Source organism: Triturus cristatus, chromosome 1_2, assembly GCF_964204655.1.
Source record: "Triturus cristatus chromosome 1_2, aTriCri1.1, whole genome shotgun sequence".
NCBI lineage: Eukaryota > Metazoa > Chordata > Amphibia > Caudata > Salamandridae > Triturus > Triturus cristatus.
The window spans coordinates 251,316,562-251,388,650 of NC_140580.1; the positions used below are offsets into that span (position 1 = coordinate 251,316,562).

The following is a 72,089-nucleotide window of genomic DNA, read 5'->3' on the forward strand; positions in this document are numbered from 1 at the left end:
ACTTGTGTGGTAGGCCTAGTGCCTGTGACAGGAAACGGCCCAAAACACAACGTGGACACATCACATTTTTCCAGTGAAAACTAACCCTTTTTTGCAATCTGCCTAGCTATGGATTTTGAACCCTGACTCAGCCAGCATCTGGGGAAACCTAGCAAACCTATATATTTTTGAAAACTAGACACCCAGAGGAATTCAGGATGGGGTGACTTGTGTGGCTCTCACCGGGTTCTGTTACCCAGAATCCCTTGCAAACCTCAAACTTTGTCAAAAACACATTTTCCTCACATTTCTGTGATGGAAAGTTCTGCAATTTGCATGGATCCAAAAACTTCCTCCCACCTCGCCTGTCCCAAAGTCTCCCGAGAAAAATGGTGCCTCACTTGTGTGGGTGGGCCAAGTACCCGCAGCAGGGAAAGGGAAAGGCCCGAAACATATTGTGGAGACTTCAAAATTACCAATCCCAAAACGACTTGGTTTTGCAAGGGGGGTCACCTGGGTTTTTGACCCGGGGCTCGGCGGCTATCTAGGGAAATGTTAGAAATTGCATTTTTGGTGGGCCTGGGCATGTGCTAAAGTCGGGCAGAAACCACCACTCTAGTCAGGATAAGGGAGTTACACTCCTAAAATAACCCCTGCTCACCCTCTTGGTAGCTTGGCACGAGCAGTCAGGCTCATCTTAGAGGCAGTGTGTAAAGCATTTGCACATAACCAACAGTAATACAGTGTAAGCACTACAAAAGGACACCACACCAGTTAAAAAAAATATCCAATATTTTTATATACTTAAGACAAGACCAAATTTGCTAAAAATCCACAATACAGTACTCAAAAATCTTCGGTTATCAAATTATGCTTGAAAAACAGTTCCTTGATGTAGATAGCTCCGTCCGGGGCTATCACGGCGTCGTGAGCAAACAAATGCAAGCAGTTCTGGCTGACCGCGGTATTGCGGGCCAGCTACGGTGTCGGGAAGACCCGCAAACTACCTTTTAGAAATGCAGGGCGTCGCCGACCTCTCGTTGAGCTTCCAAAAGCACGGCGTCCGCAAGCGTCGGTTCCGGAGGTCGGTGCAGGAGTCATCTGAGCTCTCGAAGTGACACGCGTTGCAGATTGAACTCCTCTCTGTTGAAGTCAGGAGTGCTGGCGTCTGCAGGCATCGGGTGCTGCGGTGAAAAGTGCAGTGGTGCAGCGTGCGGTGCCATCATGCCGCGGTGTGAGCACTGGCTCGGTGGCGGTGTCAGATGGCGTCGTCAGTGAATGCGGTGCTCGTCGTGGTGCTGGCAGGTTGCTGTGCAAGCAGCAGCGTCGTCGTTGCTGAAGTGCTGTCATCGGCTGATGAACTGGAGTCGATGGCGCTGGCGTCGGTAGGCCAAGGCTGCGGTGCGGGATGAGGGCGGTGCTTCGTGTAACTTTACGACCGGTGCCCTTTCCACGGTGCAAGCAGCGGCGTAGATTTCGGCGTGGAGCAGCGTCGTTGGGGATACCAAGGCGTCGTCGTGAAGCAAGGCGCTGCGGAGTGCGGTGCGAACAGCGGATCGGTGGCGGCATCAGCAGGCGTTGTTGGTGAGACCAGGGTCGTGGTGCTGCATTGCGGGGGTGCTCTCTGCGATGCCTCCAGGACACAGAGTTGGAAGCGGCATCATCAACGTCGTCGGGTTGCTTCTTCGGTTGCAGTACCAAAACACACACCCCAGTGCTAAGGGCAGAAGAGCTTGAAGTCTTTGCTGTTCCTGAGAATTCTTGAACAGGGGGCAAGCTCTACCTCAAGCCCTTGGAGAAACTCACAAAACTAGGCTGCAGAAAGTCCAGTCCAGTCCAGTCCTTTCAGTGCCCAAGACAGAAGCAGCCACTGCAGGCCAACACAGCAAAGCACACAGCAAAGTGGTAGTTCCTCCTCACAGCTTCTCCAGCTCTTCTTCTTGGCAGTCTTCTTGGTCCAAAAGAGTTCTAAAGTTCAGGGGTCTGGGCCCCAATATTTATATCCCAAAATCCTTTGATCTCTTAGGCATAGAGGGTCTGTGCCCAGCGAGAACCAGTTCTGCCGTCTCTAGTGTGACTTCCTGGCAGGAGGTGGAGACGGTATGGTCAGAGGCAGACCAGGACCTTTGAGGTGCAAGGAAATCTCCTCCCCGTCCTCTATTGCAGCCCAGGTCTATTCAGCCCTTTCCTGACCCACCTAGACTATCTGGAGCCACTCCTGCTCCCCAGCCTTCTGTCATCCAAAAGCCAAACAGCCAATCCACATTCCAGCAGGGGCACACAGGATGACTGAGCAAGAAAATACCTACTTTCTAAAAGTGGTATTTTCAAACACAGAATGTAAAAATCACCTTCACTAAAAGATGCATCTTTAGACTCTGAGTTCAGGCATACTAAACTTTATTTTCCTGCCTAATTCCCAGGGCCAGTTATGTTTATAAGGGGATATAAACAAACCCCCAATTCTGTCCTATGGGGAACAGGTAGCCTTGCAATAGCATAAACCGAAATTGGCCGTAAATCACTATCAGGACATGCCACACACACCAGGGCATGTCCTACCTTTCACATAAACTGTACCCTGCCCACAGGGGTACCTTGGGCCTACCTTAGGTGTGGCTGACCTGTAGAAAAAAGGGAAGGTGAGGGGCTGGCAAGTGTGTGCACTGGCCAAGTTGACATGGTAGTTACAAACTGCGCACAGACTCCGCAATGGCGGGTCTAAGGTAGCTTTTCCGGGCTACTCACGTGGGTGGCACAATCAGTGCTGCAGGCCCACTGGTAGAATTTGATTTACAGGCCCTGGCACACTCCGTGCACTTTTCTAGGGACTAACCAAGTAAATCAAAATATCCAATCATGGAAACACCAATCCATAACACAATTTACCACAGGAGCACTTGCACTTCACCACTGATCAGCAGTGAGAAGAGTGTGCAGAAAAACGAACCCAGCTAAAACAGAGTCAAAACCGGGAGGTCAGAAAGCAAAAACTCAGGGGAAACATGCCAAAAGATGCAAAGTCTAACACATGTTCCCTCCAGCTGAAAGTAGGGCGAACTACTCACTCGCCTGGGAGTTCTCTTCACTAAGGCAGAAGAACCTAGACAGACCATCTGCATTGGCGTGTTCTGTGTCAGGACGGTGTTCCATCGTAAAGTCGATTCCCTGTAGGGAGATGGACCACCTCAGCAGTTTTGAATTCTCCCCCCTCATTTGCATCAGCCATCTGAGGGGCCTGTGGTCTGTCTGAGCCCAGAAGTGAGCCCCAAACAGGTATGGTCTCAGCTTCTTCAGTTCCCAGACCACAGCGAAAGCTTCCCTTTCTATGGCACTCCACCTCTGTTCCCTGGGGAGTAGTCTCCAGCTAAAGAAGACTACAGGCTGGTCTAGGCCCTCTTCGCTCAGTTGTGAGAGCACCGCTCCCACTCCATGCTCTGAAGCGTCAGTTTGCACGACCAATTCCTTGGAGAAGTCAGGTGCCTTGAGCACGGGTGCTGTGCACATGGCGGCCTTAAGGGCATCAAAAGCCTTCTGGCAGGACTCAGTCCAGATCACCTTCTTGGGCTGCCTCCTGGAAGTCAGCTCTGTTAAGGGGGCAACAAAGGTGCCATACCCCTTAACAAACCTCCTGTAGTACCCAGTGAGACCTAGGAAGGCCCTCAGCTCTGTCTGGGTCTTGGGGGGCTCCCAAGTCAGAATGGTGTCAATCTTGGGTTGTAGAGGCACCACTTGGCCGCTTCGTACCTGGTGTCCCAAGTACACCATCGAAACCTGCCCGATCTGGCACTTACTGGCCCTGATCGTGAGGCCTGCCCTCTGCAGCGCATTCAACACTTCACCGAGGTGCTGCAAGTGTTCTTCCCAGCTGGAACTGAACACTGCTATGTCATCCAGGAAGGCAGCACTGATATCCTCCAGCCCAGCCAACAACTGATTTACTAACCTCTGACAGGTGGCAAGGGCATTCTTCATCCCAAAGGGCATCACCCGGAACTGGTAATGTCCTTCTGGGGTTGAAAATGCGGACCTCTCCTTGGCCCCATCGGTTAAGGCAATCTGCCAGTACCCAGACGTTAAATCAAACATGCTGAGGAACTTGGCAGCTCCCAACCAATCAATGAGCTTATCAGCTCTGGGGATGGGGTGTGCGTCAGTCCTGGTGATGGCATTGAGCCCAGGGTAGTCCACACAGAACTGCAGTTCTGGAGTGGAACCGGGTGCAGCAGCCTCTGGGACCAAAACCACTGGGCTGGCCCAAGGCGTGTTGGAAGGCTGGATCACCCCTAACGCCAATATCTTAGAGACCTCTTCTTTAATGCTGGCTTTGACCCGGTCAGTCAACCTTTAAATCTTGTGCTTCACAGGAGGGCTGTCACCAGTGTCCACGTCATGGGTACACCAGTGAGTAACACCTGGAGTCAGAGAGAACAGTGGGGCAAACCGTCCCAACAACTGGTGACAATGGCTCTGCTGTTCTGGGCTCAGTGTAGGGGAGAGGATCACACCTTCCACTGACCCATCGTGCTCCTTGGTAGACAGGAGGTCAGGAAGAGGTTCACTCTCCTCTTCGGTCCCATCATCGGTCGCCAAAAGCATGCTCAGTTCGGGCCTCTCGAAATGGGGTTTGAGGCGGTTCATGTGGAGGACCCTCAAAGGGTTCCTGGGAGCCCGCAAATCCATCAGGTAGGTGACATCACTTTTGCGCTCCACCACCTCAAACGGCCCAGTTCACCTGTCCTGCAAGGCACAAGGTTCCACTGGGGCCATGACCCACACTTTTTGCCCAGGTTGAAATTTGACCAGAGTGGGATTCTGGCCATACCACTTCTTCATTTCTTCCTGGCTTGCTTCCAGGTTCGCCTGAGCGAGTTTCCTGAAGCTGGCAGTTTGGTTTCTGAAGGCCAGCATGTAACTAAACACGTCCTAGGGAGTTTTCCTGGGAGCTGCCTCCCAGCCTTCCTTCACCAAACTCAGAGGTCCTCTCACAGGGTGACCATACAGAAGCTCAAAGGGACTGAAACCAAGAGACTTCTGTGGTACCTCCCTGCACGCAAAGAGACGGCACGGCAAGAGGACGTCCCACTTATGCCTCATGGGTTCTTTTAGACCCTTAATCATGCCCTTCAAGGTCTGGTTGAATCTCTCCACCAGACCGTTACCTTGTGGGTGATAAGGGATGGTGAACTCGTAGGTTACACCACACTCCTTCCACAGGGATGTCATATTTGGATATGTAATTGGTCCCCCTGTCCGAAACCACCTCTCTGGGGAACACCACTAGGGAAAAGATCCCCATTAACGCCCGGCCCACCACTGGTGCCTTCGTTGTCCTGAGAGGGATGGCCTCCGGGTACCGGGTGGCATGGTCCACCAAGACCACGATGTACCTGTTGCCCATGGCTGTCTTGGGATCCAGTGGCCCCACAATGTCTATCCCTACCCTTTCAAAGGGCGTTCCAACCACTGGAAAAGGCTGGAGAGGAGCTTTGACTTTCCTCCCACTCTTACCACTTGCCTGGCAAGTTGGGCAAGACCTGCAATGTCCATCTGACTGCCTTCGTATTTGGGGCCAGAAAAAGTGGGTGACAAGCCTGTCAAAGGTATTGTCCTGTCCCAAATGTCCTGCCAAAGGCACGTCATGAGCCAGACCCAGTAGGAAGGTCCTGAAGCGATGGCGTACCACCAGCACACAGGCTGACCCAGGCTCAGCGACCTTAGGCTCACTGTACAGGAGATGATTCTCCCAGTAGATCCAATGTCATCCGGCCTGATCTGCAGCTGCCTGGTCTGCAGCCTACCGCCGCAGACCCTCCAGAGAAGGGCACTCCTTCTGCTCCTTGCAGAATTCCTCCCTGGTGGGACCCCTTTCTTGCTGCCAATGGGTCAGCTCAGAGATGTCCCCCAGTTCAGCTACTTGCTCCCCTGTAGGCACCAGGGGCGTCCCCCTCGAGGTCTGCTTCCTCCCGGTCCGTGGGAACTTCAGGGGCTGGTTTCCCACACCCCTTGCCCTTTCTCTTGGCAGGGACATGGGCCACTGTTTCGGGCTTCAAGTCCCCTTGATCACCCTCTGTGGCCGCCATTGACCGATTGGACATGTATGCCCACTCTGGCAACCCAAGCATCTCCAAGTGAGACCTGAGCTCAACATCCTTCCATAAGGACTGCTCCAGGTCGTTACCTAGCAGAAAATCTACAGACATGCAAGGGCTCACAACCACCCTCAAGGGACCAGAGTACCCCCCACTCGAAGGGAACCTGGGCCACTAGACACTGGCGCTCTGAATTGTCCACCGCAATTACTTGGTGGAATGCCCCTGGGACTACCTGCTTCTCAGAGACCAGGTGACACCGGACTGAGGTCACACTGGCTCCAGTATCTCTGAGAGCCTCTAACCTTTTCCCATTGATGGTCACCCAGGTGCTGTATTTCTTTGTGCTAGGGGGCACCGGGTTTCCTGGGACCATCTCACTGTCCCCTAGTGAGATGAGGGTCATTTCTGCGGGGTCCCCACCCTCCTGTGGGTACTCCTCCTCCCCAAACGCTACACTAGCCAACACCTTGGACTGCCCACCGGTGGGTGGCTGTGCCCCCTTAGAGCACTTGGGGTCCCCCGTCATGTGACCCACCTGGTCACATGAAAAACACTTGCGGGGGCCGGTCTCAGCGGGCTTTCCTGATGAGGCCCCTTGTTTCTTATCTCTGGGGAGATGGGAACCTTTACCCTGGGTGTTAGTTTGGGGCCCTTTAGAGAACTCCTGTGCTTTACCCTTGTCTCCCCCCACTTTTCTGCTGGGGACCCTGCCCACCTTTGGCTGAGTCTCCCCCAAACGCTTTCTTGTGGACCCTGGTACTCACCCAGCGGTCCGCCTCCATAGCAAGCTTACTGGGGTCAGTCAGCTTACTATCAACTAGGTGCTGGCACAGATCTGCATAACATAGACTAGAAAACTGCTCCCATGCAATCAAATTATAGAGCCACTGAAAATCTGTCACATTACTGCTCTTCACCCAGCTATCCAGTGACCGGCAAAACACATCCACACAGTCCAACCAAGTGTTGGCATCAGACTTCTTACTGGACCTGAACTGATCCCTGTACTTTTCAGGAGTAAGACCATACTTAATGAGAAGGGCGTCCTTCATGTCGGGATAGGTGAGGTGTTACCCCTTACCCAAAGCTATTAAAGTATCCTGGGCTTCTTCTGGAAAGAGAGGCCACAATCCTGCTTCCCAATTCTCTTCAGGGACCCCGTTTATGTGTATCGCTACCTCGTAACCCTGAAACCACTTTGTATGTCGTCCCCCTTTCTGAATTCCTTGCCTATATTTTCTTAGGGATGTGTACAATTCTGTCTGCCTGTCATGATGAATTTCTGCCACCAGCTGAGCTGGGCCTATTTCTTAGCTCCAGCTCCTTAAGACTTTGCTCATGGTCTAAGACCATCTTCCTTTCCTCCATGGCTATTCTTTTGTCTTCCTTCTTACTTTCTATTCTAAGTTTCTCCAACTCGAACTTCCTTGCTTCCCACCTGTCCTCCAGCTCCTCTGGGGACAGACCCCCCCCTCCCAAAAGCACATCCACCCATAAAATAGGCTTCCCCCTCTCTCCACTGTGATCACCAGACTGCTCGCTGGCATGTTTGGCTGCTACCCAGGCCCTCAGTGCCGTTTGTTGCTCCTCCTTCCTAGTAAGGCCTCTGACTTGGACTTTTAGGTTTTTGCAAATCGCTTTCAATTCCCTAACATTGTAGGATTCCAACCTATCCTCCTCAAAGGCAATTTCCAGGGATGGCACAGCTGATGCTCTTGATTCAGGCGTGATGAAGTAGCAAGTTCAAACTGGCAAGATCAATCAAAGAACTTTATTCGGTTACTATGAAAAAGATAACCATAAAAGACCAGTTCATAGGTCACAGAAAAAATTCCACAGTCATAATAAAAGCTATACACAAGGACTAAAAACATATAAAAGTCATATCACAATAGATGTACGAAATTTAAAAACATTTTTTAAAAAGGCAATAACAGAGGCAATGGTGAATACATTATCCAGAAATTGCAACGCCAAGAATGCAGGGCGACATCGTCTCAGTCCCAATCTTTTTAGCACAGGGATAATCCATCTTTTTCTAGGTATAGAGTAGAATGTGAAAAAAAGCAATATATGTATAGATGACTGAGCGGACACGTCATCACATGGGCAGTTACAAAGAGTTCTCAGACAATCGTTTACTTCAGAGAAACTTAGAGATCTGTGCAATATGTTCAGTCTAAAACGTGTTAGCAGAAATTTGTCATAGTCTCTAGTGATTAACAAGATATTTGGTTGTGTAGTTACAGAAGTCAGAGTAAGATGGTGTGCTATGACCGTAGTTTTGCCCATTTCAGTCATAGTTCTGGCAAGATCAAAAAGAAAAAGGACCAGTATGTGGCACGTAATGGTCTGCTATATGGTAGTAGTGCACACCAATCACTGTAAGTCAAGTGCAAACTCAAGTCCTACCCTAACCACTGCCACCCAACGTTAGAAATGGGATTTTTGGTCGGCTAGGGCATGTGCTAAATTCGGGCAGAAGCCACCACTCTAGTTAGGATAAGGGAGTTACACTCCTAAAATAACCCCTGCTCAGTGCTTGGTAGCTTGGCACGAGCAGTCAGGCTTATCTTGGAGGCAGTGTGTAAAGCATTTGCACATAACCAACAGTAATACAGTGTAAGCACTACAAAAAGACACCACACCAGTTTAGAAAAATATCCAATATTTTTATATACTTAAGACAAGACCAAATACGATAAAAATCCACAATACAGTACTTAAAAATCTTCGGTTATCAAAATATGCTTGAAAAACAGTTCCTTGATGTCGATAGCTCTGTCCGGGGCTATTACGGCGTCGTGAGCAAACAAATCCAAGCAGTTCTGGCTGACCGCGGTGTCTCGGGCCAGCTACCGTGTCAGGAAGACCCGCAAACAGTATCTTTTAGAAATGCAGGGCGTCAGCGACCTCTCGTTAAGCTTCCGAAAGCACGGCATCCGCAGGCGCTGGTTCTGGAGGTCGGTGCAAGAGTTGTTAGGGACCTCAAAGTCACACGCGTTGCAGATCAAACTCCTCTCTGTTAAAGTCAGGAGCGCTGGCGTCGGCAGGCATCGGGTGCTGCAGTGGGAAGTGTAGCTGTGCGGCGTGCGGTGCCCTCAGGTCGCGGTGCAAGCAGCGGCTCGATGGTGGCATCGGTAAGACCAGGGTCGCGGTGTGAAGTGAATGCGGTGCTTGCAGGTCACGGCGCAAGCAGCGGCATAGTTGTTACTGAAGAGAGCTGTCGTCGGCTGACGAACTGCAGTCGATGGCGCCGGCATCGGTAGGCCAAGGCTGTGGTGCGGGATAAGGGCGGTACATCGTGTAACATTACAAGCGGTGCCCTCGAACCACGTTGCAAGGAGCAGCGTAGATTTCGGCGTGGAACGACGTCGTCGGAGATACCTAGGCGTCGTCGTGAAGCGAGACGGTGCGGAGTGCGGTGCCCACAGGTTGCGGTGCAAGCAGCAGATCGGTGGCAGCGTCAGCAGGTGTCGTCGGTGAGACCAGGGTCGCAATGCGGCGGTGTCCTCTGCGGTGCCTCCAGGACACGGAGTCGGCAGCGGCGTTGTTGGGTTGCTTCTTCGGTTGCAGCACAAAACACACAGTCCCTAGTGCTGAGGGCAGAAGAGCTTGAAGTCTTTCCTGTTCCTGAAAGTTCTTGAACAGGGGGCAAGCTCTACCTCAAGCCTTTGGAGAAACTCACAAAAGTAGACTGCAGAAAGTCCAGTCCTTTCACTGCCCAAGACAGAAGCAGCCACTGCAGGCCAACACAGCAAAGCACACATCAAAGTGGTAGTTCCTCCTCACAGCTTCTCCAGCTCTTCTTCTTGGCAGTCTTCTTGGTCTAAAAGAGTTCTACAGTTCAGGGGTCTGGGCCCCAATATTTATATCCCAAAATCCTTTGATCTCTTAAGCAGAGAGGGTCTGTGCCCAGCCAAAACCAGTTCTGCCATCTCTGGTGTGCATTCCTGGCAGGAGGTGGAGACGGCATGGTCAGAGGCAGACCAGGCCCTTTGAGGTGCAAGGAAATCTCCTCACCCTTCCCCCATTGCAGCCCAGGTCTATTCAGCCCTTTCCTGACCCATCTAGACTATCTGGAGCTACTCCTGCTCCCCAGCCTTCTGTCATCTAAACCCAGACAGGCAATCCACATTCCAGCAGAGGCCCACGGGATGACTGAGCAAGAAAATACCTACTTTCTAAAAGTGATATTTTCAAACACATAATGTAAAAATCACCTTCACTAAAAGATGCATCTTTAGATTCCGAGATCAGGCATACTAAACTCTATTTTCGTACCCAATTCCCCGGGCCAGTATGTTATAAACAAACTTCCCATTCTGTCCTATGGGGAACAGGTAGCCTTGCAATAGCGAAAACCGAAATTGGCCGTAATTCACTATCAGGACATGCCACACACACCAGGGCATGTCCCACCTTTCACATATACTGTACCCTGCCCACAGGGGTACCTTGGGCCTACCTTAGGGGTGGCTGCCATGTAAAAAAAGGGAAGGTGAGGGGCTAGCAAGTGTGTGCACTTCCAAAGTCGACATGGCAGTTACAAACTGCACGCAGACTCCGCAATGGCAGGTCTGAGGTACCTTTTCCGGGCTACTCACGTGGGTGGCACAATCAGTGCTGCAGGGCCACTGGTAGCATTTGATTTACAGGCCCTGGCACACTCAGTGCACTTTACTAGGAACTAACAAGTAAATCAAATATCCAATCAAGGAAACACCAATCCATAACAAAGCTTACCACAGGAGCACTTGCACTTTACCACTGATCAGCAGTGAGAAAAGTGCGCAGAAACACTATGCCAACAAAACCCGGAGGTAAGAAAGCAAAAACTCAGGGGAAACATGCCAAATCTAACAGGAAACCTACCAAATCAAGACATTTCTGAACACTAGACACCCGGGGGAGTCCAGGGAGGTATAGCTTGCGTGGATCCCCCACCGTTGTCCTACCCAGAATCCCCTGAAAACCTCAAATTTAGCTGGAGAAAGAAAAAAAAAATCACATTTTCCTCACATTTCTGTCTGGGATCACTTATCCTACCCACTTGGTGCCTGGAGCCTATCTCCTGGGTCACATGACTGTGTAGTTGTCAGTTGGCCTTTGTGTATTCCTCCCAGACAGTGAGACAAAGGGTATAGGAAGGTAGAGTATTGTGTGGTGATGCTGGTTATTGTTCCCCATGCAATACTGTCACAAACTCAAACGTTAGTGCTTGGATTGACACTAATAAATCCTTTGCTCAGTCCTGGTTTTGTAGCAGAGAGCAGTCAGACTTTACTAGGGGAACATGTGTTAATCATTTCAGAGAACCAACATAGACGATTAGTAATTTGACACATTTCGTGAGAAATCAGACATCAATTTATAAAAACAGAGTGTATTTTTATCAGTTCATTTCAATTCCTTTATTTTGGTTCATAAGTACACGAAATCGATCACAGATAAATAAATAGTGATACAAGAAGAATATAAAACCATTAAATACAGGTCAATAATGATACAAAACACAGATTTCTAAAAGCAAATTGATTCAACGGAGTGCAGGACTTCTATGCAGTACAAGATTTCAGATAAAACCTGCCAAGAATAACAAACTAGGTACTTTAAATCACTTTGGATTACTTGTCATTAGAGAAAGGGATCACTAGTTAGCTACCACCCTCCTAAGACAGGTTCCTATGGGACACAAACCTTCAAAAACCAATAGCCAAGGTCTAAATGGGTTCGTTATACCAACCATAGTGTCTTGGGATGGGCACTAATCCATAAAATCCTCAAACATTGTCTAGTGTTCCTTTACTTAAAATGCAAATTGCTCAGATAAAAAGGTTTTAAAATCTCTAAAACCTTAGAACAAATAATGCACCTGTGTTTCTTCCAGAATGCTAAAAGAGACTGTGACCCGATTAGGGTCACACGGGTCACTCACGACCACCTCTCAGCCTTTGATACAAATGAAGAGTCAGTCAGACAGTAGAGAATACAAACCAATATATTTATTCAGATACACTCGAGTGGAGACCAGTCTGCTCAGTCTCTTAGGATTGCTGCAGAGGGACTTAAATCAGCAAACATGGTGATACAATATGTACAATTCAGAACCAATGAAGACATGCCCACAATGCAATTTTCCAGGCAGATGCAGCTACTCAAAGAAGTACAGAAGGATAAGTTTCGATCCTGAGGCCGGGCACACACAATCTCCTGTACACGGTTGTTATGTCCGTGCACACTGCTAGACTAGTGGGAGATGGCTTCTATCTAATGGGAAAGGTATGCGCTAATGAGAACAGTGTATTCATAGAGAACAGCAAGGCCCAACCTTGGAGTAACGGGAGTTACCAAAAGCTGTGTTTTTAAGAAGGGAAAGATTAGTTTCGATCATGGTTTGAAATGGCGGCCAAACATATAATGGTGCTGCAAGTGCTAACTTACATTGAACAATACATAATCAACACAACGAAAACATTTTCATTCTAACAACTGTAATAAAAGGAAGTTATATTATATGCAATTTAATATAGGCGATACTATCCTCGTACAATTCTCAAAACTATTAATAGGCGTCAGTCGCTAATGCCCAAATTCACCCCTGCCAGAATAAGGAGACATCACACAAACCTTTTTCGTATGCACCAGATTAAAAACGGTATCTAGAAACTGCAAAAACAGTAGGCTGGTGAGTATCTATTTTCAAAATCCTAAAAGCCTCATGGCAATGTGAAGTCCCCATATTCCTACAGAGTTGAATTAACCATTTGGACCTAATTTTGCTGTAGGCAGGACAAAAACAATAAGACATGGACCTCTGTTTCCTCATCTTTGCCAGAAGAAGAGAAAGTCAACAATAGACCACTGCCCTCACCCCTCCAGTGGCTAATTAATGTGCGCAGGAGGAGTGTCCCATGCCTGAATTGTATATACAGCTTCTTCGCTAAGGCGGTTGATCTCATCGAAGCAATCCTCAAAGAAATATCTTGCTTTGAACCCCATAAATCCTGATGTCAAAGCCACTAGAGAAGAACTCTCAAGAAGGGTAGTAGCTTTGAACTCCTTGTACCATTGCACTAATTCCCTCTTCGGTGTCACCAAGCAGGCCTGAGCAGGGTCATCCCACAGGCTTGCTTTACCAATGCTTTCTAAGGTTTCCCTCATATAATTAAGCCATGACAGCCTGCCTGCACCTTGTAGACCTAAAATATCTGCCAGGGCCAGTTTATGAGTGTTCAGCTCTTGAATGGTCCATATTCATCCCCAAAATCGGAGTGGCCCAAGTCCTTCTGCAATTGATCTAACAGCAAGATCTAATCAAAGTGTGATAAATGGGATGCTGGCGGGTAGATTTATTAGTTGCCTTAGAAAATTATTCTCCGTCTTTACAATATCTTTGACAGGTTTGTGTTCCCGTAGCTCAGCACCATACAAGGTAGCACATAAGGCTTGAGTTCTGTAAATCTCAGTGGAGGGGTTAAGAGATTTGCAAAAATATCCCCTGAACACCTTTGTGTGCTAATTTAAGCCTCTGTTTACAAATGTGGAATGACCAATCAATGTGCTCACTTCGGGCCTTATGTAGGTAAATTACATTTACCGATTCTTAAATACCGAATTTTACCGATTCGGTATTTATGAATCGGTAAATGTAATGTAGGTAAAAAAATACCGATTCGGTAAGTGTCGGTATTTTAGAATCGGTATTTACCGATTCGGTAATGGTAACCTGTATCTCATTGATTCCTATGGGCCAGGAGGCCCATAGGAATCAATGGGAAGCCAGTTACCATTACCGAATCGGTAAATACCGAATCGGTAATGGGGGGAGCTCAATCAAGGGTGGCAGGGTGTCACATTGACACCCTGTTGCACCCCTGATTCCTGCATGTGTGCACATGTGGCACACATACATGCCCTGAGGGCATGTGTGTCTGCCACATTGCACACATCTAAGGGCCAGAAAATGCATTCACTGAGTCATTCGTCATTTACCACCAACTTTCAGTTGGTGGTAAATAACGAATCCCCACACCCACCACACACTCCCCCTACATCTCATTTCTGTATTCACCGAAATCGGTAAAATTACCGATTCGGTAATTTTACCGATTCGGTAAATTACCGAATACAGAAATGATCCCCCTACTTATCAAAAGCCTAAATACCGGTCGGTAACGGTATATTTACCGAAAATCGGCCGTTACCGACCGGTATTGGGCTACCTACATATGGCCCTAAGTGTTAGTCCTAGGTAATCGAAGGTGGAAACCCTCTCAAGGAAGATACCATTCAGGCAGGGATTTGGATGTGTAGTATGTTGCGGATTAAAGACCATACATTTCATTTTTTGTTACAATAATTTCGAGGCCCTTTGCCTCACAAAAAGTACTATAGCTATCCAAAGTTCTTTTACTACCTATAGGGTTTTTTTTAAAAGAAGGAGGGTGTCATCAGCAAACATCAGTGCCGGCACTTTACAGGAACGAAGCCTAGGAGCATCAATATTATCTGAGGTATGTTGTGTGGTTCAAGGCTATTGATGTAAAGACAAAATAGCTTTTGGGCCGATACACAACCCTGTCGCACACCTTTACCAACCGCATGGGGATCGGAGAGTTCCCCTAGTTTGGCACAGCGAACTTGTGCAAAATTGTTCATGTGCAGCCTCTTGATGACATGGCACAGGAGCACAGGTAAGGAGGAACCCACATGTCAGCCAAAATTGTCCAGGGTAGGTTTCTGGGAACTAAGTCGAAAGCTCACTTTAGGTCTACAAATATCAAATAGAGACTACCACCTTCAAGGAGTGCAGTTTTCCAATATATTAGCTGTGCCTGAAGGCTTGATCTATGGTAGATGTTTGCCGTCTAAAGCCTGCTTTAACAGGACTAAGGACTTTTCCTTACTCTATCCAGTCCAGCAGCCACTCTAGGATTATTCGAGTGAATACCTTTTACATAGTGTTGCTTAAACTGATGGGTCTATAGTTGGCAGGCAGCAAAGGGAGTATTTTTTTATAGATGGGTATAATCTTTGCCCCAGTCCAGGAATTGGGGATAGACATCCCCTTCATTATAGCATTAAAAATGTGTCCGCAAGTAGGGGCCCCAAACTTCAGGTTCTATCAACATCTGGGGTCTGGTGTGGGGCAATTTTACCAATAATTCGGAGTACTTCTGTCAAAGTTATTGGGGAATATCCCTCCAGTATGGAGGGGGGCAGATCACTGCTTTGCATGCCCTTATCATTAAATCCAAATAGAGATGCCTCCGCTCATCCGGTGCTCCACATAGGAACGGATAATGCTTATTCCACAGATCGGCTGTGATATGGTGATCTATATTAGTTTTGCCCTCATGATTCCCAAATGTGACTATATTCCAAAATATCTTGGAGTCTTTATTCTTAAAGGCAAGGAGCACAGAATCCTATTTTGCTTTGTCCCATTCCATCTTTGCAGAGATGCTGGCATTTTTATAAGCATCGCTCGTAGATTTAATTATACATGTATCCTTATTTTTCAACGCCTGCTCTTCATTTTTTATGAAACCATGAGGGTATGTATTTCGTGGCTCCCCTGGACCTTGCTTCTGTATAAAAAACACTTTTAATTCATCAGCTAGTGAATTATTAATTTCTGCTACCCTGTCAAGGTAGAGGACTTTGCCATCTGGGGAGACAGATTTGTGCAGTGCTGATAAGGACTGACCCACCACTTTATATATAATGCCTCAATTTGGTCTGGGGTCTGCTGAAGCGCTGACCAATAATTTCTTTGTTTAGAGGTGGATAGTTTCAGTCTGTCATCTGTCTTATCTGAGCAAGCTACCGAGACACTTCTAGTGGGTCGAGGAACAGAGCGTTATGATCACTGTCCTGTCTAGGCAGTACTTCCAGATCCAAAACTGATGGCCATAACCTGGTGTCCACAAGAACATATTCATTTAGTGATTAACTCCCTAGCCTGTTAAGTGTGTGAGAGGCCTGTCTATATAATTAAGTTTGCCCATTGCATACCCTCATAGAATGATTCAATATGAGGGCATTAATTTGAAGGCCCAAGGGGGACCATTTCTTAATGGGGGGTGAAGACAGCGTTGGCATAGCCCATAACCTATCCTCATCACCAGGGAAGTCATCATGGTTGATATCAAGGGGCTCAAATTGGCAATTAAGATTGCCTCCTACTTTTTGAGGGTGTTTTCTCTTAGAATGGCAAAGAATGTTGACAATTGCTTCACTGTAGGAGATTCCTGTCTGATGTCCACTGGTCTAGAGTATACATTGACCAGTTATACATCTATTTTGGGAACAGAAGTTAGAAGAACACACAAATTGTAATCGGAGAATCTCAACCATTTTGGCACTACAGCCCAGATGATTTGCTACCCAGGTGGACAGCCTTCTTCGTGGTCTACCCCTCCCCCCTGTAATGGCTTCCTTAATGAAGGCTGCATAGCCAGGGCGGTGAATTTCTTTCACCAACCAGGTTTCTTGGAATAGACAGATGTCATACTGTTCTTTAAATAATCCAAGCCACAACAGTCCAATTTGCTCCTCAGTCCTGCAACATTCCAGGATATCACCTTAGAGGATTTTGTAGCTATCTGTGCATCTGATGCCTTCCTTGTTCCCGCCACTGCATCTAACTGGCTTTCACTAGTGTCCATTTCTTGTTGGGAATTATAAACGTCTATGGGAGCCAAGAGGACATCCTTCCTTTTACCCATTCTCCCTGAAAGACCTGGGTGGGTCTGCAGAGTAGCTTCATCCCAGTAGTCATCCCCAAATAAGTGTGGCCTTTCTAAACAAGATGAAATCTGAGTTAGGGGATTGGTGAGGCTTCCACAATCATGGATCCGTTCCAAACAACTGCCCTCTCTGTTTATACGCCCACTGCCAACACTGGATGTAGAATGTCAGTCCACCCCCTCCAGTACATCAAACCTATTGCCTACAGGGACCATGTAAAACCGGTCAAGTCGTGCCTGATAAACTGGACATTCAAACTTAAGGGTCTTTATATTAATTTAGACACCAAAACAACTAGAATAGTATAAACTTTTAAACCTTTTTCTAACTCACCTTTTCGAACATACCTTGATGGGCTTCCTTGCTCAGGCGTTAGAACATGGATAATTTGGAGCCACCCCATCCAGCTCTTCTATCACTGATGGTATATCATTTACTAGGATGCAGTCAATGGGCATCTAGGGGTTAACTATGACCCTCCTCTCGGGGTCTGGCCAAGGCAGGCAAAGATGGCGGACATGCTCGCGTAGAGCATCGGCCCAACAACCGGCATCCAAACCCGCCGGTGGAGCCTTGCAGCAGGGCATGGTGATAAATACCGGATTACGAACACTCGAGCAAATGCCGGTTGACCGTCGCCAGGAGCTGAGAGGTGTATGAAGTGGTGAAAAAAGAACATACGGCCGAAACGGCTGCATCCAAAATGGCGGCACCCCTGGCTCAGTAACAGCGCAGGAAGGACCTGGGGAGGTGAACCGCACTACCCCCCGCTGACTAGAGCAGACCATGGGGCCAAGGTGGTGTGCAAAGCAACAACCACAAAGAGGGGGGCACAGCGTGCAATTAAGGAGTCCCTCCAGTAGTGGAAGCCAGAAGCATGTCACAGTACGTGGCAGTTGAGCCGGGACATGGGCCGTGATGACACGGACCAGGTGGGGTCAGGCAATTGCATCGGTGGCTGGGGAAAAGCACTTGTAGTGTACCCCACTGATACATCACCTCCCGAGAGACCAGCCACGAACTCAGAAGCGAGTTGCGTGGCCCCAGCTTGGCAAAAACAAGGAACACTGGGGAGGCAACTGAACCCAGGCCCCATCGAAGGTAAATCTGATCGCCCTCTGGCCCTGTCGGCTGGCACCGGGCCCACAGACGCAGAGAACACTAAACCGCTGGGATACCCATGCAGCGGTGAGGCTACCAGATGTCCTGATTTCACGTGCCCCTCCACTGAAGTCAGGAATCGGCGACCCCAGGGGAACCCTCACAAGACAAGAGAGGCAGTCCGGACCCACAGGCCCATCAGGCAACACAGCCCATGGTGGGAGCCTCATGACGATCAACGCTCGAGAGGAGCCACCCTGTGCTTGAGAGACTGAAAGCCACCTCAAGGACACGTTTGCAGGGCGCGGTGGCAAGGAGGCGGCCGGCCTGGAGCCCCATTAGAGGTGAAACAGCACGTTACCCTCCGTTCGCTGCTTGGCGCCTCAGGTCCCAAGGGGTGGTAAGGAGCTCACTTCCGGGGAGTCATGCCCAGAAGGGGCGTCACCAAGTCATAGATTCACTACCCCCCCCAAAGCAGAGGTCGATATCAGACATCATCTAGGGGCCCCTAGCCACAAAGAGCTCGGTCCAGGGGGGGCGTCCCCAGCAGGGAAAGACACAAACTAGGCACAAAGAAGAGACATAAGGGACGAATCACATATAGATCACATAAGGGAATCCAAGAGCGGATCACCAGGGCACCGAATCAGGTCAGATGGGTGGTGAATGACGTGTACCTAGGGGAGTAGATTGGAAGAAGGAGCACACTCAGATAACGAAGGTACATAGCACAAACCCCAATCCAATGGGCTCAAAAGTCCTAGCGGAGAAAGCACCTGGCACCCACAGTCAACTCTCTCCGGAAGACCCCACACATCAGTGGGGTACACACCTACCTGCAAGTTAGAAACAAAGACGTGTTGACCCATCTGGAGACAGAGGCAACCGCCTACCCTCCACCACTGGTGGAAACAGCAAACCGGCCAAACAGAATCACCTGCATGTGGATAACCCCTGCGCTCAATCGGACAGTCCATGAGGTGTTTACGCTCCAACACGGGACCGCAGATGCCGGCCCCAGCGCGGCATTTACCCCTAGTGGCAACCGATCAACCTCCTGAAGATGTAGCAGCAACCTCCCAGTCGATGTCTGACAAGTTGGACAAGGTGGTAGCCACAATTGAACACTCAAGAGTCACTATGGAGGACAGGTTCATAGCTCCAGCCTCAGATCTCAACCTCGTGTGGGGCGACCATCGCAGCTGGCCGGCAAAGTTGCAGACGGAGAGAAGACCCTTGCCACTCTTCAGCCGTTAGCTAAGTCACATCAAGAAACTCTAAGAGACCTCAAAACTCGGAGCTCCAGACTGGAGGAGAGAGAAGATGACCTAAAAGGACGATCCAGGTGCAGGAACATCTGTGTAATCAATCTTCCGGAAGGAGCAGAGGGGCCCGACCCGGCAGATACATGGAGACCTGTTTTAAATCATTCACCCCAGACTCCGAGCTAACATCCTTCTTCTTGGTGGAGAGAGTCCATTGGGTCCCAGTGCGACGACCACCACCGGGGTCACCCCCTCAGCCACTGCTACTAAAACTTCTTCACTTTCGAGATAGGGACACGATGTTAAGAGCAGCTAGACAACATGGGCCACTGCATGCGGAGGACAAACAAGTGATGATCTTCCCAGATTACTCCAGAGCAGTACAGCGGCAGCAAACCTCTTTCCTGGAGATAAAGAGGGTGCTCCGCCAAAAAGGGATTCAGTATTCACTGCTCTTCCCTGCCCGCCTCAAAGTCATACAATAGGGTGCCACAAAGTTCTTCACCGACCCAAAAGAGGCGCACAATATAACTACTCAGACCGGACAGCACACATCAGGACACAGCTCGCAACACATGAGAACCACAGAATAGGTGCCGACGAAGAAAGAGAGCCTCACCCGGACATGGATCTCGGCGGCTGGGCCCGGTCACTGGCTCTCCAGATCTGGAGCAAACTATTGCTCTACGCAGGAAAGCTCTTCAGGCAGCAGCGGAGTTGGTCCCGGCCACAGTAAGCTCAGCCAGAGACGACAGCTCCCACATCTTTGAGTCCAAAGAAGATTCCAGAGACAACGACATCTCCCGAGTGAACTCCACCACTGTGACTCCTCAGACTGCAGACACATTAATCTGAGAGATACCAGTTCTCACGTACATGATCTCTCTCACCACATCCCTTCCCTGGCGGCAGCCCCGCTCTGCCCATCACAAGAAGTCCACTTTATCCTAACACCACAACAAGATCCCTTACAATCTTATTTTCAATCACCTCTGACCCACCGGCTGTTCCATCGGAAACATGGGCCACACATGGTCCTGACGTCAGCAACATAGGTACACGGCCCACGCTACACACTAAAACTCTAGCGCCATGCTTCGCTAGGGCGTATTATCTGTTGTGGTAGGTCCGCAAAGTTGGGACTGGTCCCCATACAGTTTTCACTCCTTTCCCCAGTTTCAGGGTGTGCATTTCCACATGTCAAAACTAACAAAACTAAGACCAGAGCTGGGGCTTGCACAGGGTCTCTCCCATTACCTCTCCCCCGGCGCAGTACACACCTCACTATGGCTACATCCTCAGACACTATCTTTCTCTCCCTAAACATTCAGGCTATGCACACAGCGCGCAAACGTTACGCAGTTTACTCCTATGCCAAGCGTCAGAAAGCACAGACAGTCCTGCTACAAGAAACACACCTTACGGAGGGCGACCTGGAGCACCTGAGGAGACGCTGGTGAGGCACCATATGTATGACCACGTATTCTGCGTTTGCACGAGGTGGGTTGATCTGGCTTAAGCCTGGGACCCCCTACAGGGAAACTCGTAGGGTGGTGGACACAGAGGGGAGCTATGTGCTCCTGGAGGGGCTATTAGATGGTCATCCTCTACTCATAGGTAGTATTTACATCCCGAACACTGAGCATGGTAGGTTCTGGGACTCCCTATCAGTGGTACTGGCTCAGTTAACGACATCACCATGGATCCTAGGAGGCGACTACAACTGCGGCTTGGATTTGTCGCTAGATCGATCTCACCCCCTTGGCCTCCACATCTCAGCTCAGGCACAAATGGAATGATTCCGCACTTGGGCCCAACACTGGTCACTAGTACATGTATGGTGGAGTCAGTACCGAACCACTAGGCTCTACTCTTTTCATTTCTAACCCCACAACCTGCGAGTGTGCCTTGACCGATTTATGTGCTCACCAACAATAACAACCATGACCCAGCGGATAGATTACCTAGGGCAAATTGTCTCCGATCATAACACGCACCTCTCAACCCTCAGGTGGCAACTGCCCCCCGATCCCAACGTGGAGATTACCGCGGGAATGCTTGGAAGACCTGGTGTTCCGCCATGACCAGGAAAACAGTATCAAGGAAAACTTCACGGAGAATACCAATACAGCATCTAATAGGATGATGGAGTGGGACGCCTTTAAGGTGGTCATCAGGGGGGCATGCATCAGACAAATAGGAGGGGTCCAGAAGGCGCTCAATAGCAGCTTCCAAAAGACCAAGAGTGTGCTGGCGGCAATGACTTAGGTGGCGGACGAGGGATCCGCATCTCCGACCCAAATCGGGGAAGCCAAGACGGCATATGCGGAGGGTCTAGCAGACCTGTGGGGATATGAGCCAAAACGCATAGAGAGGGAGACAAATCAGGAGCACTCCTGGCCTGGCTAGCTCGTCAGAACCAGGACATACGACCAATAACCGAAATTATCAGCCCCTCTGGAGATGTAGCCCATTCCCAAGTGGACATCCTACAGCTCTTCCTAAATCCCTACACAAGGGTATAGTTAGTCAGTCAAAAAGGCTTCATTTCGATATAAATATATCTTAAAAAGCAGAAATACAATTATAATAAGTAATAAAATAATAAGAAGGAACCAGTGCATGGAGAGATAAACATTTCATACTGCTACAGGTGCCAATAAATTAGCTAAAAAACATGTGTATTTTGTTAAAACAACAGATTAAACAAGATACAAAAGCCTAGTTGATCTAATACGCCAAGCCCATCCTAGGAATTTGGCTAAACCACAAGCAAAGAGGGGCCGTGGATCGTTTTTTAAAATTCGTAGAGCCTCTAGATGGTGTCTAGTTCCTAGAACTCTGCATAGTGGCTTTAACCATCTACTCCGGGGGGCTGCATAGGCCGGACATTCGAACAGAAAGTGAGCAACAGACTCAGACCTTTTTTCGCAAAAAGGGCAAGAGGAAATTGTCTGAGTTGGTACCTCCCACCTGGATGTCAGTTCACCAAGAGGAAGTAAGCCTATTCTGAATTGGAAATATAGTGCCCTATCCTTACGATTTGAGATGACATCCAGGAAAGGTTCACAAAAGTGCACATCCTTAATCAAGAGAAAATCCATAGAGGACCTACACAGATTGGCATTGCTACTTCTGGTACCGGCTACCCAACTCCAATAGATCTTTTTCAGCTCAGACTTAGGAGGTGCAGTTCTATTGTTCCAGTCCTCGCCGAGACCGAGGCTGAAGAGAAGACGCTTGACTTCCCTCAACCAAACGATCTTGGCCCAGGCTGGAGACCCCAACACATCGGTTAGACCGTCCGCATAACTGGATAGTTCTGATGTTCTCCAGATTCTCGCCCATAGAATAAGAGGGCGGAGCCTAGCCTGGTCGCTAATTGGCCGAGTTCCTGTGTCTAAAAGCAGTGGGAGGGTTGGGGTACTATAGGGGAGCCCCATTAGATCTTTAAGGAATTTACTTTCGGAACGGGATAAATGATCCACCTTATAGACCCCCCAAAGTTCAGCCCCATATAGAGCAGCGCTAACACCCCTTGCCCTGTAGATGTCTAGAACAGGGGCAATGGGTTTCAAAGATGAAGCACGGTGTTCCTTGAGGAGGGCACCCACCACCCTCTTATGAGTCAACAGCATCTTTTGGTGGTGGCATTTCCAGCTCATGGAGTCACAGAGACGAATACCGAGGTAATCGAACTCTGAGACTCTCTCAAGGGCAACAGAATCCAGAGTCGGTGGTTTGGCCAACTTTTTCGGAGGGTTAAGGACCAAATACTTGGTCTTCGCTGTGTTGATGACTAACCCTCTCGCATCACAGAAAGACTTAAAGTTAGCTAGTAAGCTCTGCAAACCTACCGGAGTTTTAGAAATCAGGAGGGTATCGTCTGCAAATAGAAGGGTGGGTATTCTTCTACCAGCCAGGGATGGTGCATCTGCAGGGTGTTGTAGCAGATGCTCCACCACTCCATTGACATATAATGAGAACAGGGTGGGAGCAAGGACACATCCCTGGCGTACCCCTCTCTTTACAGGTATACGTACTGTTTTTTGCCCCTGATTACCCCACCTGATCTGTGCAAAATTGTCAGCATGGAGATTTATCAACATGTTTAACAAATAGGGTGGAATACCCTGTTCGTCAAGCATACTCCATAGTTGGCTGCGGGGAACTAGGTCAAAGACAGTCCGCAAATCTATGAAGGCAAGATACAGACTGCCCTTGCCCAGTAAAACCACTTTCCAATATAGCATCATAAGTCGAAAGGATTGCTCTATTGTCCCCGTGCCAGATCTAAAGCCAGCCTGAAAGTCTGAAAGAATGCCCTTTTCCTCTACCCATTGCAATATTCTGGTCAAGATCACTTTTCCAGCCACCTTTTGTGAAGTATCCAAAAGGCTTATTGGGCGGTAGTTGGCTGGGTCGTACCGGCAGCCTTTCTTAAAAATTGGGACGACCTCAGCACCCTTCCATGAGGTCGGGAATGATGCCCCTTTGAGACTGGAGTTCAATAGGGCGGAGATGAGTTTTCCCCATTCTTCCGGGTTAATGCGAAGCAAATCTCCAGGTCTTTCCTAACGTGGTCTTTGGTTATCCCTGCTCGTACCTGGGGCCCGGCTGACATTGTTCCTTGCTGTCTCGCTGTTGCACTGTCCTTCCCCCCCCCCCTCCCGCCGACGCGTCTCAGTCCTTCGTGGCCGCAGCGTGGAGGGAGGGTGTGTAAGGACTACATTTCCCAGGCTCCTGGAAGCAGCGTCACCCAATTAGCGCCCGGAGGCGCTTTAAAATCAACACCACACCCGGTGGAGCGGGTGTCTTTCCTAACGTGGTCTTTGGTTATCCCTGCTCGTACCTGGGGCCCGGCTGACATTGTTCCTTGCTGTCTCGCTGTTGCACTGTCCTTCCCCCCCCCTCCCGCCGCCGCGTCTCAGTCTTTCGTGGCCGCAGCGTGGAGGGAGGGTGTGTAAGGACTACATTTCCCAGGCTCCCCGGGCCCACACTGGAAGCAGCGTCACCCGATTAGCGCCCGGAGGCGCTTTAAAATCAACACCACACCCGGTGGAGCGGGTGTCTTTTCTAACGTGGTCTTTGGTTATCCCTGCTCGTACCTGGGGCCCGGCTGACATTGTTCCTTGCTGTCTCGCTGTTGCACTGTCCTTCCCCCCCCCCCCCTCCCGCCGCCGCGTCTCAGTCCTTCGTGGCCGCAGCGTGGAGGGAGGATGTGTAAGGACTACATTTCCCAGGCTCCCCGGGCCCACACTGGAAGCAGCGTCACCCGATTAGCGCCCGGAGGCGCTTTAAAATCAACACCACACCCGGTGGAGCGGGTGTCTTTCCTAACGTGGTCTTTGGTTATCCCTGCTCGTACCTGGGGCCCGGATGACATTGTTCCTTGCTGTCTCGCTGTTGCACTGTCCTTCCCACCCCCCCTCCCGCCGCCGCGTCTCAGTCCTTCGTGGCCGCAGCATGGAGGGAGGGTGTGTAAGGACTACATTTCCCAGGCTCCCCGGACCCACACTGGAAGCAGCGTCACCCGATTAGCGCCCGGAGGCGCTTTAAAATCAACACCACACCCCGCGTAGCGGGACCGCGCGCGGGCGGCACCGGGAGAAGCCCGGGACAAGGGCGGGACCGTCTGTGGCCGTGCGGGGCCGCTGGAGGCCGGGCCGGGCCCACCTTTTAATCTCTGGCATTAGTGCACCTGTTCCAATCCAGGTACTGTTACTGTTGTGTGTTGTCATTCGCCCTATGCAGTGGACTCGGATTGGGGTTGTGTCTATTGGACATTATCTGAGGAAGCCGTCCTATGCAATTCAGGATTGTTAGTGACGTGGACCCCCTCATTGATACCTGCTTGTTTCCATTACATATTCCCCACTGTAATCCACCATCTAATTTTCACTCAGGGCTTTGTTTTGCTTTTACCTACGACCCGGTCCTGTATTAGCAATATTAGCAATGTCAACTCGTTCAGGTAAAAGTTTGAGGGGGAGCGAGGGAGGCATGGCGGGTACCATGGACCAGTTTATTACTCGTGTGGCCAACGTTATCGATAAAGAAATTACTATGGCCGAGCGGCGGCTATCTCGAAGCCCGTTTGGCGATAGACGATCTTCGATTGGCCCGATAGCCCGGATACCCTCCCCGGAGCGAACATTGGACCCGATCCTTCTTACCCCCACTCCCTTGGACCATCCTCGAGTGGCAGCCTTGAGAGCCAACATAGAAGGGCTCGAAATTTTGACGGCTACAGCACTTAATGCCCAAAACCATGTGGCCCCTGTCCTAGCAGCAAACAAGCCTACCATTTCTACTTCACATCCGGTTGACCTCAGTACTCTCCCAATACCACCCTCCCGGCGGCAATTGTGGTGCAGGCAGAAATCCACCCAGCCTCCACAAAGAAGAAAAAATTTGCCTTCCCACAAAAAAGCAGACTGCCCAAAAATTGTAAGAACCAGAGGCGGGTAAGCGTTAGGAGGGGTGTTTCTAATAATATAGTAAGGGGGGTCTCTAGTCCCTTTCAGGAAGAGAAAGAAGAGGGCACTACTGAGGGGCTTGCAACTATTGTTCCTAATAACCAGATTGTTGGTAGCGTGGCGATTTTTCCCCCAGATTCTTCCCTGATCACAAATATGGAGGAAATAATGAAATCTTTACTCCTTCCAGTACTTGACAAAATTAGAGGACTAACTGAGCGAGTAGATAAATTGGAGCAGACAACCTTAGACAACTTTTTCTCACTAAAAACAACATTTATAAAATTGCAGCTAAGAACGAGGGATGATGGCCTAGGGGGGGTCTTGATAATAAGGTACCGTCTACTGTTCAACATAGTTTAGCCAACATAGCTGACAACCCACTAGTCGCTTTGGAAGCGACTAGCCGTAACTTGTGCCCCACTGTGTTGGCGGCAGGTACTTCTAGTAACCTTGGCCATTCTGTTTCTAAGCCTGCAGAGAAACTCAAGTCCCCTAAGGTTACTACTACTATTCCAGGCAAAAAGACAGCACGTCCCCCAGCCTTGGTTTGCACAGGCAAGGAAAATGCTACTCCTATAGCCACTCCTCTAGTAGTCCATAATGTACTTGAGTCCCCAATTGTTAATCCAGTTGAAACTGTAAAGGTCCACGTGTTGCAGCCAGGTGAGGGCCCTTTTAGTGTGAGGGATCTCAATATAAATCTCCCCCCTGATTGCCAGCCCTATGTAGTTGTGCTGACCGGGGTACCGGTGCTTAGTCCCGGTAAGCGTGAGCCTTATACTGAATTATTTAACAAGACTTTATTCTGGCTCATAGAGAATAGACCCTTGCCCGAGTTTTGGGAGGGCCGGATCATCCATGTACGTAGAGTTGGATGGATCGGCACTAGGGAAAAGGGGGGGGGGAATAAATAAATAAATAAAATCGATTAACGGGGATTGTATTATAGTGAATTTTGAAGATCCAAGGATTGTTAGCTTTATATGCAGGGATCCTAAGAAGGAAGACAGCTTAGTAGGTAGCACGAGCTCAATTGGCACTTGCGACCTCAGTTATTTTAATCCCCCAATCCCGCCCGTGAGGCAAACTGAAATCCACAGGTGGGAGGGCTGGGAGAACAGACAATCTCGCGGCTGCACCTCTAAATTTAGCCTATTTAATAAAAATCTTAGCCAGTCGCAGGGCCGATTTTGGCAAAGTTACTGACAGGTAATCTGCCCCACACGGGAGTTGTATATTGAAGTTTCTGGGGAGCCACTAACTGACAGTTTACCCAATGGAGAGCAGCAGGTGAGCCCTCCCGTTATTACCCTCTTCCCCTCTATTTATTACCAGGGGATACACACAGGTGGTGCCCCAGCTCAGTAGGGAGTCGCCTGCCGAAGGCTTTCAATCCCCTTATGATGTGACATCACCCGTCGGCGAAATGGACACTACCATTGACAATACCCCCACTATAAGAGCAACAGATTTAGGGCAGGGAGAGGTCTTTAACATGCCTCTGAAGGTAGCTAGCTGGAATATTGCTGGCCTAGTTCGGAATATAAATATCCCAGACTGGAACACATTTATCGAATCCTTCGGGATTTGCCTGTTCCAGGAAACCTGGTGCTTGGAACCACAGCACAAGCTGGGTTATATCACCTATTTCGTACCAGCTGTTCGACCGAACGGAGGCAAGGGGCGCCCCTCCGGAGGTTTGTTAATTTGGGTAAGCATCTCCCTGCGGTATTCTATTAAATGTATACCCACCACTTCCCCGGACCTTCAGAGACTCTCAGTGAGAGGCCCGTGTGGAGGAGGAGGAGTGCTTGAAATATTTAATATCTATGTTAGAGGCACTAGGGGTGGCTTACCTTCTCTTTCCTCAACGGGCATTGATGAGGAACTTAAGAGCTGTGGCCTAGATTCCCTTGTTTTATTAGCCGGGGACTTTAACTGCACATTTGAACCCCTTGCTGCGGACGATGTTTTGGGCACCAGCGATGATGACGCAAGGAGAGGCATCCCACCGCTGTCAATTGCTCCAATTAAAAGGTGGACGCAAAACGCAATTGACCTTAATGTCCTGTGTCTGGAGCATGGTCTCAGAGCAATCAATGGCAGATCCAAATCAGATCAAATGGGGGCTCATACGTTTAATAGAATAGGCCATTCCTCCAGGATTGACTACATCATGTTGAACTTTCGGTTGTGGTCTTTCCTGGTGGATATGGAGGTCCGGCCATCCATTGACAGCGACCATAACCCTTTAGTTCTGTCTTTGTCCCCCCTGTGGAAGGCCAGCTACCCTCTCTCAATCCCCCATGTGTGGAAATCAACACACGAAGTGTGCCCCTCCAACTGTGGCAGGCGCCTGAAATGGAAGAACATCCTCGGTAATGAGGGCAAGATGCGGGAGATACAATCTATAATGGCTAAACTTATACCCCGCCTAGATTCTCCCTCTTTAAGTGCGCTGGAAGTATCCGCAGTTTTTGTACAAACCACAAAGGCTATAGGTGAGTTATTTACAGCCAACAATGCGGGAAAGGGGGACAACAAGAGAGGTGGCAGGAAGGTCTCTGCCGGGTGGTTCTCAGCTGCATGCCGAGCTGCCAAATCGGAACTACTAAAGGCAGTAAAATCCAAGAATAGAGTCCTGGTTTGCATCGCAAGGGGCATCTATAGGAGGACCCTATTAAAGGCAAAGGCAGAATGGGAAGACCAGTTCTGGTGGGTCCTGAAGGCCGCAAGCTTAAGGAAGGATGCAAAGGGCTTTTGGGATCTATTAAGATCTAGGGAGAAACCTGTGGACACATTGATTACGTGTAACGTACCTGAGAGTGCGTGGGTTGACCACTTCTCCCAACTCTATTTAATGGTACAGGATGAGGGGGAAAGTATGAGAGCACGACATTCTCATGTCTCTACCCAGCCTAAGGACGAGTTCCTGTTTACATCTAAGGAAGTGGTGGGGGCAATCAATAGCCTGGTGCCCAACAAAGCAGCAGGTCCGGACGGTATACACAAGGGTATAGAGGAACCCAGAACAGAACTGCCAGGAGCTAGCCGATCGATTCCTTACACCCCTCGTCATACCTCATATCCCGGTAGCGGATACAGCCCCCGTTTATGTGGAAATTACAGCCACAGACATGAACCAAGCAATCCAGGCCCTGGCCCGGAGCAAGGCCTCCAGACCAGATGGCCTACCACTGGAGTATTACAACACTTTTGCCGCACTATTGGTGCCAAAGCTAGCAGACATGTACAAAGCAGCATTGGAGGCTGGGGAGCTCCCTAGGTCACCAAGGGAGTCGTTCATAGTCTCTTTCCTGAAACCCGATCGATAGCCAACACAGCTGACCTCGTATCGGCCGATAACACTGCTGACTGCAAAATTCTGGGTGAAACTCCTGGCGGATCGGTTAGCTCCCGTCCTTCCACCGTTAATACACCCAGACCAATGCGGTTTTGTTCCAGGGAGAAATACCTCTCAAAACATCTGCAGACTCTTTCATGTCCAGGATCTAGCACGGGGGCGCTACCCAAGGGCAGCCTGCCTGGTCCTGGACCTAGAAAAACCTTTCGACACCCTCCTCTAGCCATACCCCTTTAGGACGCTCGAGCTGATGGGGTTGGGCCTGGTTTTAGAGCGCACACAAGCCTATTGTACATGAACCTCACATCTCGACATCCCCTTCAGATAGAGAGAGGCACGAGGCAGGGATGCCCCCCTCCCCCCCTGCTGTTTGCATTGGCCATAGTGCCCCTCGCGATACACCTGCGTCTGGAGGGGGAGGTGTGGGCTATTCCGCTGGCAGATACCATTCACTGTATGTCCCTATATGCAGATAATCTGCTTCTGTGCAAGACATCAAGGCAGATCTCAGTTCTATATGGCCCGCACTCTAGGACTTTGCGTCCGCAGCAGGACTGAAAGTCAATTTGAAGAATTCCACCATATACCCACTAAGCCCGGATTCCACCCCCCCCCCCCCCCCCCGAGAGAGAGAACGGTAGGGGACGCACATCTCTGCTGGAGCATCCAAGCCCCCGTTACTTAGGCGTCAGACTGGACCACTCACGTACAGACCTGTTTGGGGGCTACCTCATCACAGGCCCTCATAGGAGGAATAGCCTTGGCCAAGATGATCCTGGTGCCACAACTCCTCTACCACTTTGCCAATATCCTGATCATATCCCCCACTCCTTCTTTCAGGAGAGCGCCGGAGAGTAGCCCTGTCTAAGTTGCAGTTTGACAGATCGGGGAGGGCTAGGGGCACCATCCTTGGAGGCATATTTACCCTCAGCACAGCTTCAATGGCTGTCCCATTGGACAGTTGGGCGACACCTGGAGAAGACCACTTTTGGGGGGGGGGGGGGGGGGGCCTCTGTCGGTTGCTTCTTCTGGGCACCCGCCCCCAGGCTGACATATCCACTACTAGTGGCTGTGGCATTAACATGCATACTACGTCTTCACCGCATGTCTGGTGGAGCCCCACTATACACCACCTTGTTGCGGCTGGCTGGCCTACCCCGAGGCACAGAATACTACACTACCCAGGAGATGCGAACTTGGGCAAGCCACTTACTTCATGTTGTGAGATCCCTGTTTGCAGATGCCCAGCTGCACCCATTCGACCAGTTATTGGAGGAGAATGATCTCCCACTGGGACAATTCCTGCTCCACAGACAGATAGTCCTAAGCGGTCACCAATTTTGGGACCTCTCCGAGGAGGAACCCGCAACGCACCCCGTACTTCACGCAATTCTCTAAATGGGCACAGGACACCACCTAGTCACATGACTTTATAAAGCCACATGAGACCTCATTGCCACTTCACTTACCCCACGGTGACAGAGATGGGAGGAAGACTTGGGGCACCCACTGCAGGATAAGGAATGGGAACAAGCCTTAGCATACCCAAATAAAGTGTCCAGAAACTAGCGATTTAAGTACATACAATTTTCCATATTACACCGCGCTTATCTCACCCCTGCACAGTTGCAGCACTTTTACCCTGAAAAAAGCTTCCTATGCCCACGGTGTCAGTCTCCCGATGCAACATTCCAGCACATGCTCTGGCACTGACCCACGATACAACTCTACTGGAGCACAGTACACGAGACACTGCAGGACATAAGGCTCACAGACATTTCCACGTGGGAGGCCTGCGCCATCGGGGTGTTTCGCAGATGGAAAGCATCTCAAGGTTCACACAAGATTTGCTCCACTACTCGCAAAGAAAGGGATCATAATTCACTGGCGAGCCCCAGAGGCCCCCACAATAGGGGCTTGGAGAGGGGTGGTGGGCAAGTGGGGTATGGCAGAAGAGGACACAATCAGACACGAAGAGGTACGAGGAGTATGCAAGCGCCACATATCCACAGAGTGGGCTGCGCTACTACATCATTTCAGTCAACACACGACTGGCGCACAACAGTCCCCAACACCATTAACCATAGACGGGGCCTCCTGCTGAAACACACATCTCGAGACCACCTAGGACACCCATGGCTATACAGACAACCACAAACGCCAGGCGGATACGAGATTACCCGACACTCTCGTTAGGACAGAGACCCATATAACGCACCCAGCCCTACAAGAGCCAGAGTACTAACCCCCCAAATATAAAACAAATGTACATTTGCTTCAACGCCCATCTGGGAACATATCACCCTGTCCCAATCTATCTGTCTCAGGTTCCAATCCCCAGTTAAGGTGTTAGTCCGGTAGTTCTAAAAACCAGACATATTTTAGGATGGCCAGTCCCTTGTCAGAACTGTTACAATACATAACTCGGCACTACAAGATTACATCTGAGCAACTAACACGCATATCCACCACACACTCATGTTATCATAGTCTCCACTTACAAAGAAGAATGTAATCTCATGTTTGTTATGTGCCAGTAACCTTGTAAATGAAAATGAAAAACCTAATAAAAACTGATTAAAAAATAAATAAATAACTATGACCCTCCTCTGTGTCACTTTCCCACCTCATTCCAGGGATACCAGGGCCACAAATGGAAACAGCCTAGCTCCCTCTCCCCATTTTTGGAAGTGGCATGGGAATTCTTCACCACCACACTAGTTTGCAGACCTTTTAAGGATTTATCTGTTTTACCTTGGATCTTTTCCTCACTCTACTGGGAGGGACCTGAACCACCCTTCATGGTGTTGCTCCCACGTACCTTCTCGTGGACCCTGATGCTGATCCAGAGTTGTGCTTCCTTCGCAAGCTCCCTGGTACAGTGAGCTTGGAGTCAATAAGGTATTGGTGCAACTCTGTAAAGCAATTACTGAATATGTACTCTCTCAAAATTTGTTTGCACGGCTAATTATAACTACTGGCTTTACTGCCCTTCACCCACCCATTTAGTGCCTTACACCAGTGATCCATAAAATGTACCCAAGACTGATGAGACATCTTATTGCGGTCTCTAAACTTTAGGTAATACTTTTCTAGGGTGAGACCAAACTTTCTAATAAGGGCTTTTTTTTCATGGGGGCATAGGTCCTCTGGTCAGCTACCGCTGGAGCTAACAGGGTATCAGTCTGTGGCTTAAGCAAGTCTGGTGCTCACAGGAGACAGTCTTTACAGGGAAGGCTGGGCAGGTCCTCTGGGTTTCTGAGGGCTGCTGGACACACCGGAGTTCCACTGGAGCAGGTGGAGGTCAGGACACGCTGGTAGGGCTGGGCTTAAAGCAGTTGGTGTCCTCCTTTTCTTCCATCAGCATGGCTCCTTAGGTCCTTCTACTTCTTGCTTGTCTGAGGAGGCAAGGATGGGGTTGCCTCTAAATACTAAATTTAAGGCCATTTCAGGTAGTTTTAGGTCAGGACCAATGGTTCCCTTCCTTGGGGAGGGTACACCCCCTATCATGCCACCCTCCAGTGGGAGGGAAGCATAAGACTATCTCTGGTTGGCTGGGTACCCCCATCTAGGTGTGCTACGACTCACCTCCTTAAACTGAAGGGTGGAGTTGGCAAAGGTGGGCACAACTCTCTTCCGATCTTGGTTTTCCCTCTGATTCTGCCTTCCAAAGAGGGGTCAGAACCGGTGGGGGCCAGTTGCAGGGAGCAGCAAAAAGACAGGGTCAGCATAAAAAGGCAGCAAGCCTTCGACGCATCCCCTTCGTGTACCCTGCCCATCCTGGGGGAGGAGACATGACATCTTTGCCCAGGATGTGCTTTGCTTCAGAACCCCGAGAACGGGAGGCTGTCTACCCTGGGGTCCAGAAACAGGTCTAGGGCTGGTAGCTGGCGAGCAGCCACTCAGCCAGGACACTACAGTTAGTTTGTTTTTCAAGGGGCATCTCTTAGATGTCCTCTGAGCACATTTGGCATTAAATCCAACACTGGCACCAGTGTGGGTGTAATGGGCTGAGAAGTTTGATACCAAACTTCTCAGTCTTTAGTAAAGCCATCATGGAGCTGGGGAGTGGAGTTTGGGGTGACTGACCTATGCCACAGGCAGTGTTTTGGTGGGCATGGCACACAGGGATGTGTGCCATGTCCTCGTGTAGTTTTAGTGTCTGCCCCTGGCACACAGAATGTACAGTGTGTATGGGTCAGAGGAAGAGTTTTCGGAGTGTGGCATATTATATACTTCAGCCGTCAGAGACTTTTTCTGGTTACAAAGCCCTTGGTACCACTGGTACCTTTTACATGGGACTTATATGTAGGACAGAGGAGTGCCAATGTGGAAGCAAAGGTAACGTTTTGGGGAAAGAACACAGGCTCTGGGTACCTGATTAGCAGACACCAAGGGCACACTTAGTCCATGAGCATCAGGCAAAAAGTGGGGGGCAACCATGCAAAAAAGGCCCCTTTCCCACACACACCCCTAAACAAAAGAGGATGAGACTAAGCTTTCCCAAGAGAGTCCTCATTGTCTCAGTGGAAGAACCTGGAAAGTCCATCTGCATTGGCAGTCCCAGGTCTGTGTTCTACTGTAAAGTCCATTCCTCTAGAGAAATGGACCACATCAAAAGTTTGGGATTCTCACCTTTAGGGTGGGGGGTGGTGTGGCCATTCTTCTAAGAGACATATGGAAGGTCTCTACCTCCAAGCTGGGCCAAACAGGAAACATTGAGGGCTTGATCTTTTGTATCAAGCTCTCACCGTCATTCTCCTTTGCTGCTATATAGGCCACCTGACTGCCCTAACAGCTATCCGCTTGAACTATGTGACACTATTGCCCAGTTGACAATACACTACGCCAATTTCATAGTCCTGGGAGATTTTAGCTTGCATGCAGATGATCCAAGTTGCCCCCAGGCTTCCCAGCTTATATTGACATTAGATGGTCTTAACCTCACTCAGTTTGTAACCTCACCTACCCATAGTGCGGACCACATACTAGACTTAATTTTCTCAAATATTAAAAACCTGAGAGCGGAGGACCCTTTTCGCATGCTATGGATGGGCCACTTCCTTGTCCCTTTCACTTTTAGCTTTGAGACTAAGCAATCTACAAGCGGAAAAAAACACTGAAATAAAGAGGAACGTCACTGGAGAGACCCTGGGGCCAGCCCTTCAAGCAGCTGTGCCACGGCCGACAGTCAATCCTGATAGTGACTCTTCCAGTTTCAACTCGTGGATCATGACTGCCTTGCGCATAGCTGCCCCTCTAAGGTCAGTCATAACTACCAGATCCAAACCTTTGGCCCCTTGGTTCTCAACCGAACTTAGAGTAGAAAAGAGCCTCTGCAAGAGGTTAGAGCACTGCTGGAGAAAGTCCTATAATCCCGCAGCAAAACGCGTCTTTAAGGAGGTCTTGAAACAATTATGCAAATTGATGCAGTCTAAGATGAGGGAACATTTTGTTAGAAGCATCAAGAGTTCTGAGAACTCCGCTAAGGAAATTTTTAATGTTCTAAAATCCTTTACCAAGCCGGCAGCGATGGACATTTACCCCTTTCCTACCCTTTGCACAAGCCTGCCAGGTTTCATTGAAGAAAAAATTCCAAAGCTCTATTCCTCGTTTCCATTGGTTGTAGGGCGTGCTGCCAGCCAACAACCATCTCCCTCCAACATCCACATCTCCTATGCGGAATTTCTGCCAATATCAGCTAAAGATTCATTGGCAGAACTCCTGAAATGCAAGTCTGGCTCTTCAGGGGACCCTTGCCCTTCTCAGTTTTTCAGATTGATGCCCCCCTGGCTAAATCTAATACAGATTCATATTTGGAACTTCTCTTTGAAAACTGGCATTTTTCCAGCCGCGTGTAAACAGGTGTTCTTGCTACCCTTGCTTAAAAAAACTTAACACTGACTCAGGAGTGCTCAGCAATTTCAGACCTATTTCCCTGCTGTCAGCACCCACCCAAATTTTAGAGAAGTTGGCTCAGCGACAATTAGCCGACTTTGTAGAAGCTAATGGCCTCCTACACAACACTCAAATCAGGCTTCTGGGCTGGTTACAGCACAGAGACTGCACTACTAGAAGTTTCCGAATCAGTGAGAGCACCAGTGGACAGCGGCACATCTGCCATAATACTAGTCTTAGACCTGTCGCCCGTGTTTGATACGGTCGCACATCTGATCCTTCTGGAAAGATTAAGACATCTAGGCGTTCAGGGGACAGCACTCTCCTGGATCCGGTCCTACCTTGTAGACCATTTCAAAAGGGTTTTTCTCCGACCTTTCTCATCCTCATCAAAACCACTATTGTGCAGCGTGCCCCAGGGCGGGTACCTGAGCCCGCTGCTTTTTAGTCTTTATCTTGCACCTCTGGCCACCCTTATTGCATCTACAGGAGTGAAGGTGGTTTCCTAAGCGGATGACACTCAGTTGGTGTTTTATTTTAAAGAACAATCCATTGTGGCCTTTCATAAATTCAAGCAGTGCCTGAAAGAGATTTCTAACTGGATGAACGGCAAGTGTCTGAAACTGAATGCAGAGAAGACTGGAGGTCTTGCTTTTTACTCAGGCGCCTTCTCCCCCATCACATCTTTGGTGGCTTGTAGAGCTGGATCTGCTGCCAATCCCAGCTGATTCGCAAGAAAGCTTGGAATCAGGAGGGTACAGATCTCTCTTTCACTGCACAAATCCAGAAAATATCTTCATCTTGTTTTGAGAAGCTGAGAACTATCAGGAAAATCATACGATTTCTGCCGGAAGAGAGCTGTAAGATCACGGTCCATGCTCTGGTGACCACTCAGTTGGATTATGTCAACAGCCTATACCTGGGGCAGCCAGTTTACCAGATTCATAGATTACAGATTATTCAGAATACGACTGCAAGGTTAATTTATCAGGTACCCTTCCGGCACCATATCTCCCCTTACCTGAGACAGTTACAGTGTCTCCCTGTGGCCAGGAGGATAGAGTTTAAGGCTCTGACTTTTAACTTTAGAGCTGCAAGATGCACTGGCCCATGCTACCTCAAGCAGAGGCTCACCCATATCGACAGGAGCGGACCCTGAGATCCAATCATCTGCGACTCCTTTGCGTCCCACAATATGCCAAGATTCGACAAGGTGTAATAACAAAGGGTTTGGTCCTTATTCAGTAAGGCTGGACCAATAAACTACGACCAAACAACAAATGCCAGTACTGATACTCATTCAAACATCACATTTGTACCAGAGTCCAGAACATCTAAACAGTCTGGTCTGAAGAATTACTTTTTATTTTTCTTTCAAGCATTTTTTGAAAATCATTTCATACTTTTGTTTTGATGAAAAACTCCTTTTTCAAAAATTTCAATATATACAAATACATTGATAAACATACACTGAAGACACCACTACAATTAACAAAGACAAACAAATGTGACAAATATACAGTGCTAATCACTATACAGTTTTTGACAAATACAGTACAATTATAGCTATAGTTCTATCAGGTTTGTAGACTTCACTTTTATACCTTTACAGTGCCTCGGATCATTATTTTAGAGTGTAACAATTTTACTTATCATTCAGAGGTCAATGCCAAATGGTGGACCTACTTTGCTCACTTGCGCAACAAGTGGTCATCCCATCCTAGTGGGCACCTAATTGGTTAAAGAGATCAGTCGACGTGTTTCGAACCCACTGAGGTTTATTATCGGGTTCTCTTCTCAGGACGTAGAACACCCAGCTAAAAGACAAAAATAGAGGATATACTGTCATGTTCACCTTCTAATGCTGTCACTTCAATCCCTCTTAACGTAATCACTCTCTTTACCTCAATCTCAATAGATCGGACTTCAATATCCTTATTCACCAGCCGGTGAATCAAGTGGCCGAATGCAACCTTTAGAAAAAACAACAATATTCAAAGTTCCATTGTTAGTGTTACATCCGGTCAGTCCACAAACTGTCCAAATACAAGAAATGAAACATATTAGAGAGTGGTCAAAATTGCATTTGTGTATGTAGTTTGGAGTGTGCTCATGCTCCTATTTTCTTTATGTTTAAAGTTGTTCGCCAAAGAGTGTCTGTTGGTAAAAAAAAAACTCAGTTTTATTTAGTTTATTGAAGATTCAAAAACTCCCCTTCCATGTTGCACAGCATTAAAAAGTTTGTGATATAAATTTTTCATAGGAACACTCCGCTAGTTGTACAGTAAAAATATTTTCTTGCGTAGTTGAGCCACCGGGGCATGAGCTCGAGCCAGCACGCACGGTGGGTCGATGCCCTGCAGTGCGGCACATATTTTCAGATCATCCTTTGGATCACGTGATCTGTCGCATACTCCCGCCCCTTTTGACGGGGGCGGAGCGTGTTGTGGCACACCCCCGGTTGGTCAGGCCCCCCAACCGCCCGAAGGACTAACGGGGCGCCGTCGCGGTCTTCGCAGAACCTCCTTTGGCTCCCGGACCTTGGCTCGGGCACCCTTACTGTGCCAGACAGGGGTACCCTTACTGTACCGCCTGTCGCAGAGGTACCCTTACTGTACCCTTCTGCCTCCAGATCGCCCTGTAACTCCGCCTGCAACGCAAGAAAAAACATTAAAACATTCCAAAAGCGCGCTACCTCCGCTGCGCAGGGTAAGAGGAAAGGGTGGGAATGCGCGCGGCCAGGAGGAGCGGCACAGGAAGCAGAGGAAGATCAGAGGGGGTGAGGCGCCTAAAAGGAGGGGCTAGCCTCGCCCACCCTGGGGGCACGCCTCCCCCAGCCAGTCCCATTGGGTGCCTCCCCTCCCCGAGGTGCGGCCTCACGCGAGGCGGAGCAAGGGGGGGGGGGGGGGGGGGGGGTGAGGAGGCTCCGACGGGCGGCCACTAGAAAGCTGCCCTGCTGATGTCCCCCTGCGCGGGACGCGGGCAGCGGCATAGTGACCACACCGTCATCCGCTCCACTCAACACGCATGCACAGACGTCACCCATAGATTACACTAACACTTTCATTGTGGGTGAAGAACTGCTGCAGGTTTATTTCATACAACATAAGTATGACGATAAGTGGGTTATCTTACGGGCGATCCAGGGCAAGCAGCCCCTCGCTGCTCCGCCCGCCTGTCGAGCCAGCACGCACGGTGGGTCGATGCCCTGCAGTGCGGCACATATTTTCAGATCATCCTTTGGATCACGTGATCTGTCGCATACTCCCGCCCCTTTTGACGGGGGCTGAGCGTGTTGTGGCACACCCCCGGTTGGTCAGGCCCCCCAACCGCCCGAAGGACTAACGGGGCGCCGCCGCGGTCTTCGCAGAACCTCCTTTGGCTCCCGGACCTTGGCTCGGGCACCCTTACTGTGCCAGACAGGGGTACCCTTACTGTACCGCCTGTCGCAGAGGTACCCTTACTGTACCCTTCTGCCTCCAGATCGCCCTGTAACTCCGCCACAGCTCTGGGGAGGCTTCCGTCGCTGCCAGAGCCCCCCTTCCTCCCTTCGCTGTTATAGGTGCCCTGCCCCTGCGAGCTAGCTTTAGTGGGCTAAATTATGGGTCCTGTTCTGTAACCCGTAACTGACAGCATTAATTTGCAACATTACTCAGAAGCCCGGGGCAGATTAACAAAGGGTGTCTTTTGGCCCCACTGCCGTTCAGCTTAGACGTGAATGGTGTTCCTAACTTGCTTAGCGATGCCACTGCAGATCTTTTGCTGCTTCCACGGGGATTGCATGCTTTCTCGGCAGGGCAAAACATTTAACGTAACTGCTATATCGACGCCTTTTATCATGACTTCGGATAGAGCCAATACGACTGACTGAGCTGCCGAAGAATACATCTCTCAGCTCGAGGGCCCGAATTTGTGAACGTTTCCCCAACTCCCTGGCTCCAAGGAAAGGCTGAGCGAGAAGAGCAACACCTAAATCTGTTCCTCAGGCTGGAAAATATGGCATGGGTAACAAGGCATAGGTGAGATAGGCGCTTAAGGACCTGCCATCCTATTAAGATTTATCGATTTGCCAAATTGGGGGGGCCTTCCTGGCTTAGAAGTGTGTTCCCAACAGCTACAGCACAGTAAGCAGGGTGAAAGTAACGTGTGAGTTAACCACTATCCCTACGTATATAAACACAAGCTGACATCACGGGTTTCTAATGAGGGGATGGGCCCTTGAAAGCTGTGAGCATCAGACAGTATGGGTGAGACAGCCTCTGTCTATGTACTCTCACCCAGCACACGGGAAACATATGCTCACTGTCCCCGGCCGCTGCATGTCACCGTCTCTGAATGGTTAATGCCACTACCTTAGCTGGTGACAGCATTATTTGCAACTCATTCGTTGGGACAATCTCACCTGCCTACAGCATGCCAAGACAAATGAATAAAAGATCGATAAAAACTGCTAACTCTGCCGTATTTGCCTGTTCGGCCATTGACTCCCTACTTTTGCTTCCCTTCACATTGTATTGCTATCCTATTGTTTACTGCAAATTGACCAATATCTCATCAACATCTCCTTGTTTTAGCCTTTCTACTGCCAATAATGACCTAGCATTCTTAGGATCTATCGTAACTAACCAGGTAATGCAGGTTTAATGAATATTTTTGCAAATTAAGTTACAGTAAATAGGTGATCGAGTCTTATTCTAGCCTTGTTGTTCAATGGTTCGTATAAACTCAAACTAAGATAAATATTATTGAAATATTTCGGTTCATTTCTACTTTTTAATTTACTTATAATTAAAGTTTATCACCTGAAAGCGATACCACAACCGCCCTGGCTAAAGCGCGGGGGACTTTTGGTTGCAGGGGCTTGCCCCCCCAGTGTATATCTGGACCTGTTTCTATATGTTGCCTTCAGCTGATACTCCTGCAGGCCTAACCCTTGGCTTTGGTGCCCGGCTCAGTGTGCTGATGGCTGGTGTTTGATCAAACGCTTGATCAACCATAAAAATGTATGCCTGTGTAATATGTACCTTTCACGCACAGCTATTACCAATAAATTTTAACATGTATTAGCAAAAAGGGGGGGCCAAGTACCCTTGGTGCTGAATAACAGATGGTTATTGCTCTCCAACTCAATGGTACTCATTTTATCCATCTCCGAATGATACCAGGCTGGAAAGACCCATAGGGATCAGAACTGTGGCCAAACCCAGGCCATTATAATCCCCTAGGCCACCAGGCCCGACTCTACAATTTAGCACACTTCTGGCACCCTTTGCTGTACACGTTGCACAAATGACATGTTCCGGAAACGACTTTATGTTCCCAACTTCTAGCCACAACACATTTACTAGAAATGTTTTACGTTTTCATGATGCAAAATTGGTAGCTACATGACTTGCATTTTTATCATGCCCCTCACATATGGTTGTGGGTGCTCTACACCGACTTCAGGGTTTTTTTTTGTTTTTTTCTCTTCCTGGTTTTTTAAGGGTGTCAGCTCCCCACTACAGTCCTCCGCTCTATACACTGAGCAATCGAAGGCTCATGAGAACTGAAAACAAACAAAGCCTGCATATCCCTCCACGTCCTGTGTACAAAAGCGCCACTTTCCAAAAAACGCAATAAGCAATCAATAACGTAGTCCTTTAACAGGACTTAATTATGTATTGAGGGTTGCATGATGGTGTCTGCGTGAGTTTAGATTTTGTTAAATCCCCCCGGCCAGAAGTCAACTTCCTCCCCCACGTAACTATGGTTGTACAGGCAGGGGATGCTGTTTAATAGAAGCATCCTGTAACATGGCGAATCTTGAATGGAGATAATCTGGATTGAGGGGAGGTTTGTAATGTGCCCATAATTGCAGTCACTGCACCCCATGTGGGGTGACCCATACACAGCCCTTCCTGCTTCCTTGCTATCGTCCTAGCCCCGGTAACCCTACCTGCTGACCAACATGGCCCTTGGTGCCGCCAGCACAGAAAGTCACCGAAACTACTGCCGCAAAATACCTATGGTGTCAAACAGAACTTATTTTACGATATATTGGAGACACAGGCGGCTGCTGTAGAGATCTAGCTGAGTCAGTCCAGGCGGGGGCTATCAACTAACCGGCTGGCACAGGGGGGGATGCTCATACTGAAAACATGTGTGAGTAATATCTGGTGCAGCTCCTACCAGGATTAGCAGCAGCGCGCGCTGGACCTGTCCAAAGAACGCGCAACCCACTCATGGGGCGCAGGATGAGTGTTGTGCGCACATTTGCTCGCAAAGTGCTCCAGAAATTACCCCTCTCCACCAGATGTATCTTTCTTGAATGACTGACAGGCGAAACCAAGGCAACCAGCAACAGCTGTATTTCCAAACAAATCATTCTTAGTCTGTGGAAACTGTATACAGTGAGAGGCGGGGCACAACTTCCTAAAAACTTACAGTGAACTCAAAGAACAAGGTTGTATCGTTTATAACAGTGGCTGCTGCGAAGTAATGTCTGGGCGGGGAGGGATAAACCACCAGTAGGTCAAACCCAAACACTATACGTATCTATAATTCAGATCAGAATAATAACTACATTATTATCTATAGTTTGGCAACATTTCCATTTTCAATAACAAAACGAAGTGGCGCACAACCGTTTGAGAAGCTCCAAGCATGTTCATAGTACATTAACCTAGGAAAGAAATCGTTCCGGGCTTTTTAATTTGTATTCATGCATTAATGTGTATATAGGGGAACAGCCTTTAGAAAATAACCTCGTTGTTTGAAAGCACGCGTTTCATTTGGAATTACCGGCTATCGATTCAACGTGAACACTCGTACTCCTAACTTCTAAACGTTTTCATAGTGTAACCCTGGGCAAATCACTATCACTGTGCCTATAAACCTCCTTTAGGGACAACCCAAGGTAGCAGTTGGTATCTTTGGCTAGCTCTTTCGACCCATGGCATTGACCAACGCTGTCATTCCAGGGATTATAAAGGGTAAGAATGGCTATCTCAGCCTTGCTTACATAGTGTAGTGTTGCCATTTCCCCACCCTTTCAGCACCAAATAGGTAGGTATGCATTAATTTATTTCTTTTGGAGTTTTACTAAACGAGCTACTGTTTAGTGTGCCTGCTGCAAAGAACGTGTCCCAAGCAGACTACAGAGTGCGCCTGATGTAATAGATCAGAAGGTCACTGTTCCCTACAAGAGGCATCCCTTTGCTACTTCCCATTTGTAACCTAAAGTCGTAATATTCAAGTGAGCTATCACGTTCATCTTAGACTGCATACACACCGCAAAGCATACACCATTAGAACATTGATTAATGATGCAAAAAGGTTAACTCGGCAAGAAATTGACTCCAAGCTTGTGCATTACCACCCCAAGCAACCCTAAACTACACTGCCCACCAGTAGGGACGATACGAAACTCCCACACTTCGAGTCATCCGGCCCAGGCAACACCTACTATACACCGATTCACACGCGCACTCAACCCAATAACTCGCAAGGGCTCAAGGACACCAACAATAGCGCCACACAATAGACACAGAAAGGAGGCATACCACAAACTTCCTCCGCTGCCCCACCAAGCAGGCGCGCATTCGGGGCAGTCAACAGCGCCTTTGGGAGAGGACGCGCCGGCAGCCCAGCGATGGGCATTGCGGGGCGAACACAAGCAGACCGGCGCGTGGCTAGACACTACCTCCTTGAGAAAGTGGCATACGGGGCGCAAATGATAAAGCATGACCGGAGAGCCAATGTCTCAACTCGCGGCCAACCCGCTGGCCGGAACACCTCGAATCCCTCCCACCAAGGCCACCCGCGGGTCCGGGAGCAGGACCGAAAACCCCATCGAGTGAGGGAGGCATACCCCTCGGTGCAGCTGGCCCGGCGGAACTCACTACTAACTTCAGCGAAGTCAAAATCTCAACTGTACATGGTGCTGATCACTCACCCGGAAGGTAATAATCACACGAGTTGTCTTCACATATATGTGAGTCCTGGAAACTGCCGCAGAGAGAAACGCCGCATCAGGTGCTTCAGAAGCACAATAAACTTCCAAACAAGGCGCACCCCAAGCGCCCCCATGGTGGCGACGTTACGATGCACGAGGTTGCAGGTAGGCACCACCTACTCCAAACTAACAGTGCTGAATGGATGAGGACGCCACAGTAGGCCTTACATAAACGGTGGCTGCAAAGCCCGTGAACGCTGCACTTAGGTCCCGGCAACACAGTGCCGCTCCTTACGGGGGGGCGGGGAGTAACGACGGATTCAGGGACAGTCGAGCTCTACTCTAATCTGCTGCACACAAGGCGATTAGCTCCTGGGCAACTACTTCCGCTTCCGGGGTCAGACATGCCACGCAAAAGACACAACGTACCGCATCACAGCTGCACCCCGGGTGTGCCATCAAAGTGCCGCGAGCACCGGGGACGGCACGGGGACACCTAAACCCGCAGCATCAGGTGCATCAGGAGCACAATAAACTTCCAACCGCGGCGCCCCCATGGTAGCGACGTTACGATGCACAGGCAGGCTGACAATTGTTGCATATTTATATAGCGGTGCCAATATACCCTGTGTCTCCCGCCCTGCCTGCTGAGCTATCTTGTCTCCCAATACACTGCGGTGGGCGGTCAGCCCGCCTTGTAGTCCCGCACCGCCACTTTCACGACACCAAAGTGCCAAACGATCTCGCTTCAGGGCCCACATGGCTCGCGAGAGGGACAAACCACCCTGCTGCGCCGCGGAAGTTTCCCGCCCCCAAACAGCTACCAAATGGCAAAGAGCATCCTTAAAGACCGAAGTCCAACCAGCAACATTCAAAGAACCCGCAGCGCTTCAAACAGTCAGGGCAGACAACTGACCAGAGTCCCCCAAGGGCATTAACAAATCCCGACCTACAAATGCCCTTGGTCACTCGGTTCACTGCAACCAACAGGACCTGGCGGACTACTGTGCATTGACACGCCGTCTCCTTCTGAAGCATCGGTTAAATTACCCTAGAACCTCCTTCGGATCTCCCTCAACCTCAACTGGGTAATTATCAGTTCCTTTTTCCGCCGACCCAATCTTCTCACTAACACGCATATCCTTTTTCAGCGGAATCCTCTGCCATCGGTATTACCTATCTTGGTTCCGCCTCGAGCGTACTCCCTGTGATCCCCATTCACAGTTGTTGTCTAATCAACACGCTCTCCGGTCTCTCGCTCATTAAGGCAATTTCAATTACAATCAGGCATGTACACATCTAAGTCCTGAGGATGATCCTGACACCCTGTACAAAGGATCGAAACGCCGTTGACCCCCCTAAATAGCATGCACGTTACTCCAATGTGTTAATAAGTGCAATTGCTATTTCATATGAGCTTATAACATTGCATCTCTGAACAAGCTCTACTCTGTCTTGCCTGAAATGCCTTGTTTGTTTTGTTAATGTCTTTGTTCTACCTTGGGCACAGGACTGTGTCCCACGCACAATTGTTCTTATAAGTATGTATTCTCTAATTTGCATAAATTAAATCGGTTGTCCGGCTGGACTCCTGGAATATAGCATCGATTCTGAACTATATTTACCTTTGAATCATTTTTACGTTTCTGAGGATCATTGTTGTCTGTAACAAACGATTACCCAAGGTCCTCAGCTACCTTTTTGGGTTCCCTTGTATTTATGAATATAGGAGTACAACGCATCACATATATCCTAAACATAATGCTTAACGATCGCCCCTAAGTAAACAACATTCTCTAAACAGGGTGGTCGGTGTTTATCAGAGACCCCGACACGTGGAGGGAGAAGACGTTCTAGACTATGCCAGTTTAAAAAACACATAAGCACTCCACCGCAGTTGATATTTCCAATAGGTTCGAATCTGTGCTACTTTTCAATCAAAATGATGAGACCCCGAACGGAGCCGTCCCCTGTTAATCGGATCAGGGGCACATCTGCAAGATCCAGCGCCTAAATCCCCAACGCACTCTCGGCAATCGGCGAGATAAAACCCAGGGAATGCCAGTACCACAACCATCACTCCCCCTTCGCTAACTGTAACTAAGGATTACTTGTCGCCCAAAGATCAGGTATTCGTCATGCACAGGTTAAAGGATTACCGGGAAACTTGAGACTACCAATGCGTACCACGTCTAAGGCACGTCATTCCGCTCTCCGAACCGAGCCGCCACAGGGAACGGGGGGGGGGAGGCGCAGGGGGGCACCGTGTTACAGCTCCCTGTCGTAACTTATTTAAACACACCTCCCCCGCCCCTGCTCACCACAAAGACCAAGGACCCCCAAACCCTTACCTCCATGTGCCACAATGCACCAACACCGAAAGTATCTGAGCGGGGAATCCCACCTCCACTAAAGATCACCACGAGATGCTCTACTCCCGATGCCCTGCTCTCTCCACTCTGCAAAGCTCACGATTCAGACCAGCTGTCCTACGACCATCGGCGGTCCCAGATCGTCAACAACACCGTCGCAAATAAAGCCGGACCCGACGACGACATACCGCAAGATAAGGGAGACCTCGCCAGTCGACGGCTGCTTCAGACCACAGCTGAGCGGTGCAAACAAGAGGACAATGCGCGCGGCCAGGAGGAGCGGCACAGGAAGCAGAGGAAGTTCAGAGGGGGTGAGGCGCCTAAAAGGGGGGGCTAGCCTCGCCCACCCTGGGGGCACGCCTCGCCCACCCTGGGGGCACGCCTCCCCCAGCCAGTCCCATTGGGTGCCTCCCCTCCCCGAGGTGCGGCCTCACGCGAGGCGGAGCAAGGGGGGGGGGGGGGGAGAGAGGCTCCGACGGGCGGCCACTAGAAAGCTGCTGTCCCCCACAGCATCCAAAAACCCATCACTGCCTGAGGGCAAATCGCCCCGGCAGGTACCCAAAATTCATCACTGTCAGAAGGCAACCGCCGCGGCAGCCATCAAAAGCTCATCACCGCCAGAAGACATTTGGCAGACGAATACAAGACTCTGCGACTAAACTTGCTGACACTTCCGCAAACCATATTGACCGCAACATGCGGCCTTTCACAGCGCTGACCTTGTGATCCAACCTCAACTGTGACAAAGCGTCACATCAATAAGACAACCGAAACAGCGACTAAAAAACTCAAAAATGAATGTGGAGTAATGAGGCTATCGCCTCGGTATCCAAAAACTCACCGCTGTCAGATGGAATCTGACAGGCGAAAACAAGACACACTGACCCCCTGCGCGGGACGCGGGCAGCGGCATTCTTGCAAATTTGTATTAAAGAACCCCGTAGGTATTCTATTTTAAGCTCCCGGGGCCAATACTGGTGTCTTGTTAAAAGAAACTGCAGATTCGATGTGCCTCTGACGCTAATTGCGAGTGACTTGGCTAATACTTGAATGAAAACTACAGATGTCTTTATTTTAATTTCAGGTTCGTTTATTGCTAATGCTTCCAAGACCTATTCAAACCAAACAGCTTCTTATGATATTCCCGGTGCATTAGTCTAAATTCGGTTACTCCATGACCGCCCTTCTTTCTGGTTGTCAGCAGTGCGTTCATAATCGAGCTTATCGCTATTATACTTAAACCCCGAAGCCGAAAATAAAATGGTGTGTGAGCTCGAATTACCATATGTCATCAAATCTGGTTGCGCATTGTTGCCCTTATTCTATATACCAACACGAAAAACGAATAAAACAGGCACAACTTACAAGGATCTCCAAGTTTCCACCACGGTGATGTTAATTCACCCGACGTTCCTACCGCGGTATCAAGTCAGTATTTACTTCCGGATCCCTTTTTCTATGTTGTTGTTTGTGTTTTTCAGTTGAAACCCAAAGCTTTATTGACATCTTTCAGTTTAGTGTTGATTTCGACGTAGAGCTGATAGCGGTTTTTTCGTTTTGGCTAAAAAGGCTTTATTTACGGTGGCATAATTACAACAAGCATTTGCAATGCAATAGGTCTCGCATTTTTTTTTAGAGTTAGAGCTATCGGCGTAGTAATGGAATTGTTTTTTACTCATGTGAGCGCGATAGCCAGTGCAAAAGGGAAAGCGAGAGTGAGATGGTCTAAGAGATAGTTAGAGTTCTTTGCATATGTAAGTGAGAGGTAGTGTGAAGAGAGAGCGAATGAGATAGAGAGTTAGCGAAAGGTAGAGTGAGAGAGAAATTGAGAAAGAGAGTTAAGAGGTAGGTTAAAGTTGGAGAAATAGAGTTATTTGCATATTTAAGTGAGAGGTAGAGTGAAGAGAGAGAATGAGATAGAGAGATAGAGAAAGGTAGAGAGAGAGTTTAGAGGTAGGTTGTTAAAGTTGGAGAGATAATTGTGTGGTAGAGTGAAGAGAGAGAAATACATCTTGTGATTCTGGGCAAATCACTTAATCTCCCAGTGCCTACCAAAAACAAGTAATGGCATTGTAAATGACAATGTCTTTCTTTTATTTCTACTATTTTCGGTGCCTCACAACATTCCGAACTACAAGCCTCAGAATAAAAAGTTAAAACACAGAGCTCGTTCAGATACTCAGCCCTGGCATAGGAACTTAAGCTGCCTGGTAAACATGTTACAAAGATCTAAAAATCCTCCTGATCAGTTGTGAGCAGAGACTCAAGAGACCGGTGCCTGCTGTCATTACTTTCAGCTCCTTCCAGTAATCTGCCACCTGTACCCTCTCTCCCCTCAGTCTCCCCTTGCACCCATCAGACTTCATGCCCCCCTTCTGCCCCTCTTTGATCCACTCTTGCCCAGCCAAGTTCTGGATATATTTCGCGGCAATCCATTTCAGGTCAGAAACTGCCATAGCAGTTTTATTGTTCAATATTGAAACTATAACCCGGTTTGTAAACTGCGTTTTTGAGGTCCTTCTCGGGAAGGGAAGCATTTTTATACATTTATTTCCATTATAATGTTGCTGGCGGTTTTAAATTCAAATATAATTAAACCCGCAGAACTGTACTGTCACTAAATCGCAGAGAAATACATAACGTCGCCCGGCTTGCCTTACTCGTGTAGTGAAACTTACACTTTACAATATTTCAAAAGGCAAACTCAAACAACCCCAGTTTAATGCTGGCATCTGGGCATTTGCCATGCTGTAAAAATATAAAGTCAAGAAGTTGCCCTTTCTGGTAGCTGGAAACAAGCTGCAAACTGTTGCCTGCACAACGATAACTCGATAATTAAGGACCGCTAAGCACGCCCTCATCATGGGGTTCTCCGGCAGATGATTCTGACGAATTTGGAGGACCGATCCGAGACCCCTGGGCGAGCTTCTCCGCGCGCTCCAGAAACAAACATGAACCTATTATAGTGTGCACTGCTTGGAGCTCCACGCGAGCCACGCACGGACCACACATTTTTCTGAGCGCGCACAGCGATAACTCGATATTTAAGGACCGCTAAGCACGCCCTCATCATGGGGTTCTCCGGCAGATGATTCTGACGAATTCGGAGGAACGATCCGAAACCCCTGGGCGGGCTTCTCCACCCGCTCCAGAAACAAACATGAACCTATTATAGTGCGCACTGCTTGGAGCTCCACACGAGCCACGCACGGACCACACATTTTTCGGAGCGCGGTGTGTCAGTGCACAACTGCAAATCTGTGATATTTTAAAAATTCCAACAATAAATACAAACAACACTGCTCAGCTGAGAAACAAATCAAGAGGGCCCAGCCCTGAGCCTGCAGTAGAAATCGATCTATCTTTCTGCACACACTTTTCAAACCTACTCAAGTACACTCTGGGAAGGGAGCGTGCCCTACTCGTAGGTGTTGTCAAACCTCAGTACGGAGGGCAGCGGGCACCGCTCGTTCTGCTAAAGAAATAGTGGCAACGCGATGCAAACCAACCGCCCTACTATTCGCCTACAATACCCCCACCTCCAGAATAAACCAAACGGTACCTGTGGCCAGAAGCCTTAAACGCGACAGCCCCACTGACAGCAGCTGCGATGTGAACACAAGGGAGGGATCTGGACTCTCGGAGTGTCAGCATCGGCGGCTGAGTCTCTGGGGATAGAGCCCCCGGGACTGACCTCTGCCTGCTCTGTGATTCGAACTCGATGAAGACATCAAGGCTGAGCAGCAACTGCAAGGGGCATGCCCAGTGGCCTTACACAAAATGAAGTCCTCCCTGAATTTGAAGAGGGGCTCCTGAGTCGACCATATCGCACTGATTTTCATTGGGATTACACCGCTGTATGAGAAACACGAACTGTGCACTAAGTCACACATGGGGATAATGTACAGGGATAGTGTACAGAGAATGCCCCCACACACACACACCGGAGACAGCTCTACACCTGTAAAGAGAAGAACCGCAAATGCAAAAGAAAACAGAGGAATAGATAATATACAAGAACCCAAACTGGAGGCAGTTCACCTATTGCAATAAGAAATGAAAATACAAAGGTACACACGGGAACAAATATACATGGATCCCGAGGGGGTGAGGGGAGGTTCCGCTATTGAAACAGCAGCGATAGAAACAACGGAAAGCACAGGAAGGAAGTATACCTCTATACTAGTTATTTTCCCTACAGATGAGAAGGTTCCTTCACCAGAGAGGTGGAGGAACCTTCTCATCTGTAGGGAAAATAACTGAAAATACAAAGAAATACACAGGATTCAATATACTATAATGTCCCGCGGGAGCCAGATTCACACCAACAGGGCCGTGACTTGTTAGTATTACGGTGACGAAACCCTGGCTAACGCCGCACGGTGCTATACAAACCAGTGGTGCGCACGCACCACAGAGGAGCAGACGTGGGAATCGAAACCAGTGGTGCGCTCGCACCACAGAGGAGCGGGGGCGAGGGAGTCTGTCGTCTGTGCCTCGCTGATGCGCGTGCTAGACACCAGTGGGAATGGGCGGAGCAAAGACAGGACATGCGCCCGCCTTTGCCCAATTGCGTGCCTTATTTTTGTAAAAAAAACACGCAAAACCCAATGGCAGCCGGCGAAAGCCTGATCAAACGAGCGTGTGAGCAGCTTTCAGAACCCTGTACAAGAGGTCTCGCACTGCGCGAGCTGTGTTGCGCACTGCAACGCTAGGCGTGAGACCTAAAAAAGGCCAGGGCTACAATTTACATAACCGGGATTCCAATTTCATGGTATCTTTAGTCAAGGCTGCAATCAAGATTGCATTTTTGCATAGATGTCATTAAAACTATTTAAGTTCACAAAAAAGTCTCACCTACGCAATTTATTGATTTACACTATACCCGCAAAAAGTCTATTAAAAAAAGCAAAGAATCCAAAACACTTTTTTGTGTAAGGTGAATTTTTAACTTATAGAGAAATCCTTCGTAGATGTATTCTTTCTCTAAAGAGGTTACACAAGTGGAATTCCAATTAAAGGTGCCTCCTGGAGTGCTGTGTACAAACAAAATGCTGGAAGTATCTGCTCAGTATTTAGCATAAACACATAAGTCCAAGTTCTAGGAACAGGAACATGTCTGAATGTGAATTTTAGAATTTAAACCAAACAGAAGGATAACTGTGCTCGGCACGCAGTACAACACGGGTGAAACAGCGCCTCCAGGTTCTGCGCTTCAGTCAGTTCATTGAACCCATTTTGGGCCGAATTGAATTTAACAATGAGAAATGTCTCCCGTTGGCTCAGTTTTCACCAAAAATCCCCTCCTCGGTCACTAGCTTCTATGGAGGAAATTACGGTCCATCTTAAGCCAGTTTCCTGATGTATATTTTCAAGCCAATGTACTACAAGTGGTGCTGTAACTATATGTTTGCGTATTCTTGATTTATTTGTTGGCAAATCCGTTGACGCACCTCTTGATTCTGGACTCTGGTACAAATGTGATGTTTGAATGAGGATCAGTACTGGCATTTGTTGTGTTTGGTCTAAGATTCGACAAGGTGGCAGGTCCTTCTAGGCAAGGACTTCTTAACTTTGGAACGCATTGCCAATCCATCTCTGCCGGATAGAGACAGAACAGGAGTTTAGGAAGGTCTTAAAAACTTGGCTCTTTAGTCAGGGGTAGTATTACTGGCCAGTCTTTTAGTTAGTCTTGCTCATAGCGCCAGGACACCTCTATTGAGGCAGCTGTGTGCTTTACAAATGACTATTGATTGACTCTTCAGGGACCAAACCAAAGCAAAGGCCTCCCTCTCAATGGCACTCCAACACTGCTCCCTGGGGAGTAACCTCCTGCTTATAAAAGCAAAAGGCTGGTCTTCGCCATCATCATTGGTCTGGGATAGGACCCCTCATATCCCTAGCTCAGAGGCATTAGTCTGCACAATGAACTGCTGGGTGTAAACTGGAGCTTTGAGAATGGGTGCTGAGCACATTGACTCTTTCAGGGTGTCAAAAGCCTTTTGACAGCTAACTGTCGAGTTAACTTTCTTTGGCGTCTTCTTGGAGGTAAGTTCTGTGAGGGGTGACACAATGGATCCATACCCCTTCACAAACCTCCTATAATGCCCAGTCAAGCCAAGAAATGCTCTGACTTGGGTCTGAGTTGTTGGAGCCTCCAAGTTCAGAATAGCCTGGATCTTGGGTTGTACGGGTTGCGCTTGAAACCTCCAACTCTGCCCTGCTCTATCTGGCATTTGGATACCTTGATAGTTAGGCCTACTTGTTGTAGGGCCTGTAAAACATTCCCAAGGTGAATCGGGTGATCCTGCCAGGTGGAGCTAAATACAGCAATATAATCTAGATATGCTGCACTAAAGGTCTCCAGCCCAGCAAGAACTTGAATTACCAGACTTTTGGAAGGTGGCAGGGGCATTATTTAAACAAAAGGGCATAAAAGTAAACTGATAATGGACATCAGGCGTTGAGAATGCAATTTTTACTTTGGCTCCTGGGACCAAGCCAATTTGCCAGTACCCTACAGTTAAGTCAAAGGTACTAAGGAATTTTGCTGCACCCAATTTATCTATCAGCTCATCAACCCAGGGTATGGGGTGAGCATCTGTCTTAGTGACAGAGTTGAGGCCTCTGTAGTTCGCACACAACCTAATTTCTCTTTTTCCACCCTGGGGATGGGGTTTGGAGACTTAAGACCATTGGGCTGGGTCAGGGACTTTCAGAGGGTTCAATAACCCCTAACTTCAGCTTTCATGCTCTCCTTAACTTGGTCAAGTTGCTGATAGATTTTGTTTTTGTCAGGTACACTGTCTCTAGTATCCACATCTTGGGGACACCAGTGTGTCTGACCAGACTTCAAGAGAAAAACCCAGTATACTGCTGTACGACCTGCCTACAGTCAGCCTGCTGTTGGGCAGTGATGGTGTCTGAGTACACAACTCCATCCACTGAACCATCTTTGGGGCAGCAAGAGGGAAGGTCAGGGAAACGTTCACTCGCTGTCTCTGGATCCTCATCAGTAACCATCGGCATGGTTGTGTCAGCCCTGTCATGGAAATGTGTCAGGCAGTTCACATAGATCACCCTCTTGGATGTCCTGCTTGTGCCCAGGTTTAACAAGTAGGTGACCTCACTTTTCTTCTATAAGATAGGGTAAGGTCTTCTCCATTTGTCCTGGAGGGCCATTGGGGCCACAGGATACAAAACCCACACCTTTTGCCCTGGTTTGAATTCCACCAGTGCAGCTTTATGGTCATACCAATGCTTCTGGAGCTCCTGGCTGGCCTTAAGAGTTTTAGAAGCTTTTTCCACATACTCTGCCATTCTGGACCTTAGGCCTAGTACATAGTCCACAATATCATGTTTTGGTTCTTGAAGAGGCTTCTCCCAGCCTCCTTCTTCAACAAGACATAGTGGTCCCCTAAAAGGATGGCCAAACAGAAGTTCAAAGGGGGAAACCCCTCTTCTCTTCTGGGGCACCTCTCTGTAGGCGAAAGCAAGCATGGCAAAAGGACATCCCATCTCAATTCAATTTAAAAGCTTTTATTCGATTTGTACATACAAATCATACAAGCAGAAGATACATAGTTAAAATGTTTAAAATCACCATATGAACACTTATAAGAAAAGATGGTAAGACGTTGTGCAAAAGGCTGAAGTGCAACAATTAATAAGTAATCTTGCCATTTTGAGTCAACGTACTATTATAAAATGCAAGACATTCATAAATGAACAGACAGGAGATCAGTAGGGATTACTCAATGGGCCTTTCCTGGCAGCTGTACATCAAAATTTATAAATAATCATAATATACTGTGGACATCAACAAATAAGAATAATACCTTAATTACAGAAATTGGTATAAAACTTGAAGGCGTATATATACAGACAGGAATGTAAACAGTAATAGCAGCATAATACAATACCTGGCAGCTGTATAACATAGGTACAGACAGGTAAGTATAAAAATATTATAGTACAATACTTTTCCTGACAGCTGTACACTTCAGAATAAAAGTAGCCAGAAAAAAACAGATCTCCTCGTTCTCTAATGAGGATAAAAGTATCAGTGCTGTTTCTGTAGTACGGATATTATATTTAATAAAAATTGGCTTAAGGTATTTTAACCTGAGAAAATGAAAAAATTTACAGAAAAGTAAAAAGTGGCAACTATTCTGCCGAGAAATACTATCACACGGACAGGGTATATCTGAACTGGTTCTTGTGTTTGGAAATGCAACCAGATGGTGAACAATACCCAATCTGACACGTGTTAAAACATACTGATGAGAGGGACGGGTCACATACACAAGATAGGATTGGAACCCCGAAGTTAGATTTAAATCTTTATAAAATTTCACGGTAATAAGATTGCCAGAAATTTTATCTCGCTCTGCCTTTCGGAAGTTTAGAAACGTTGTCTTAATTTCTTTTTTTGAGATAGAAACAACCTCTTCAGGCTCACGGAACACATCAATATTAAAAAGAAGGAGATACCAACGGTGGATGTATCTCAACCACTGTATGCGTGAAGAGTGGTCCAAGCCTATACAATCAAGAATAATATCCTGAGTAAATCGAGTCTCTGGTTTAGCCCAAATAGAACGCCACAATAAAAGTGGCCGGACTGCTGCTAAGTCAGAAATAAACTCGATCCCGACTTCTTCATGGATCAGCAGAGTGGAGGCAGAAGGGGGAACACATAACAACCTCCTTAAAAACTTATTTTCCTCCTTCTGCAGGGATATACCCACACTATGGCCCCATACACCTGCCCCATACAGTGCAGAGGAGACGCAACAAACATTGTACCCATCTCATTTGGAGTTTTTCAGGGAGTCCCATGATCATGCCTTTCAATGTCTTGTTGAACATTTCAACAAGACCATCGGTTTGGGGATGGTAGGGTGTAGTAAACTTGTACTGCACTCCATACTCACTCCAAATGTGTTTCAGGTATGCACAGAGGAAGTTGGAGCCTCTGTCTGACACCACCTCCTTAGGAAACCCTACCCTTGTGAAGGCACTAATAAGGGCCTTGGCTACTGCAGAAGCTGTAGTAGTCCCAAGGGGGATTGCATAAGGATACCTGGTGGTATGATCCACTACCACCAGTATAAACTTATTTCCTGAAGCTGTGGGAGGTTCAAGTGGACCCACTATGTCACACCTACCCTTTCAAAGGCAACCCCTACCACTAGTATTGGAATTAAGGGGGCCTTTGGGTGTCCACCTATTTTGCCCCTGACTTGGCAAGTGACACAGGAGCTGACAAACTGCTTTACTTTCTGGGACATCTGGGACGAGTAGAAATGGTTGACAAGCCTTTCCGCAGTTTTGGTCTGGCCAAGATGCCCAGCTCAGGGGATGTCAAGCCAATGTGAGTAAGAACTCTTTGTACATCTGAAGCACTACCACTCTCCTAACGGCAACAGGGTTGGGGTCTCTGGTCTCAGTAAGCAGGAGACCCTCCTTCCTATAGGTCCTGTGGGTTCCACTAACATTTCCCTGTACCTGTGCAGCAGCTTGCTGTCTCAGGCCTTTTAAGAGTTGACAGGGCTGCTGTCCAAGGCACAGCTGTTCCCTAGTGGGTCCCCCTGGGCCTAGGAGCTCAACCTAGTAAGGGTAAAGTTCCATAGACTCAGTTACCCCTGGGGCTGAAAAGCCCTCTTCCTGAGGAGAGGGGTCCTGAATTTTTAAATGTCCAGAAGCTGCTTCCCCAGTCCTCCTACCTTTTCTCTTGGAAGGTTGGGCCATTCGTCCAGGCTCCAACACTTCTTTTTCACCCTGTGCTTGGCTCTGTGCTCTAGTCTTAACACACAATCTCAGGGATGTCCAGCATTGCTGCATGGGTTTTCAATTCTACCTCAGCCCATGTCTCAAGGTTATTTCCAAGCAGACAGGCAGCTTGAAGTCTTGGAGAGACCACTACCTGTTTCAGTCCAGTAACCCCTACCCCAATCTAATGCTACCATAGCCATAGCATGGTCTGTACTAACACGGTCAGCGTTGGTGACTGGATACATTTTTCCAATCGGGTATTGCTCTGGGGAAACCAGTGTATCTCTCTCCATAGTGACACTGGTACCTGTATCCCTCTGGGCTTCTATTCTAGTCCCATTAATCCAGGGGTACTGCAAATACGTTTTCAAGTTGAGAGGCCACAAAGCTAAAGTGGCAAATTGAACTTCCCCTTCTATGACTAAAACAGCTTCAGTGTGAACCCTGATTTTTTCTGGGCACCCTGTTGATCCCATCTGAAGATTTGCTACACCAGTACTAACTGGAGGAGGATTGGGGGGCTTCTTGTTAGGGCAAGTTGCATCTCTAGTCAGGTGTCCCAACTTCTTACAGTTGTAACACCGGGCCTTTTTGGGGATCAAAGTTATTCCCTTTGTACCTAACAGTGGTCTGGGAGGATTTCAGGCACCCGCCCCCCTGAACAGGTTTTTGGGGCCCTTTAGAAGATTCTTGCTTTTTATATTTGGGTTTCTCACCCCCTTTTCCCCTGGAGAGGTTTGGTAACCCCTTTCTTTTGGATACCCCCAGTACTTGTTTTTGTCGCCCTAGTCTTGGCCCAGTGGTTTGCCTTCTTTCCCAATTATTGGGGAGAAATTAGACCCAGGTCTACCAGATGTTGATGCAACTTTTCATTAGTGCAATTGGAAAACAGCCTTTACAATGAGGATTTTGCTACGTTATACCTTTATCACACATTTTTTACCACACATGTTTTTACCACATGTATGCTTTTAAAACGCATTCCTTTACCGCTCATTTAAGTTAATTTAGGGTTGTGGGGGTTCTCCCCTCATAAATACATTGTATTTATATATATATATATATAAAAAACATCTGTGGTACTCACATGTAAAAGCATATGCATGGCAAAAAAATGTGAGGTAAAAAATGTGTGGGAAAGACATGCAATGTATTTACCTGCGTTGTTCTGTCGTACAACCGTGCAATAACTTAAAATGTGTTCCTTTATAAAAAGATTATAAAGCCCGTCAAAATCATGCACAGTATTCCCAAGTAAACCATCCATTCAGTGTCTTAACTGAGTCGTCTATGAAGTCAACCCAGGTCTTGCTCTGGGTTTTGTGAGCCCCCCTGAATCTAATCCCATATTCCTCAGTTGTGAGTCCAAAGCCCTCAATCAGAGTGTTCCTCATGAGATCATAAGACCCAGCATCTGTCCCAATAAGGGTCAGGAGTCTGTCCCTCAAGTTATTAGTGAAAAGTTCCCAAAGGAGTGCCCCCCAGTGTGACTTCTTCACTTTTCTCATTTCACAAGCAGCCCTCTCAAAGGCTGTGAACCATTTTGTGATAGCATCACTCTCTTCATATTTAGGAACAATCCCTTTGGGGATTTTAGGATCATAAGATTGCTCTTTATCCTTATTGAGTACATTGCTGCCACCATTGATGGGTGCTAGGCCCATCTCGGCTCTCTCTCTCTCTCTCTCTCTCTCTCTCTCTCTCTCTCTCTAGAGCCAGCAACCTGGTCTCTAGATCCAGTCTTTTGGTCAACCTTGCTAAAAGGCTGTCCCCCTCATTGAGGCTTTCCACAATGTCCTCAGTAGTGCCTGACCCACCTGTGTGGGATCTAGGTACTGAGAGGTTGATTCTTGGAGTCAGGGCCACTGGGGCCCTTTTTTCCCTAAGAAGTTGGGGAGGTTGAGCTACCTGGTCACCCTTTTCCTCTTCTTCCTTATCTGATTGGTCTTCACCATTTTCAGATGGGTGGCCCTTAGCATACCCAGCCGACAGCTCCTGGAGCTTTTTTATGGTGGGATGGGACCCCGTGGCTAAGTTTTTAATTTTGCATAGGGTCCTTACCTCCTTGAAAGACAAGTGAAGGTAAGGGGTGAGGTCAAGCTCCTCAACCAGGTCCTCTATGGCATTGTGGTAATTTTCACTAACAGCTGGGTTCTTGTCTTGAGACATTGTTAAAAAAACTTCTAACCCCTCTAACACTAGCTAAAGTTACTTTTTATTACAAAAATGCCAATTTGAAAAAATCTGAATTCTAAAGACAATTTAAGAGTTCTGTTGTGTGATCAGATGGTAACCAGGTAGTCTAACAAATGCAAAGTTGTATATCCCACCGCTGATCTACCAATGTAGGAAGCTCTGTATATACTATACCAAAGTGAGGTATAGTGTGCACAGAGTCCAGTGGAACCCAAAAGGTAGGCAGAGGTAAAGTAGATAGCACCTCACTCTCTATTTGTGATAGTGTGGTCAAGTAGTGAGGCTTTATCAGAGGACAATGTTAAGCATTTGTTGTACACTCAGACAAAAACAACGAAACACCAATGCTGATGCACAAATTATCAACTTACACCCGGTGCATTGAACAAAACAATGTCACCATAAACCTCTTTTTCCGTTTGATTTAATCAAAATGTATTCAAAGAATCAGATGTATGAATCAACAAAACATTACATACAATTTAAAAGTTTACAAAAACACCAAGCTCCCTTTACCCACAAACTCTTTTTTATAGCATCCTTTCACCCATACAAACTGCTCTATAACACAGCCTCTATACACCCCACTTTGTCAGTCTCTTCAATCATACATTCATTACACTCCCCTCACATACCAGCACACCCATACCCATACATCTTTTCAATGTTTCATATATATACAACTGCAAAACAATCAAATGTACAAAATGGCCAAACAGAGGACAATTCTCAAAATACAAAACTTTCAGTTTTTGACACTAATTTGTATACTTGATTGGCCATACAAAAAGGCCGACGCGTTTCAAACCCCTCCACATACGGGGTTCTCTTCAGGACAAAAAAAGCTTATTCTATGCTGCAGGATCAGCCGGTCCCTGCTGTGCTTTCAAACCTCAGATGGTCATATACTCGTTTTAATCGCCAATATGTCAAAAGCCAGAAGGTCAAGATCATGTCTTTTATTTCTGGAGTGACTCCTATTTTCAGTTGATTTTGGCCTCCGGGGACTTCAATTCATTTAGTAACAGTGTGCCGCGTTTCACGTTTTCCTGTAGAACTAGCCTTTTCCGACGCAGTGTCAGTCAGTCTATGCTGCATGATCAGCCGATCCCTGCTGTGTTTTCAAAACTGAAAGTGACTCCTATTTTCAGTTGATTTTGGCCTCCGGGGACTTCAATTTATTTAGCAACAGTGCGCTATCGGAAGCGGAAATGATTTAAATTACAGTGCGAGCTCCGGGTGAGAGTACGCTCACCCGGAGCTCGCGCTGTAATTTAAATCATTTCCACTTCCGATAGCGCACTGTTGCGAAACCTCAAACTCCTCATGCCCATCCACTAAAACAGGAGGGGGGGCGGCAACACATGAGTAGATCTAGTGTACGGTTTCAATAGGGACGTATGAAACACTGGGTGGATACAATAATCCTCTGGCAACTCCAGTTTCATAGCAACAGGATTCACTATACTGAGGATGCTAAAAGGTCCCACGTACCTTGGCTGTAATTTCCGGGAACCACCCAACTGCAAATTCTTTGTTGCCAACCACACCTGATCCCCTACGACATAGGAAGGAGCAGGATCTCTGTGCCGATCAGCTTGCTTTTTCATATTAAGCTTGGTAACCTGTAACTGTTTTTGTGCCTTCTCCTAAATCTGGATCAAAGACAGACTTAAAGTATCTAATGCAGGTACATGCCTGGTGGGTTGTATTGGAATGGCCTTAGGATGAAATCCCATGGAACAAAAGAATGGAGTCATCCCCAAAGCTGTATGCATGCTGTTATTATATGCAAATTCCGCCAAGGGGAGTGCCATAACCCAACTGCATGTTAAGGAGATCAACAAACACCGAAGATAATGCTCGCTCCATAGTTTGATTAGTACGTTCCGTCTGACCATCCGTCTGAGGATGGTAAGCGGATGACAGACGCAACTCCATCTTTAGAGAGGAGCACAGTTCCGTCCAAAAATGGGATACCAACTGGGTCCCTCTATCGGATGCAATGGCAGTGGGCAACCCATGTAACCTCACTACATGACTCACAAACACTATGGCCAACTCACGAGCTGTAGACACCTTTGGTAATGGTATAAAGTGTGCCACCTTAGTAAACAAATCCACTACCACAAATATGGCTGTATAACCCGATTCAAGAGGGAGATTAGTAACAAAATCCATACTGATAGTATGCCATGGAGCTGGATGGACAGGTAACGGATGCAACAACCCAGAAGGATGTGTATGCGTAGGCTTACTAATGGCACAAACAGGACACGATGCTACAAACACCTGGACTATTATGAACATATATTTACCTCTGAACCCATAAATTGCAAGAAATATTTGATCATCAGTCCTTTTTATTTGGCTGAGAGAACCAATATCATTTTGCTTATTTTCACAATTTTCTATATACAGGGTAAACTCTACAACAATAGGCTCCTATATTTTTTCGCTATTCACACAAGTATCCTGTACATAATATTTACATTTATTTACACAGACATATACAAAAAACAAATAATAAGACGTTATGTAGCTAAGTTGTACACCGTTAGTTTTTCATAAGAGAAAAGTCCAATATTCTATAACCTTGGGACCTTAAGCTGATTATTCCTCAAGATATTTTGATTTTGTTGGTCCTGAGCAGAGTCAGTAACAAAGTTTGCGATGTTCAGGCAAGGGGTAACCTTATCTTAATTAGGTTCCTTTTATTTAGGGGAGGGAAAACAAAAAGGGAGTTGTTTCCACTGTTCCTGTTTTTCAGGATCTCTGCTAGGCTGGTTTTTATATATAGCCTACGCGTTTCGACCTTTAAATGGACCTACAAAGTCGTGGAAAGGTCTTCTTCAGGGCTTGCTTTGTTGTGATATGGACATGTGATCTTGCCGGTCTCCTGCAAAAATAACAGTGAACCTTATTTAGGGTGTGCAATCGTGTAATTTATGCTAGATCTGATGGATCATGATCAAAGTTACGTACCTATAATCTTATTTAGCTCATGTGGCTCAAACCGGTGTTGTTTTCTTGGCCTGTAATAGCATAAATGTGTCTGTATTAGTGCTTCATTTGGCAAAAAGCTAGTATGGTTTATGCTCTATTTGCCTCGATGTTAGTGGGCACCTACCAGGCTGTTTTCCAAATCGATGGAGGATGCCTGTGCGTTTCTTTGTTGTTATTTCTTATGTTGTTATAAGGATTCCAAAAAGCCGTTTGAAGTTTTCTGAAAAAAGATCGTCATGTTTAGGATGTTTTTCTTACAGTCCTCTGTTCCTTTATTTGCATGCTTTAGCACCCGTGTTCAAGGGGAGAGGGGTTTTTTTGAGGTTGTGTAGTGGCTGTACAACGTGCTTCCTAGCTCCTGGTTCTAACTTTTATATTGCATCATGCGTTAGTATTACTTGGTGTAGGCTCTGGGTCAGTACTCATTTACACCATGTTGGACACCGCCGTGAAGTTAAAGTGAACGGTAGTTTCCGTTATTTTGAAAGCAACTTACGATTTCTTCGAGGGAGAAGGCTTAAAGTTCCTTTTTCTCTCTTCGTGATCCTCGCGGTCTCGTTCTTCGTAGTCCTCGCGTTCTCGCTGCTGTGGAGCCGTCAGCGCTTCCTGGGTTGGTTCGTCCTCGTAACTTGACTGGTGCGTGACGTCGCAACGTCATTGCGTGGTTTGTTACTTGAGATTTCATTGGTCTATCGTCATTTGACAGCGGGAGTTTTTAGCGTCCGTGTAACCATGGTAGAGTATGTTTTTCCTTTAATGAAACAATAAAGCATCGTGTAAAATGGCTCCGTTGTTTAGCCAAGTATATTCGCAAAGTGACCCATCATTTATACGTGTCTTCTGTCGACTTTGCTTATATCAATTTCTTTTGTTAATCGGTATGTTGAGCTGACAGCGGCGTAAGTCTTATTTGAATTTAGTTTAGAGGGAACAATAAAGTTATCCGGACAGCAGTGGATGGATGCTGGTGTTGTTATCCGACCTCACTGTCGTCATGGTTACATCTCCCAAGTGGTTCTTGAAAAATCCAAGCATATGTGTTGCTGGCTTGTGATCTTATAATAATTGGTTCTCCTTTTGAAGAGTATTTGGACTCTTATCCCCTTTTTATTCACAATAACGTGAGTTGTGTTAGGGTATAATCTTAGAAGTGGGTGGAGGCAAAGCTTGCGTTTAAGGTGGTTATATTATATTCCCGAGTTCTGTCATCTCGTTAAGGCCATTGTCCATTGTGTTCAGTAACATAATCATTCTGGCTTCTGTCCTAGACAGGCGTGAATCTGTGTTACTTCCTTTTATGTGTCGTAATACTGTCCATTTAATTTCATCTGGTCCATGATTTTTTTCGGTACAGTGTGACACCATGGGTGCATTGGGTGTCCTGCATCTGATGCGTGACCTGTGTTGGGAGATCCTGTTTTTTATGGCTTGTGATGTTTTTCCGACATATGCTAAAGAGCATGGGCACACAACGCAGTATACAACATTATGGGTGTTGCAGTTTGTGAAGTTTTCGTGGTTCACGAATTTCATCCCATATATGAATTTAGTACCCTCAATGGTACTTTCACATGAAGTACAGTTCCCGCATTTTCTGTGGCCTTTTATCGGTGGCATAGACCACAGAGTACGTAGGGTTGTTTCAGGTTTTGGCAGGTTGGTATTTGCTCGTACTAGTTTTTCTTTTATGCTTGTGTTTTTTTTCAAGGCAAAGATTGGAGTTTGGTTAAACGGGTGCAAGTCTTTCACTGTATTCCAGTTTTTTCGGATGATTTTTTGTATTTCGTTGGTGCGTCTTGAAAAAGTAGTAACACAGACCAATGGAGTGTCGTCCTGCTTGTCCTTTGGGATGAGAAGAGACTCTCGTGGAGTGTACCAGGCTCTTTTCATCGCTTTCTTTAGAAGTTTTTTGGGATAGCTACGGGTTTTTAATTTTTCCAAGAGTTCTGTTGCATTTTTGAAATAGTCTTCCTTAGCTCAAGTGATAACGAAGCTAGCTCTAACGAAGCAAGTAATCAACAAAGAACAAATTACCAACCGGCTCCTTTTTTAGGCAGGGGCACCAATCGACCCAGAGGACGCCCTCGAGCGAACAGATGGCACAATGCTCGCTCCAACCAATACCAAGGAGAAATTACAACAAGAAGGAATGTTTACCATTGGTAACCATGAAAAATAAAAACACAGAAGAAGTAAACGACTGTATTTACAATTTAACGGACTATGAGCTATCAAGAAACGAAAAAACAGTTCTACAGAAGGGCCTTTCTTTCATCCCTACAGTAAGACCGGACTTGAACCAGACTAAACTGGAAATAATACAGCTGTTCCGTAAAATGCGGCTCAAAATCTTTTTCCAGGGCAGAATTGAGTTGACTGCACGAAATACCTCAGGCTTAAAAAATCCCTCTACCTTCTTTCCGAATACAACCAACATGCCAGTCGAATTGCTGTCCTTTGAAAAGAACGTCCTTAGAGACATAGATAAACTAAACAAGAAAAAAGTGTTCACAAAGTGGAATCTCACAAAGGTACAACAACAGGCACTGGACGATCTCGCCCAAAATAAGAACTTGATAATCAAGCCCGCAGACAAGGGTGGCGGGATTGTGATCTGGACCAGAGACAGCTATGAACAGGAAGTATTACGCCAACTATCCGATGAAAAATATTATCGGAAAACAAATGAAGACTGGAACCAGATAATAAAGACCAAAATCATGTCCGTTATAAGTAATGGAATAGAAGAAGGCTGGCTCTCCAAAAAGGAATCACAATTCCTGATTAACGAGAACCCCAGGACCCCGATCATGTATGTCCTTCCCAAAATACACAAGGACCCAAAGAAACCTCCAGGAAGACCAATAATCTCGGGCGTCAATTCCATCTTAGAGCGTCCAGCAAAATACGTGGATACGTTTCTCAAACCCCTTATTTTGGAGACCCCAAGCTACATCAAGGACACTATGCAAGCCATCAACATGCTTGAAGATCAACCCTTTGATGAAGAAAATGAGTTTCTAGTCACATTGGATATCGTGAGTCTTTACTCCAATATCCCACAACAAGACGGTTTGGAAGCCCTTGAAGTCTTTCTAGAAAAAAGACCAAGACCTCACATTGTACCAACTCTGGCAATACTAAAATTTGCGGAAATTTGTTTAAAACACAATTTTTTCAAATTTAATGATATTCAATACCTGCAAACCATGGGTACTGCTATGGGTTGTCCATTTGCGCCGGAAATGGCTATAATGTTCATGGCATTATTTGAAGAAAAGTGGATATACAACAACAATCCCCATGACGGACACATCAAAATGTGGCGTCGGTATATAGACGATGTGTTCATGCTCTGGAGAGGAAATATAGATCAACTACATTCTTTCTTGACATGGCTAAATGACAGAAACCAAAACATCCAATTCACCATGAATTCAAACAAAACAGAGATGAACTTTCTAGACATTATGGTGAAACACGAAGAAGGCCGTCTATATACCACACTATTCACGAAGAATACTGATAGAAACACCTTCTTAGAATTTTCAAGCTTCCATCAACGAAATCTACGAGAAAATCTACCATTCAGTCAATTCTTAAGGATAAGACGCAATTGCTCAAAAAAGGAAGACTATTTCAAAAATGCAACAGAACTCTTGGAAAAATTAAAAACCCGTAGCTATCCCAAAAAACTTCTAAAGAAAGCGATGAAAAGAGCCTGGTACACTCCACGAGAGTCTCTTCTCATCCCAAAGGACAAGCAGGACGACACTCCATTGGTCTGTGTTACTACTTTTTCAGGACGCACCAACGAAATACAAAAAATCATCCGAAAAAACTGGAATACAGTGAAAGACTTGCACCCGTTTAACCAAACTCCAATCTTTGCCTTGAAAAAAAACACAAGCATAAAAGAAAAACTAGTACGAGCAAATACCAACCTGCCAAAACCTGAAACAACCCTACGTACTCTGTGGTCTATGCCACCGATAAAAGGCCACAGAAAATGCGGGAACTGTACTTCATGTGAAAGTACCATTGAGGGTACTAAATTCATATATGGGATGAAATTCGTGAACCACGAAAACTTCACAAACTGCAACACCCATAATGTTGTATACTGCGTTGTGTGCCCATGCTCTTTAGCATATGTCGGAAAAACATCACAAGCCATAAAAAACAGGATCTCCCAACACAGGTCACGCATCAGATGCAGGACACCCAATGCACCCATGGTGTCACACTGTACCGAAAAAAATCATGGACCAGATGAAATTAAATGGACAGTATTACGACACATAAAAGGAAGTAACACAGATTCACGCCTGTCTAGGACAGAAGCCAGAATGATTATGTTACTGAACACAATGGACAATGGCCTTAACGAGATGACAGAACTCGGGAATATAATATAACCACCTTAAACGCAAGCTTTGCCTCCACCCACTTCTAAGATTATACCCTAACACAACTCACGTTATTGTGAATAAAAAGGGGATAAGAGTCCAAATACTCTTCAAAAGGAGAACCAATTATTATAAGATCACAAGCCAGCAACACATATGCTTGGATTTTTCAAGAACCACTTGGGAGATGTAACCATGACGACAGTGAGGTCGGATAACAACACCAGCATCCATCCACTGCTGTCCGGATAACTTTATTGTTCCCTCTAAACTAAATTCAAATAAGACTTACGCCGCTGTCAGCTCAACATACCGATTAACAAAAGAAATTGATATAAGCAAAGTCGACAGAAGACACGTATAAATGATGGGTCGCTTTGCGAATATACTTGGCTAAACAACGGAGCCATTTTACACGATGCTTTATTGTTTCATTAAAGGAAAAACATACTCTACCATGGTTACACGGACGCTAAAAACTCCCGCTGTCAAATGACGATAGACCAATGAAATCTCAAGTAACAAACCACGCAATGACGTTGCGACGTCACGCACCAGTCAAGTTACGAGGACGAACCAACCCAGGAAGCGCTGACGGCTCCACAGCAGCGAGAACGCGAGGACTACGAAGAACGAGACCGCGAGGATCACGAAGAGAGAAAAAGGAACTTTAAGCCTTCTCCCTCGAAGAAATCGTAAGTTGCTTTCAAAATAACGGAAACTACCGTTCACTTTAACTTCACGGCGGTGTCCAACATGGTGTAAATGAGTACTGACCCAGAGCCTACACCAAGTAATACTAACGCATGATGCAATATAAAAGTTAGAACCAGGAGCTAGGAAGCACGTTGTACAGCCACTACACAACCTCAAAAAAACCCCTCTCCCCTTGAACACGGGTGCTAAAGCATGCAAATAAAGGAACAGAGGACTGTAAGAAAAACATCCTAAACATGACGATCTTTTTTCAGAAAACTTCAAACGGCTTTTTGGAATCCTTATAACAACATAAGAAATAACAACAAAGAAACGCACAGGCATCCTCCATCGATTTGGAAAACAGCCTGGTAGGTGCCCACTAACATCGAGGCAAATAGAGCATAAACCATACTAGCTTTTTGCCAAATGAAGCACTAATACAGACACATTTATGCTATTACAGGCCAAGAAAACAACACCGGTTTGAGCCACATGAGCTAAATAAGATTATAGGTACGTAACTTTGATCATGATCCATCAGATCTAGCATAAATTACACGATTGCACACCCTAAATAAGGTTCACTGTTATTTTTGCAGGAGACCGGCAAGATCACATGTCCATATCACAACAAAGCAAGCCCTGAAGAAGACCTTTCCACGACTTTGTAGGTCCATTTAAAGGTCGAAACGCGTAGGCTATATATAAAAACCAGCCTAGCAGAGATCCTGAAAAACAGGAACAGTGGAAACAACTCCCTTTTTGTTTTCCCTCCCCTAAATAAAAGGAACCTAATTAAGATAAGGTTACCCCTTGCCTGAACATCGCAAACTTTGTTACTGACTCTGCTCAGGACCAACAAAATCAAAATATCTTGAGGAATAATCAGCTTAAGGTCCCAAGGTTATAGAATATTGGACTTTTCTCTTATGAAAAACTAACGGTGTACAACTTAGCTACATAACGTCTTATTATTTGTTTTTTGTATATGTCTGTGTAAATAAATGTAAATATTATGTACAGGATACTTGTGTGAATAGCGAAAAAATATAGGAGCCTATTGTTGTAGAGTTTACCCTGTATATAGAAAATTGTGAAAATAAGCAAAATGATATTGGTTCTCTCAGCCAAATAAAAAGGACTGATGATCAAATATTTCTTGCAATTTATGGGTTCAGAGGTAAATATATGTTCATAATAGTCTATCGATTCTGGCCTCTGATACCCTTATTGAATCAATCCCCTATTTTTCATACTCCACAAACACCTGGACATCATGTCCCACTGTCTTCCGACCAGAAAAAACGCAAACAGAACTCCCTGGTCTTATTCATTCCAGGATAACCCACTAAAGATGAGGAATGACACCAAGTGAGAACTTGTTCCCTCAATTCAGGTGGTACAAATAGTCTTTCATCATGATACAATAGACCATTTCGAACATAGAAGAGCGAGCTAGTCAGCTATGGGCTAAGATCTATATTCCCCATTTGTTCTTTTACGGAAGACATAAAGTCCTCCGCGGAAACACAACCCACGATTCTCTCCCCAGATATCACAGGTCTTACTTCTTGGCCCATCGCATCACCCATCTGATCCACATGTATACGGGACAGCGCATCTGATTTCAATTGTTGTGCCGCAGGCCTATATGTAATGATGAAATCATATTAATCTGTCTCGGGGTCAAGGCTCTGGCTGAGCGAAAGAACTCTAAGTTCTTATGATTTGTATAAATCGTAATGGGGTGTCGAGCCCCCCATAAATGATGTCTCCATTCTTCAAAGGACAACTTGATGGCCAACAATTCCCTCTCTGCCACTGTATAAATATGTTCAGCTGGTAACAAGGTTTTAGAAAAGAACGCCATAGGGTACATGAAACCTGTTTCTACATCCCTCTGTGAGAGAACACCGCCTACAGCGCACAAAGAAGCATCGGCCTCCACAAAGAAGGGCAAAGCAGGATCCGGATGAACAAGGACAGGGGCTGAGGTAAATCTATCAACCAACAACTTCAAAGCAGCTTGTGCACTAGGAGACCAAACAAACGGCACCCCTTTTCTCAAAAGGCAGTCATAGGCGTTACTACATCCCAGAAATGTGAAAAACACGCCGATAAAAATTGGTGAATCCAAGTAGGACCTGTACGTCCTTCACTCAAGTAGGGAAGGGCCAAGTAACAATAGCTTCTATCTTACCAGGATCCATCTTAATACCACCAGCTGAAATGACAAACCCCAAAAACTCTACACTTGAAATATGAAATTTAAATTTTTCCAGTTTCACAAACAATTGGAAGTCTCTCAACTTCTGCAAGACCTGTGACACATGCATCTCATGATCAACAATAGATTTCAAAAAAATCAAAATGTCATCAATATACACTATCACACTCACATCCAAATACTTCCTCAAAACCTCATTAATAAAAAACTGAAAAGCAGCTGGGGCGTTACACAAACCAAAAGGCATAACGCAATATTCAAACAAACCAAACTTCGTCCGAAAAGCAGTCTTCCATTCGTCCCCTTCACGGACACGAATGAGATGGGACGCGCCCCTCAAGTCCAGTTTAGTAAAAACAGTAGCATGATTCAGTTGGTCTAATAACACAGGAATCAACGGGAGGGGATATTTATTTTTTATTGTCACTTTATTAAGTGCCCTATAGTCCACACAAGCACGAAGACTGCCCTCCTTCTTAGGTATAAAAAAGATGGGCGAAGAAGAAGGACATATAAAACCAGATACCAACATTTCGTCCAAATATTCCCTCAGATGTTGCGCCTCTTGTTCTGACAATGCATAAATGTGACTACAGGGCAATGTAGCACCCGGTAACAAATCTATACGGCAATCAAAAGACCGGTGAGGTGGAAGAATGTTGGCCCGGATTTTATCAAACACCTCACCGAACTCCACATGGCGCAGGAATACCACCAACGTCCCCATAATTACCCATTGCACAGGTTAAAGGCATAAGCCAATCTGTTGCAACCTGATAACAGCACTATAAACAGTGGGCAGAATCTAACGTCACTGTCCGTCTTACCCAATCAATCCTAGGGTTATGCTTCTGCAGCCAGGGTACACCAAGAACAATTCCAAATGAAGTAGCATCTATGAGATCAAAACATATAGTCTCTGAATGTCCATTGTCACATAAGAGACACAAGGGTTCTGTTTGACGAGTCATAGAACCTGAGGACAACTCGGTCCCATCTATAGCTCTGACAGGTTCCGGTTGTTCCTTGTACACACATGGAACATTCAATCTCTCTGCGAGTTGGATGTCCATAAAGTTCCCTGTTGCCCCAGAATCAAGCAACACAGACAAAGTTGATCTACTACTATTAGACAACACCAAGCAGAGGGAAATAGTGAAATGTTGTGGAGCCCTCTGAACAGCACCAGATATCACGTATGAGTCACTAAAGGCAATATCTCCCTTGGGACTTACTCCTTCATCTTTACTCACAAATGCTACGGCTTTTCTCGCGGGCTAAGTAGACGGTTTGACAGGACATTCTCGAGCAAAATGTCCACATTTACCACAATACAAACATAGGTTCTGGGCTCGCCGTCTCCCCTTTTCCTCACTCGACAACGGACCCCTGACCCCACCTATCTCCATAGGTTCAGGCCCTTGTTTCTGCTCCACCAACCCTCTATTTTAGCTTCTTACACTTACAACACGAGAGGCCTGAAAACGATTCCTCTCCCCACGTCTCTCAGATAATCGGTGATTCAATTTTACCACTAAGTCGATGAAAGCTGAACAATCATCGGGAGGATCCACCACCTGGGACACAATGTCCTTCAACTCTTCGCTCAACCCCTGATAAAACAAAGAGGTGCTTTTTGCCATGGGCCAATGTGTCTCTGACACCAGACGATTAAACAAAGAGACATAAGACAACAAATCCTGCTTACCCTGTCTCAATTTCAATAAATCTGCATCGCTGGTTTGCATGAATGCATGCTTAGCAAACAAACAACGCATTTGCTCCTTAAATGCCAAGTAATTGTACAGCACAGGATCCTCGCTATCCACAAGCGAAACAGCCCACATCGCTTCCATACCTGCTAAGTAAGAGATAATAAAAGCCACCTTGGCAGAATCATCTGGAAACGCTGTGGGACGGCACATGAAATGCAAGTGACACTGATTCATAAACACACTGTATTTATTACAGTCATCCGTAAACCGTTCCGGTACAGCCAAAGGGACAGAAGTGGGTGTAGTGACTGTAACCGCTATAGGAGTGCTACTACTAGCCCATTGCCCTGACGTCCTGTCAAACTGAAATGTGGCGGGTTGCACTACAGGTCCCTGACCCTTCATGGAAGGAGCCCTACCTGGACCCCAAACCTGCTCTCTAACCCTAAACATACTTAACTCCTGACGTAACCCATGATTTTCTTGCCTCAATTCTTGTACCTCAGACTGGAAGGACGAAATAGCGGCCATTAATTCCTGCATAGTAGGGACCCCATCCTCCCCCACTCTATTCCCAGCCTCATCCATCTTCGCTTGGGCAGTGTGCTAATTTGCGGGCTTGGTTTTCTGTCCTTTTACCACCAGATTCCACCCAACACTGCAGGAGCGAAGAGATGCCCAGTCCACTACCCCTGTCCTGGCAACTACCACCTACATAACACAGTAAACTAGCCGCAAGGAACACAGGGAGAGGGTGAGGGTAATAAGAGAGAAATCACAAGTAGTCAACACCTGGGCAACACACTCCCTTCTGTCTGCTACAGGTACATAGAAGGCTCACGTACCCTGTAGGGAAACAGAAACAAACAACAGGATTTCAGAGTAACACCCATAAACATCACTCATGAACATGAATGATCAAACACTGCTTGGTGCTTGCTAAGACAAACTCTTTCCCGTATTACGGGCACCAGTTGCCCATCCATCAAGGAGTATGTTGAGTCCCAAAACTCGTTTTCCACGAGTACAAGATAGGGAAAAGGAGAGTCCCCCATTTTCCAGTGCTTTTATCCTGAGGAATAAAATGTAAGGGGAAAAAGTCTGACACAGACATAAAAAACCCCAATTTAAGAATTAGAAAAACAAACTCCCACGGGACAGAAACATCCATAAACAATAAACCAGACGGGTTATAAAAAAGAACCCCAGCACGCTAAGGTCCAAAATACGACCGCGATGGGTTGCAGAAATCCAGGAAACAAACGAAAACTCCCAGGGGAAAGAAATAGGCACGCAGCCGCGTACCTGCGATTCCATGAATTCCAGTAAAGTGAACAAGGGACACTAGAGCGCCCAATGACTAATCGTCCAATGAGGGGGAATAACGGTGTCCCAAAACAAGAGGCGCTCACAAGCCTGCGAGCGACATGTCCAAGAGGGAACACGATCCGGAGAGCAGGAAACAGGAAGACAAAGGCGAAGTCCTTCCGGGTAAGAAGACCGGGAAACAAAACCAAGCAAAGAGGTCCAGCTGACGTCCTGTTTTATACCCCTGCAATCGTGCCAATTTTGTGCGCACACCAGCAGTCCTGCTCATGCATTCACAGAGAAACGTGAGAAGAGGAGAAGGTAAGCACCCATCTAATCCATAACATATAGAGGGTGTGTTAAAGAGCAGTTTGTATTGGTGAAAGGATGCTATATAAACAAGCATTTGCAATGCAATAGGTCTCGTATTCACGCAAGTTTGAGCTATTGACATTGCAAATGACAATGCCTTTTATTTGTGTTTTCGTTTTTAAAACAAATAAAAGGCATTGTCATTTACAATGCCAATAGCTTAAAGTAGCGTAAATGCGAGACCTATTGGATTGTAAATGATTGTTTTAAAATGTGGGTGGTGTAGGGGAGAGATTGTCAGAGAGTGATGGGTGACAGGACACAACGTTTACTATGGTGCAGGAGCGGGCACACGTGTGGCTAGCTCAGGCTGGAGCTAAAAAACAGACTACCAGTTCCGAAAATGTAAACAGTATTTTTTTAACAGCTCTGCCTAACGTTGAAAGCTGGTAGGAGGGTGTTCCTTGCACAGCTAACATTTTAATGAAAACCCAAATTTTAAAAAATCCACAGTACTTGGTCTTTAAAGACCTGTGAAGAGTTTGAGCGTGCCAGAGATAGGACTCCAGACACTGCCCAGCAGAGCACACAGCTGCAGAGAGACATGAAACACACTAAGGAGAAGAGAGGGGGGAGCAGGAAATAATTGAACTTCAGAAACAGAACAGTTGTGTATAAATTCAATTTTTTTATTCCAGATTTGTATAGCACAAACTCAACCAGAAGGAATTTGAGGGATTTACAAAAGCACCGGTAACATTACACATGAACGCATTCATTTTTGTAGGCACAGCGGGATTAGGTAATTTGCCCAGAATCACAGAATATTGATCCGAGGCCGAGACTGGAAACCTAGAACCTGGCCGCTTCGCCACATCCTCTTCCTTATTGCAAGCAGCCACAGCACCATTGAACATTATAATGCACCCTTGCACACTTCTAAAGTCCGATCATCTAATTTCCAGACTTCGAGCCAACATTCTTTCATTATTCTTTTAAATAATACGTTCAGATTTTCACTACGCTTGAATGAATTAGTTTGACCGTCTTCTGGTTACTCTCAAGTGTTCAATAAAGTTTGTTAAAATAAACTGGATAAGGGCTCTCCTGAAACCAACCTTGTCCGTCTGTTCCCGCCTCCTAGGCTGTTTCGCCCAATGACTCACGGCAATTGGTGTCTAAACTAGCAGCAT

At 47.1% G+C, this 72,089-nt stretch overlaps 1 long non-coding RNA gene across 1 annotated transcript; it reads right to left on the reverse strand.

The window, feature by feature from the left end:
- Nucleotides 1-36,288: 36,288 nt before the first annotated feature.
- Nucleotides 36,289-46,698, reverse strand: LOC146867107 (uncharacterized). The gene is made up of 3 exons (XR_014966067.1): nucleotides 46,613-46,698; nucleotides 36,844-36,912; nucleotides 36,289-36,756 (listed from the first exon to the last, which is right to left on the reverse strand). It is a non-coding gene; the product is annotated as an uncharacterized LOC146867107 (long non-coding RNA).
- Nucleotides 46,699-72,089: the final 25,391 nt, after the last annotated feature.